Here is a 70,958-nt window from a genome sequence, read left to right as displayed (position 1 = left end):
CTGGCACTTGCCAACAACAGAGCTGTAGGCCTGAGACCACTTGCCCTTGTGGTAACTGGAGGAGGCAAGGCTGCTGAATCGGGAGATGGAGATCTGAGCAGCTGACCTGAAGGATGATGAGATGAGAAGCATCTAGCCAAGGTGCAAAGGGATCAGGATGCCCAACAGAGGGCCCATGCCCTTGCCCCAATGCGGTCGTTCCTCTCCCAGCCTGTCAGAGCTGCCTCTAGGGTCAAGGGCCTCATGGCGGGCCTCAAGACTTCCATCTGCCAGCTTCCTCTTTCCTCTCCAAATCTTCTCATAGCTCTTTATCTGACTTCTTGTGTTTCCTGCTCCCCAGTGGCCATGAGCTATGCTCTGTCCTAGAGGCCCTCAGCAGCCTGCCACCTGCATCCTCCTAGTCATCCACACTTCCCTTGGACACCCACTCCCAGAAAGTCTTTCTTGGCTGATATGTAAGAAAGACAATCAGGATCATAAAGCATTTTATTTCTATTTTAATTACTAAGTTATTTTTTTTCAGATCTTTATTCTGGTTCTTGCTTAATTACTGAATTGACAGTTTATTCTTTTCTATTTTTCCCCCAACAATTTGCATCTGGAGATTTCCGTGACTTTAACTCCAAGAAAATCCTCAAGGTTATAGCATTAGAGTCCTCAGTAGATCCTTGCTGAGTCACAGACATTGGGATTTTGAGCCTGGACCATGTTGGGGGAGTTACATAGCAGCATCCAGGGCGAGTGACACCACTTCCTGTCTTATATCCCTTATCATCAGAAGAGTCTTGCTCTGTCTAACTGAGATGTAGCATGTTGTTGTGTTGTCCATTCCAAGAGGAATCCAGACATTCATCATAGTTCATTTTGTCGAGTCTCTCACGGCTCTTTAACACTGCCTCCATTCCAATTTTCTCAGTGTAGTAAGGGGACCTAGGATGGGGAGTCAAGTTCATCTTTCCGGTAGATGAGGAAACTGACATCATGGGGGAGGAGGAGCTGTACTGGAATCACGAACTTGAGAGAAAGATCCAAGAATGGAACCCACATGCTCTGATCCCCCAAACCATTGTACCCCTTTCAGTTGTACATGGAGAAGTATCTCCCGTTCTGAGCCTCCATGATGGTCTCTTGACTGCTGCCAAGTATCACTCCCTTTCTCCATTTTACCCCCTCTGGTACCTCCATCAGTGAGGTTAGTACTAGGTAGGTGGTATAGCTCTCGTCTTTAATTCTAACTCCCTTTTATCAGCCCTGCCCTGGGCCCCTCTCTCAAGCAAGAGGCCTGCTTTCATTCAGCTTCTCATGCTGGCTGATTCCTAACAAGCAGGTAGGGGCTTATGTCTGATGCCATCTTACATCCTTATTTCCCATCAGGATAATCAAAATTGATTTCTATCAGGAAATGAAAAGTGATCTAGCCAGAGCTCCTCTGAGGTAGAAGACAGAACCCCTAGAGATCACCTCACTCTTTCTTAAATTGTTTGGACTCTGAAACAAGTGATTTGCTCAAACAGAGGCCCTTAGGCTATCAGGTGATGAGATGTATATTGTCTGATGTTCTTTGTTCCTTCTATGAACTCCTTTAGGAAAAGAGGGATATGCAGAAGCCATTATGACCCTTTGTTCCAGGAACCTAAAGAAGGGATGTCATCAGCCAGGTCCGCCTCTCATCTGGCTACCACACTAGGCTCCTTGGGACACTTCTAACCCAAAAGAAAGACCTAGAACAATGAATGTACATAATGGGTGCCTAGTAAATGTTTGTTGAATTAATGAAAATGGTGTTTTAGAATTCCACAATATTTCTGTGATCGTTAGAGAACTCTCACTAAAAAAAAGACAGGAAATTAAAATGAGTTTGGCACTGAGGCAGACTGAAGATGGTTCTAAACATGAGATAGAAATCATGTCCTCCCTTAGCATCTTAGATTCTCCATGTGCAATGACTTGAGAACTAATTTTGGCAGATTGATGAGCATGAAAATATATTTCCAAGACCCCAAACCATTGAAAGTGCTCCATTTCCATGTTTCAAGGATCACCTAGGTCTATTTCTTACCATAAGAAGAAAAATACAAATTCCTGCTCAGGAAACTCAAATTTTTGCAGAGCTGAAGAACTTGCTGTTTCACAGCTTTAGCTAAACAACTCTAGCTTGATTATCAAATATTAGAATTGGGAGAAACAAGCATTGATGCAAGTAAAAAAATATTCTGCTGCTGATTTAAAGACAAGTGAATCGCTAAATATTTTTATTAGCAGCAAATTTGCTGCTTGCTGGAACTAATTTCACGCCCTGTAGATATGGTGCTTAAGTTGGAAATGGCGTTAAATTGCTCTCTCCTTGAGGCGGGTAAGGTTTCCGATGGCAACAACCACTAGATGGCACAGATGAGGTAGCTCCTCTAACATAGGCAGCTTTGGAGCCAATGATAGGGAAGTCCAGAGGAAGTTCCGCCCTCCATTTTCCTTCTTCCTTCCAAGGAAATATCTGCATCCCAAATATCCAAATCTTTCTAAAAGGGAGTTGCCTAGAAAGGAACATTTCTCCCAAGGTTTTTGAATTTCTTCATTCAATCCTTTCTCTAAACTCAGAACACTTTTAGTTAGCACATCTGATATGCCAATCAATTATAACTTACATAATTCCTTGTTGTTAATATTTTCTCTTCAATGATATCATAGCTTCTAGAAAGGAGAGATTGCATTTTATTGACAGAATTGAAATCAAAAGTGATCAGACAGGTACAACGTACAAATCAGGAAGCTAGAATAAAAGAAGTAAGTCAAAGAAGGTAGCACAAGAATGAGACGAAGTTAGATCTAAAGCAGAACACAAAGTGTACAGGTAATTGAAATCAAATGGGAAATCCAAAGTGAAGGCAAATCCAGGACAGAGGTTCAGGAAATTTCTGTGGTTCATTATCAGGTTGGCAAGCCAGTCCGGAGGATATTAAATACTAAAGGTCAAAATAAGCTGTGGGTGAACATATAAACCAGGAGAATGCAGAATACAAATAGCCAATGCAGAATACAAATGGCCAAAGAGAAAAAAAGGCAAGAGGTCAAAAGGTCACAGTGATAGGAAATACCTAGACACTGAAGATGTAGGACAAAACACGCATAAAAGATTGAGGTACTCGTTAGATAGATATTTATTGGCCAGTTAATACTAGAAACAAAAAAGTTTCACAAAGATCATTTTGACAAATTCAATTTATTTCCTCATGCAGAGAGTTATGAAGTTCATGAATCTGATCATGTATCTGTTGCTTAAAGATTTCTGTTTTAGCTGAACTCTTCACCTGCAGGATAAAGCCCAAATTCCTTAACATGGCATTCAAGACCCTTTGCAAGCTGTTCTCTGATGCTCATTTCCCTGAGTCTGGCACTGCACCCACACTAGACTATGTGCCACTCCTGAACCTTTCCAAGGTGCAGTCATTTCTCCATCATTTGCCTATCCTTTTCCTTCATTCTAAAACTTCCTCCTATCTTCATTCTCCACTTATCACACAAAAAGCCTACGTCTCTGTCAAGACCCAGCTCAGAGGTCATTTCTTCTGTGAAGCCCTTCTTTCTCTTTTTTACTATGAAAAATTCAACTCCTTATTCTCCAGGTTCTTGACTACTTCAATACTCAAATGTGTCATATGATTTAATATATGATATGTTATATTTTGTATCTCTATATATCCCCCTAATACAAATCAGAGTAATGCATATTTTAAATATATGTATATATATTATTTTTGAAACCGGGGCTAATCTGTGTATATATATATATATATATATATATCCATCACCTCTGCTAGATGTGAGCTTTTTAAGACAAAACTAACCCCTTGATCATTTTTGTATCCTCACACCTAACAGAGCCCAGCAGGTAGGAGGTTGACAATACATACTTTTGATGCCAACGGGAGGAAATACCAAACACAATATATCTTTATTTAAACAGAATTATTTATTGAATCTTCCCTTTTATAAATAATCTTATAAAATGGGTCATTAGGCAAAACTGAAGCTCTCTGAACACATACCCAGACTGGAAGTAGGCCTCTAATGCTGCCAAGTTTTCTCCCAGCCAATACTTTTGTTAGTGACTTGGATAAGAACACTTACCAAATGTGAAAGGAGATCCACAAATATCATAGGAAAGAGAATCGAGACTTTAAAAATGAGTCTAATAGACTGGAATGCTAGACTCAAACTAACAAGATAAAATTTATATAAGTGCAAAGTTCTATGTTTAGAATTCAAAATAAATTTCACATCCCAAGTACAGTGGAGATTTGACTTGGCAGCAATGGATGTGTAGAAGGAGTAGAAACTTTATTAATCGAAAGCTTTGAAAGCAAAGAGTGAGAGGTGACCAGTATCAAACTAAGGACACTGAAATCACTGACAATCATAGTGTCCAGCTCAAAATCAGCAATAATAGCATCTCTGTATTCATGCCTTTCAGAGCTGATTTGAAGAATTATAAGCAATAATCTGGCACCCAAATCTAAAAGATGCACTAATAAAGCACAGTTCAGTTCATCCAGATACCTGTGACTGGAGTCGAGAAACAATGACATGCACAAAGAATGAGGGAGCTCTATGGAAATGTGGAAGCTTGGAAAACTGAAAACTGAGAGAAAGATTGACAGGTACCTTCATATATTTTTAAAATGTCCTTCTGTGTGTTTCTACAAATGGCAAAACTAGACACATGAGTAGGAATTGTGAGGAAGCAGATTTTGGTTCGATATAAGAAAGAACTTTCTAAGATTGATAGCCATCCAACAACAAAGCAGGCAGCTTTGGAGGAAATCGAGAGCCCCCCAACCCTGAATACATTTAAGCAGAGGCCAAATGAATTCACAAGATTTATGGAAGATTTTATCGTCGTAGTTTGTAAAACTTGTAAAATCTAATCTTTCAGTGGCTAGTCAGAATATTCAGGATAATGTCCCAATTCCTGGTTATGTCATGCAAGTCCTTTGTGATGATCTGGATTCCCAAGACCACTCTCTCTGGCTTTCAACCCCAGTACGCCCCATACCTCAGACATGCCCAAGTACTGGCCCAGCACCTACTCTGCCATATTCTCTCAGATCACCACACATGGGCCCCTCCTTGTGCCTGAAATCCTTTCCTCTTGCTCTCTGGGGCTAATCTGCAGTCTTCAATAAAGGGTAGTTTCCCTGCCCTCTCTAGTTTCCTCCTCTGCACAGTGAAAGCAGTCTAGATTTGCCTCTGAGGTAGACTTTGTCACCAGGTTGTTTTCCTTGTTTGTCTCATGCAGTAGAATGTGAACAACGTGGAGCAGGGACTGTATCTTATCTCCAAATCCCTATTTCTAGAACATTGCCATTAGGCAAACAGATGTAGATGCTCAGTTTGTGACATACATTGCATCAGGCCTTTAAAGTCAAAACACCGAGGGGTCAAAGGAATCTGGTGTTTACCAAGTGAGAAATGTCTCTAGTAACAGAGGGTTTGGGGAATCTTGACCCACTCAGGGAATGGCCATCTCTCTTACACATGTACAACTCAGATGATTTTATGGGCTGGGGATGTAGCTCAGTGGGTAGAATGCTTGCCTTGCAAGCACTAAGGCCCTGGGTTCAATCCCCAGCACCGCAAAAATAAATAAATAAGTAAAAAAATAAGAATGATTTTACGCTGTGATTCCCTTCCCTTTCTTCCTTCCTTTTGTTTTTTTCTTCTTTTTTTTCCATACTAGGAATCGAACTCAGGGGCACTGTACCACTGAGCTACACCCCCAACGCTTTTTTTTTTTTTTTTTTTTTTATTTTGAGACAGGGTCTCCCTAAGTTGCCCAGGCTGGCCTTGAAATTGTGATCCTCATGCCTCAGCCTCCTGAATAGCTGGGATCACAGGTGTGTACCACCATCCTTCAAGGGACTTAACTTCATTCTCTCCATTCCCCAAACCCCCTGCCTTGTCTCACTCCCCTCCTTTATTCTGTTTCCCCACTTAACATACTCACTGACTCCTTCTGTTTCAATTCAGGGACGTGCTGGTTAAACAATCAAAGAAGTGATTCCATTTATCATCATTTATTAATGAGATTGGCTTAAGTCACATCTACCACCTTTGAGACCTCTCAGTTTGTGTAGCAAACTCATGTGGTGATATTTTACATTGAGACTAGTTTGGCACAGTGCCCAAAGGTATGCAAAACAGGGTTTTGGAGCAGAAAGTCCCCAACATGTATTTATCAAGGTTTCTTCTCCTCCATATAGACAGTGGCTCTCCCCAATTAAATAAATAAAAGTAGGAAGTTGGTGAGACTTCAGTCACAACCTGGGCCATACCTAGGTACTCATGAGCTTCCAAGAATAATATCAGGAATTATATTACTGATCCTGATTAGGTCTTAGGTCTCCATCCAAAGTATCTGGCCTTTCTATCCCAGAACACAGCACCAATCCATGAAAAGTCTTTCCATTTGAGCAGCTGACAGCTCAAATAAGATTCCTCTCCATATTTTTAAATCCCTCTGTTCTAAGTGTGGCCATTTCCTTTCATTCAGAGCTTAAACTTCAGCCTGATCCTGTTCTGCAATGTCCTCGTGAAAGAGAAAGAGAGAGTGGTCTTGGGTGTGACCCGAGATGGACAGGAACTGCTTCTTCTCAGGTTCGTAAGGAAGTGTGGGGCTCGGCCCTGTCATGGGCTGTATCAATGCCCAAGACATCTGCTGATCCAGAAACCCTATGGTTCTTCTAATGCTCTCACACTCTCCCATAAAGTATTTTGAGTTTCCTTCTCCCCACCCACCAAATGTTCCTGTGTGGGCTCCAGCTGAGTTTGCCATATATATCCTCCTGGCAGCTGCCTGGTATTGTGTCTCTCTGGTTTCAGCCCTCTCTTCCTCTCCTTTGCAAAAGTTGAGGAAATCGGAACTCACACAATCCTCCTCTGGCCAGCCAGTTGATATCAGTTCCTCAGAAAGGATGCCTGGATTGCAAACCCAGAGGCTGGTGGTGACAGATTCTCTCTCTTGCTGTTTGATGGCTTTATATCCTCTTCCTATTCTACAGGAGAACAAAGGGACATTAAACCCCAGCTTATCCTCACTCTTGTCACTCTCTAGGAGAGGATTCCATTTTACAAATAACAAAGAAATCCCACCCACTCTGCAGATAAGAAGAAATGAGATGAGCCTTCTCATGCCACCTCCTGGGGACGAATCACCCAAAGCTGGTTAGTGCCTTGATATTATAGGAAGCAGTCCTTTCCCGTCAGGGACTCTTCTAAAGGCAACGTCCTTGGCATACTCATTCTGCATTTGGTTTCTAGGGAGTCGATCATGACACTTCCCTTCTCCAAACTCCTCCAACTTCCTGTCTCACTCACAAAGTGCCTCAAGCTCTCTTAGTGGCCTGCAAGACCCCCTCTGGGGACCCTTCCCCACCTTACCATTCTTAGACTATACCTGGCCCTCCTTTCATGCTTTCTTGGTCCTTAGCTCTTGGTGGGATAGCTCCTCTGCTCATTCATTTCCTTCAGGTCTCTGCTGGGATGCCACCTCACCAGAGAGGTCTTCCTTGATCACATTATATCAGATAGCACCCCCATCCTGCCTGCTCCTTCATCATTCTTTAACCCTGTGCCCCACTTTTTGTCTTCACCTCATGTAAAACTGGCAGTTATATTTTATATGTATTTGTTGATTACAGGGCTCCTCCCACTAGAATGCAAGTTCCATGAGAGCAGGGACTATTTTGTTTATTCTTCACCACACTGCTCATTTTCCAGAAGCGCGCAAGGCACACAGTAACATTATTTGTCAAATGAATGAATAGATAGGAAATGAATGGCCCTACTCTTAGGCATCCACACTAATGCACTTACTATTACTTTCCATGAGCAAGTAAATAGATAATGTCAAGCCAAGAAGTACAGCTAGCTCCCTGCCCTCCACAAATATGCTGTTCAGAAAACAGAAGGCTAAAACCTGAACCTAAGATTCCCAGAAAGCAACCACACCTCTCTATGTTAGAACTTTTCAATTGACTATGGATGCAATCAGAGTTCAACTTCCTCCCTAACCACCACCTTTTACTATTCTTTAACTTAAGAAATAGACCTTAGAGCTCCCTCCAGGTGTAAAAGGCCTTCTGGCTATCAAATAATCCAAATGAACACCATCGGGCCACTCAAACATTTAATTTGTTACTTCATAATGTTAAGGCAGATCAAGCTCTTCCTTATCTGAGTAAAACAATCCTTTCAAAGAATAGACAAAATATCTGTCACTCAGTTGTTGAGCCAACAGGTTGAATTTTCTCTGAAATCCGTTCTGATTTGTAAGAACTACCAAGTAAGTCCGAAATCAAAATGAGCATGTTATTTGTCTCCTCCATTTCTGAGTCTCACCAAAGAGAAATTCCTCCCCCTTCTCTAACACAGAAGGGGGCCAAGGCTTTTCACAAAACACAATACTACAATGATACTGAAGGAAGGGATCCAGGTTTGCTTTCCGTTCTATTGTCTTATTCTGTCAGCTCCCTCTTCTCCCCAAATCCAGGCTTAATAATTTACAGCAGAAAGACATTTAATAAATAAGTGGCAAGATTGGAGCTGTCAGCTCTGCACAATGGGATTGTTTGCACCTTCCTGCTTGGCATCAGCACCAACTCTCCCAGCTTGCTTCAGCTGAAACAATCCCATTTGCTATTTTCATAAAATTAGTTCCTCTGCAGTTTCTATTAATCAGAACATTCTTTGGAGAGAATTATACTGGGATTTTTATCATCATCTGAGTTCAACCATTCTGTGAATCTGATGAATTTTTAGCACCTCTGAGTGGCAGAGAGGAGAAAACTTGGGTGGACTGATGTGACTGGTCAAGGAGCGCTCCCCTGATGTCAGCTAAAGCCTTACAGTCCCCAGAATCTGAATCAATCTCCACTACCACCCATCTGAGCAGCTTTCTCCCCAAAACAATCTACTTTACATCTAATAATTCTTAGGGTCATGGACTCTTACAAATTTTATAAAAAGCTATGGATAGTCTCCCCAGAAAGCCCACATATACACATATACATTAAACATCACAATTTCAGCAGGTTCGTGTGTATGTTCCCCTCCTCATTTATGGCTTATCTAACAGACTGGAGTAAAAATGTGTGTGCTGTGATTTTCGAATCATTCTTACCTCCCTTAACTGTCTTAGGTTGGAAGAGAAACTCCTTTACCTCCAAATTCCTTTGTTGAAAGAGAGGAAAGAAAAAATTTTTAAAAAAGAGAAAGGATGTGAAAGTAAGTTTTTCATGATGACTGCCCTGGTTTAGATAAATGTCCCCTAAAGACACATGGATTGAAGGTTTCATCCCCAGCCCATGACCTGTTGGGAAGTGGTGCAACCTTTAGGAAGTTCATATCATTGAATCAAAAGGAAGGAAATTGGATCATTGAGGGTTTGCCCTCGAAGGGGGTATTGGTACCCAGTCCATTCCTCTTGGTTTCCCAGCTCCTGTGAGGTGAGCAGCTTTGCTTCAGTAGGCACTCTCCATCATGATGTGCTGTCTCAATGCAGGCCCAAAAGCCACAGGACCAACAAACTGTGGACTGAAATCTCTGAAACAATGAGTTAAAATAAACCTTTCTTCATTCTAAGTTGATTGTCTCAGGTGTCTTGATATAGCAATGGAGAGCTGACTAATACAAAAGGCAAACACTTTTTGAGAAGTGAGAAAAATAAAAAAATGACAACTCAAAATAGCTGAAATAAATCATGAATGTCCAAGTATCCCTTAATTAATATATGCTTCACTGTGTTAGTATGAATGAGACATGAGATCAAAATTAGGAAAGGTTTTGATGAATTCTTCTTGCCTCCAGATATATACAACACCTACCCTATTCTAAGTAAGGTAAACTCTGCATAAGAAAAGTCATGGTACAGATGAAAGAAACCTTGGACCAATGGAGACCAGCTTCTAGGACCAGCTTTGTTTACTGACTATATGATTTTAGGCAAGTAGTAACTTATCTCCATCAATGTGAGTTTTTTTAAATTAACACTATATTTTTTTTCTAAAGTCAATTTCAGTTCTAACAATTCATCAAAATTTAGGGGTACCAAAGATTGTAAGAATCAAAATTTTCTTAAAGTTCTCAGAAGTGAATATTTTAGGTAATGGATACTACAGTCTCTGTGGTAACTGCTCAACTCTGCTGTTGTACAGAAAGTAGACACAGACAAAACAAAAATAAATGACAATAGCTGTGTTACAATAAAACTTCACTATGGACACTGAAATTTGAATTCCATGCGATCTTCAAATGTCACAAAAGTGTTCTTCTTTTTGATTTTTTCCCAACTATTTAAAAATGTAAACAATTGTCCTTTGCTTGAAAATCATACTAAAACTAGATATCAGGCCAGATTAGGCCCACAAACCACAATTTGCTGAACCCTGGTCCATAATCTCAGGTGAATATTATGATCTGAAAAATCTTGGTGGTTATTCTGGGTGGCCTCAGAAAGTTAGTAACTTGGCTTCACATATGAACAATTGTGCTGGGCGGAAATTTCTGTTTATTCAGTTTCCCAGTTAGCAGAATGGAATGGTAGTAGTAGCTTTGGAGTCTCAGCTAATAAAAGTTACTTCATTTTTGCTACACTTTTAGACCTCCAAAATGCTGAAATAATCTTGCATGAGAAAATGTACAAAACATTCAGAACTCTCTAGCTGAAAAAGTTTTGATAACTAAAATGAGCAAGGAAACTTCACATCTTCTCTTGAAATTTACACATACTTCATAACACTAATGACTTCTTTTTGTTGTCCTACTGGCACTATCAGGCAGTGTAACAAATGATTTTATACAAGTGAGTAGAAGGAAATGAACATTGCTTTTTGTTGCTGCTCTATACAGAAGAGGAATGGTGTGAAGAGGTACAGTAAAACATGTGGCATACAGAAGACAATTTTTAAAGAGAGAAAGTTCGTATGATCAAGTAATCAATCTCCTCTAGACTGGGGCACACAACTTCAATTCAGAGATAGCAGAAGATGGTGACAGCACTTCTCTCAATTTCATATCATTGAATCAGAAAACAAATACCCATTCCCAGTTAAGAGACAAGATGGGGGAGAAGCTTGGGAGAAAAATTCCTTCTTTTGGGAGAAAAAAATTAGAAATGCTTTATCTATTTAGAATGATGTAAGAAGATGGGAATGCCTCCTCATTCACACCCATTCTTAACTTATAATTTAACCAAAACCATTTAATCATTAGAAATAGAAGGAAGTTGACATTCTCAATCTCAGACTTTTGACCACTTTCCCCCAAAACATTAAGGGCTCAGAACTGATTCTGACCAGTTCAGCTACACTTTATTTTCCACCATTTGCTTCCATGTTATTCTGCAAATATTCAATGCTCATTTGCTCATTCTTTTCTTAGCCTCCTTGTTCAAACTATTTCCTCTCCCTAGATTCCTTTCCATCTCTGTTCCATCTTTCCCATTCATAACCATATTCAAGGGCCCAGCTTTGTTCTTGCTCTACCATGAAGACACAACCACATTAACTCCAGTCAAAGCAAAATGTCCTTGGAATAATATAAAAACAAAAATACAGTAATACAAAACTACAAAATGTTCCGAAATATGAGGTATCCTTATCTTTTGGAACAATTAGCTATAAATTAGTTTTGACCCACTGTTATATCTTGCTTTAAAGTGCTTGCTAGTCGTTTCCCATGTTATCAACCCAACATTAGAAAACCACCCAAACCTCATTAAGAAAGGTATTGCATCATATCTTTTGAGTATACTCACAGTCTCTAAAGATGCATATATAGTTAACACTCAATTCCAATGAAATAAATTAATCAAAATAATGACTTTTTTAACCACAGAGCTCCTCACCGGGCCAAGAAAGGTTAAGATGTTAAACACTTAAGAAATCATTGGTTAGTTTATGACACTGCAAATGAAGCCTTGACAGAATTAACTTGATGTCGGCAATCAATGAAATTCAACAATTTTCCCCTTCATTCATAAATATGTTTCAGGAGTTGAATTCCCTAAATCGGAGATTCAGATTGAATAGTTTGATTCATGATGTTTCCATATCTTGTCTTAAGGACAAAGGTTCAAACACTGCAGCTCTTAAATTTGGTATTATTTGTTTTGATCGTTGTCTGTTTTCCCTTCCTGATTCCACAGTGGAGCACAGGCTTTGTCCTAATTCCTTTGGTTGGCCTGATTGATGGCTCTTTTTTCTGCTGGGCAATTCTGGCAATTCTGGTTAGTAGTTAGGTAGCAGCAGTCTGCTAACGGTGTGGACCAGCTCCAGTCTCAGCTGCCTGGAAGAGTGGCGGCACAGGATTTACTTGACTGACCCTACACCTCTTTCCCAGTCTGTTGACTTGGGTAGAATGATCCTTGCCTCCGTCTACTCGAAGGATACAGGAAGAATAACGCCAAATAAAATAAGGCGAGGTAAGGATAAATGAAACGCGACGTTATTACAAGTGGCGCTTTGGACTCAGTTCCCGCCAAGAGGACTGTTAGCGACTCTTCCTGACTAGGCCTAGAAGTTCCACTCAAAACCTGCGCCCCGCCAGAGTCAGTGGGTAGGGGACTGAGATGTGCATCAGACTGCGGGACATGCACTGGTGTCTACACAGGTCTCGGGACTTGGAGATGGGGGCTGCCTGTTGCCGCGGCTTCACCGCGGTGCTGCGCAGTCTCCATGGTGACCGCTAAGGAAACCTAGAGAAGCCGTTCTCCGGTCCAACCACCCGCCCTCAGGCACGGCAAACCAATGGTCCAGCGAGTTAAGGAGAGAATAATGTGATTGACAGTGGCGTGGGCGTGGGGAGGAGAATCTATCCAATCGAAATTGAGGCCAGGCCCAAGACGGACCAGCACCGACCAATGGGAGTGCGTAACTGGGACCGACGTGCCCACCCACCACACTTGGCGTTGCCTGGAGTCGAGGCAAAAGTAAGCTAATGAGGGGAAAGCTGGGCGTTGAAAGAGCAGCACTGATTAGTGAATCCGAGATCGCCTGAATGAAAGCCCACTTGTGATTCGTCCTAAGTAGATCAAAGCCCCGGCGGGCTGGAACTGGCCGGACTGTGAGGTCTGAGTCCGGGCCGGGGAAGTGGGGGAACCAGGGAGCCAGGTGAGGCCGGCGGCCGTGAGGAAAGCCTGACAATTGCGGAGTAGCGAGAAGGGCGGAGGCTCGGGCTGCGGAGTCTGGAAGACAGTGTGGGCAGGCGGTGTGCTGACTTCACAGACCACCCTTACCGCGGGTCTGGGCCCAGGGCCCGTCGGCTAATAAATTCTTAATTGGGTGTCGAGAAGGAAGGACTGTTTTATGTTTCATGCTCTTAAGAAAGTAAAATGTCAGTGCCTTCGTTTTCCCTTTGTCTGAAGCCTTAATCCCTCTCCAACTACTAGGAGGTACCCAGGTGAGCTTTCTGATGAGATGTGCGGGCACTTTTTTCCTCTTGCCAGTTTGAATCAGCAGCCAGGCTGGGAATAGTAGGGGAACTCCGCGCAGCCAGGTGTTCCCAGGCTGCAGTGCTGGAAGCTGCTGGGTGATGGAGCTAGCAGACTGAATCACTGTGCACCTTCAAATCGCATCTCTGACCGGGAAAGGGGTGCAAGCACGGGATCAGAATCCATGGAGCCCCCTTTTCTAACTGCGCGTTAAGTCTAACAGACGTCACATCCGTGGAATCTAGATAACTTGGCAATTGATTTTTCCCAGATGTGCATGGCACTTAATAAAGCTGGAGGCATTATGTTAGTATTTTAAAATTCGAATGATAAATATTTAAAGTAGAAATTTTAAAGTGTGAAAGTCCCCCGATTATTTTTAAAGGTTTAGGACAAGCTATGAAAAAATTGAGAAGGATTCCTTCAGAAGGGCCATTCACTCCTGTAATCCATTGTTTTCTTCTGTTGCTTTCAAGGGTTTGAGTCTACGTGAAAATCGGGAAATGGGAGAGGTATCGCCCACCAGCAGCAGCTATTAAGCCTTATTACCCTCCTCGGAGTCCATATTTGTCCTGGACAGTAAGTCATAATGACCATTGTTCTCACTCAAGATTCCCAGCCTAGTGCTGAGTGCTTTATTTTTAGTAAGCTACGGTCAGTCGTCTCACTGTGTGCCTATCAATTTTCTCTGAAAGATGGATTTAAGGGCATGTAGAACTAACCTTAGATAAATGAAGAATGCAAATACATCCAAAAGTGTTTGAAGAAACTTTTTAAGAAGAACTCGCAGCATGAACACAGAGGGAAAAAAATGATCCTACACTTGGTCTTATTGTCAGCTAATGAACAGTGTTCAAATTTAGACAGTGTTTTTACCTACTGTAGGCTACTTGCCACAGATATTGCTGGGCCTGATGGCGTACACCTGTAGTCCCAGCTACTCAGGAGGTTGAAGCAAGATCACAAGTTCAAGGCCACCTGGGCATCTCAAATTCAAGGCATCCTGTCTTAAAAAATAAAATAAAGTGGCCTGGGATGTAGCTCAATGGTAGAGTGCTTATCTAGCATGTGTGAGGACCTGGGTTCAACCCTCAGTACTGCAAAATAAATGAATACGTACATACATGCCACATTTACTAAGTAAATGGACTTATCTTTTTTTGGAAGGTACCAGGGATTGAACTCAAGGGCACTCAACCACTGAGCCACATACCCAGGCCTTTTATGTATTTTTTTTAGAGACAGGGTCTCACTGAGTTGCTTAGTGCTTTGCTTTTGCTGAACGATCCTCCTTCCTCAGCCTCCCAAGCCCAGGGGATTACAGCTGTGTGCCATGGAGCCCAGCTGGACTTACTCTTGAAATCAGGTTGGCTAAACCATCAATTCTCCAAGGTTTGAAGAAATCCTGAATATTCAATTTAAAACTTTACTTTTTATCATATCTGACTCAAAAATAATAATTTAGCTATTCCAATAGAGAAAATGAGCACAAGTATACTTATATTGAATTAACAAAATGAAATACCTAGATATTCACTCCTCTACATCTGCTTTCTTTAGTATACCCACCCCTTCCTTTCTACACTTAGTAAGATAATGTGTAGTTTGGTTATAAAGTCATGAACTTCATTCTTAGAACAGCTAATTCTAGTTACCTCATACTTTAAAGCTATGCCATATACAGAACCCAGTGTTTCCTGAGATTATAAGTTTCTGTGGGAGATTGGAGGGATAGGTTTCAAGTGGTTCAGTTTAACTCCCATTATCCTGTATTCTAGATGTTAGAGTTGATCCAGGTTTTATAGGTTATTGTGTAATATCATAAAGAGCACCAATTAATCTTAAGTAGTTATTTTCTTAGTGGTATCATCCCAGCAACCAAACTCAGAAACCTGAGTCATTTCTAAAACCTTCTCCTTGGATTTTCCATTTCCACAACCGAGGGAAGTTTATATCCTAATCAGCTCTCATCTGAAGCATTGCAATAGTCTAATTGGTCACCCATCTCTGATCTCTGATTCCAATTCATGTATATTCTGTTACCAGTTAACTTTTTAGAATTAAACTTGAGAATATTACATTGGGTAGTATATCAAATACCTGTGTTCCAGATTAATAAATATGCACTTTCTGAATTATCTACTTAAGCTTTTAATTTTAAAGAAAGAAAACCTTACAGATCTAGTTCAGATGCCTTCTCTTCCCTTTCCTCTCCTCTTTCCCTCCCTACCCTACAGAGGCAAATACTCCCCTGAAATTGTATCACTAAATGCTCTTATTTTTATACTTTTGTTATACATATATACATCATAATATGTATTATTTTGGTCTTATTTTAATTTTAATGTACAAATAGTATTGTAGGTTATATGCAATTTTTATCACTCAACATTGTTTTTTAGATATTTATATCAGTACATATAGATCAAGTTCATTCATTTGAAGTATGGGTTATGAATATATAGTATTGAATTCATTTTCTTATTGATGAACATTTTTTTCCTGTTATTTTGCTATTATGAATAAAGTTGCAGTGATGACCCAAGAGTTTTTCTCGAACACTGACTCTTCAAGGAGGTTGTACTGTCTCAGATTGGGGGTATTTTGGAATTCGTATAGACATATTTATTTATTGTCATTGGAAGGAACTATTGGAATTTACCCAGCAAGGCTGGGGATGCTAGATGTTCCATAATGCATGGGACAGTCCTTAGATGAAGAATTGTCCTGTGTGCTATACTACTTTCCCACAGGGTATTCATTTCTAATTATCTGGGCCCAGAACCTAACTCCACTTTTCGTATTAACATAATGTATTTTTTGGCACAGTTTAATATAGTAAAATTTCCAGGAATGAAACTCTAATGTAAATTAAGGGAAAATTATACTAATTTGTGGTTTGGAACTTTAACAAAAGTTGTTCCTCACTCTAGAAAAATCACATAACTGAAGGCAGCACAGCTCGTGGTATTTGAGTTGACAGCACAACACACCTGCATAGTCTGCATTTGTAGCTTTTGCGTTCATGGTGATTCTAAGTTTAGGTGCGAGCATCTGACTACTGTACTTCATTATGTATTCTAGTGTAGTCAGCCTGAACATTCATATTTTTAAACATATGCTATTTCATTATGAATTAGTTCCATTTAAAATTGGCTTCTGTATATATATATATATATAATGTAGAAGTCTAGTTTTATTATTTTCCGGTTGGATAATCATTTGTCTCACAACCAGCTATGAAATCCTTTACCCACTGAATCACAGAGCCAACTTCTTCCTGCATGAAGTTCTCACAAATGCATGGATCTGTTTCTGGGTCCTCAATTTCATGCCGCTGGTCCATGTGTCTTTGTGCCATTATCACACTGTTTTAATTACCTTGGTTTTATAATGTGTCTTGTGGCAGTTGGTAACAAGAAAGGCAAGTTGCCATCCTACTTCTCAAAATTGTTCTGGCTATTCCTGGGCTTTTTACTTTTTCATATGAATTCAGGATTCATTTTCAAGTTCTACAAAAATTATTTTTAGATTTTGGTTAGAATTGCATTGAACGTATAGGTTAAAGAAAATTGAGATCTTCAAATTGAAATATCTAGCAACATGGGTTATTTTTCTATTCAGGGCTGCTTTATTTCTCTGTCCAGGTACTTCTTAAAAACTACCTTTGAATAAGATTTTATAATTTTAGCTACAATAATCTTACAAATCTTTTGTTACATTTATTCATACATATATATACATACACATATCTTTTTATTATGAAGGTTTCTAATATATTCAAAAGTATAAAACTAGTAAAGCCAACGTTGACGCTCCCTTCGCTCAGTTCAACAACTAGCTCACGACCAGCCTTGTTTTGTGTAGCTCCTTCATTTCCCCTCCGCCAGATAACATGAAGTTCCTAGTCACATTTTCTATTCTTTAATGTGTTACATATGTATGTGTGTATATCATAAAGAGCCTTCAAAAGCTTTTTAAAAATTTTTTTTCACTTAAAAAAACATAATTCCCTAATATCATCAAATATTCCAGATACTGTGGAGATTTCTCTAGTCATCTTGTAAAAGGTTTCTGTTGTTCTTTTTTGTTTGTTTTTACAGTGGCTTTGTTTGAAGGAAGACCCAAACACAGTCCATATATCGCATTGGATTGATATGTCTCCTAAAAGTCTTTAAAATAAACCTTTTAGTGAAGTGTAACACACATACATCCTAAATGTGTATAACATCCTAAATGTATAGCTAGGTACAGTTTACCAAAATAAATGAATCCAGGTAACCAACACCCAGATTAAGAAGCCCAATTTTATCAGCACTCCAGAACCCCCTCCAACCCCCTCCAGTTACCACGTTCTACAAGGAAAACATTCTCTTGACTCCTAAAACCCCCAAAGTAGTTTGACCTTTTTTTGAACATTATATAAAAGGAATCAAACAGTATGAACTCTTGCCTCTGTCTTTTTACACTTAAAAATTTGTGAAATTCATTCACATTGTTGGGTATAATTAATTCTTATTGCTTTATCCTGTTGCATTGTATGAATGAATACATCAACCATATTGATTCACCGTCTTGGTGGACATGTTGGCTGTTTCCTTTTTCAGCTATTTCAGACAGGGCTGCAATGAACTTTTTGTATGTGGGTTTTGAACTTCTGTGTGCATTTCTGTTGGAAATACACCTCGGAATAGAAGAGCTGGATCTGGGGGACATGAATTTTCAGCTTTAATTGATATGGCCGAAAGCAGTTTTAACAATTTACACTCTTACCGGCAGCATATGAGGGTTCCAGTTAATCTATATCTTTGCTAACACTTTATTGTCTATCATTTTCATTGCAGCCCTTCTTGTGGGTTTGTAGAATCTGAATTTTGGCTTTCATTTGCAATTTCCTGGTGACTAATGAAGTTGAACTCCTTTTCATATATTGGTCATTCAGATATAAAGAGGTTTGTCAAGTGTTTGTTTTTATTTTTTATCTGCTTGATCTGTCAGATTCTAAAATAGTTACATTAAAATCTTCCACTAAATTTTTGACTTTTTATATTGTAGTGCTTATGTCACTTTTAAGGCTATGTTTTAGGTTCATATTTGTTTCAAGTTGTATCTTTTTGCTAAGTTATTCCTTTTGTGATTATTCTTATTAATGTTTTTCAAACTTACCATATTTTTCTTGATACTAACATTGCTTCACCAACTTACATTTTTTTCTTGTTTCACTTGTTTTTCCAAATTGTGATTAAAAGCACATAACATAAAATTTTACCATCTTAACCATTTTTAAGTGTACAGTTCAGTAGTGTTAAGTATATTTACATTATCATGCAACAGAACTCCAGAAATTTTTCATCTTGTAAAATGTCGAACTCTAGACCTATTAAATAGTTTCCCATTCCCACCTTCCCCTAGTATTTTTTTGTTAGTATTTCCTTGTATGTCTTTTCAGTCTCTTTATTTTCACTCTCTTTCATTATGCTTTTTGTGTTGCTTTTATTAAGAGCTGTTTTAATTTTTAATCTAGCATGAGAATCTTAATAGTCAAGTATAATCTGTTTGTATTTACTATGATTTTTGTTGTAATTGGGCTTATATTTGCAATTTTATTTTGTATTTTAAAATTTTCCTTCCTTTGTACCTTTTGTTTTCTTCCTTAATTTTTTTTTTCACTCGATACTTGTGTGGAAGTTCTTCATTCTCTTTCTGTTATTTGGTATGTATCTAAATGTCTTCAAACATCTATACTTAGCTTAATAAAACTTACTAATCACTAACTCCTCCTCCAGAGCAAGTAGTGTAAGTAGACTGCTTTTACTTTGAACTATTCTTTCTCACCTTCCATATAATTGTTGAGTAATATTTTAGTTCTTTCTTATTTTTAAGCCCTTGAAAATTAGTCATCATTATCATTGCAGGAATCTTTATAGCCAATTTTTGCCAATGTCTTTCTCACCATTCTTCCTTATATTTTTCTTGGTTCATTTTCCTTTCCGCTGGAGAACATTCCTGAGTACCTCTTTCAGTGAGGATCTGTGAGAGGTGAATTCCGTTTCAGCCTTTGCCTGAAAACATCTTTAATCCACCCTCAGAGGAGTCTTGCATGCCCATCTCTGGTGGCATCCGAATAAAGGTTTTGGTCCTGTCTCTACTGGGATCCTTTAGGTGCCTTACTTTTATTCTAGTTTTTGTTAATCTTTCTACTGAGATTCCCATACCACACTGGTATTGTGACTTGAGCCCTATATTTAAATGCAGGTTAGGATTCAGATTTCTCTTGGGAGAGTCTTTTTCACCTGTGACCTGAGTCACTTTTCTGGCTTTCTTTGAAATCGTAAGCAATTTTTCAGACCACATTTCAAAAACAGTTAAACCCTTTTGAGGGCCTAGCATAATGTATTGTTCTCAATCCTAGTTCTCTGCATCATGGGCCCGAGATCTTATCTGGCCAGGAGAGAACCACTGAAGGCCTACATCTGCTGCCAGCACCCCTGTAGACCTTTGTGCTCAGTCCCTGCTAACCACTCAGGTGCTGAGCTATGTTTTTGTTTAGAATACTGAAGAGTTTTCCTTTGTTGCTTTGTATACATATTAATTTCTTTTTATTCTGTTTTATTGAGCATTTCCACATGCTCACTATTGTTTGAGGCACTCCCTTTGTAGGGCTGTCCAGGGAATGGTTCAGAAGTTATCTGGTCATCCTTCTAAACCTCTATATGACCTTATTATTCCCTCACTTGATTTTCAGGTTTATTAGCACTGTTTCATTTGTTCTTCAAACAAATTTATTCAAACTGGGGATACCAGGTGAGAGAGAGATAAAGTTTCTGCCTTCATAAAATTACTATTCTAGTTGGGGAGACAGGAAATAAACTTGTAAGCAAATGAATACAAAATGTTATCTACAGGGCTGAGATGTACCTGCATCTGCCTCTCATTCGCAAAGATTTGGTTTGACCCCCCAGTTCCAAAAAAAAAAGGACCTACAAGGGTAGCCCAATGTAAGAATGCTGCCTAGCCTGCATGAGGCCCTGGGTTTGATCCCTAGCACTAAAAAAAAAAAAAAAAAAAGTTAACCGGGTACAGTGGCACATGCCTGTAATCCCAGTGACTCTGGAGGTTGAGACAGGTGGATTGTGAGTTCAAAGCCAGCCTCAGCAACTTAGTGAGGCCCAAGTAACTTAGTGACACCCTATCTCAAAATAAAAAGGGCCATAGATGTGGCTCAGTATGGGTTCAATCCCCAATACCTCCCGCCACACACGAAAACGTTAACTACAATTAAGTGCTCTGAAGGAAATAGAAAGATGGAAAATCACTGTTTGGGAGAGTTACTTTAGACAGGGTAGTCAGGGAAGACCTCTGAGAGGAAGTGGTATTTCTTTATCTGAGGAAGCCAAAATGGGAACCATGAGAAGAGTGCAACCTTACATATAATAGAGGGATTGGTAGGGATTGAGGGTTAATTGCAGGCAGTGGAAATAGCCAAGTACAAAGACCTAGAGATGGGGAAACATTGGCTTGCTGGAGTAATTGGGACAGCATTCATGAGGTGCTCGGAAGGGACATACTGCTCCCCAGTGAGGTTAGAGAGGCCTCTCCCCTTACTCCATCATCTTGCCTTGCTGATTCTTTCCAGAGAGTTCTTGTGCAAGGCCCCTCCCTTGTAACCCTTCTCACTATCCCAGTTCCTGCTGCACATTGCTACTTCCCAGAATGTAACATGGACAGTTGTTTATGTAATAGTATTCTCCAGTAGACCTAAAGCTTCTGCCAGGAGAGATTTCTCATTTACTTTTGTCATCCCAGCTTGTAGAACAGTGGTTTACATGGTAGGCACATCATGAATGATGGTTGAATTACCATGTTTTTAAGAGCAGTTCATGCTTGGAGCTTCTTTTCTAATAACTTTTTAACAAAACTTCTCATAGATAATTTTTTTGACATTTAAATATCAGATAAAGAAAACCAACAACCTAAGGAAGAATCTGTTGCTCAAGACTTTGTCTCTGATACTGGGAAAAAAATCAGGGCAAGTACTGAAGTATGGTATTACCTGTAGTGGGTTAATTGATAGCCTGCCCCTCAATTATATCCACAGCCTAACTCCTAGAATCTGTGAATGTGACCCTATTTGACTAAAGGTCTTTGTAGGTGTAATTAAGTTAAGGAGCTCATGATAGAATCATACTAGATTACTTGGGTGGACTTGAAGTTCAGTGAAGATGCCCTTGTCAGCCAGGAGAAGATAGAGACAGAGCAGGCCATGTGAAGACACAAGGGGACAGAGACTGAAGTTGTGTGTCACAAGCCAAGGAATACCTGGAGCCACCAGAAACTGGAAGAGGCCTGGAAGGTTCCTCCCCTGGATCCTCTAAGGGGAGTGTGGACTTATTGACACCTTTATTTTTTACTTCTCATCCCAAGAACAGTGAGAGAATGAATTTCTGTTGTAAGACATGAATTAGCAAGCCAACACCCCCTCCTTTATAGTTATACTGCACTCACTCCTTCTGTGACATGGACATATAATACCTTCTTCCAAAGCTTATTGCCATGATTAAATGAGACATGTTTGTAAAGTACTTAGCACACAGTAAATGTTCAAAAGTAGTGATGGTTGTTCTTCTTCTTTAAGGGTTGGAAGTTTTCTTCTTTTTGCAAATGAGCACTGAACAGTAGAGTGGAAATTCCTGTCTCATGATCAGCTGGTGAGTCAAAGTTGATTTAACCCAAGAGCTTCAACTTCTGCTTTGACCCTGGAGTTCCCAGGTCCTTGTGCCTTTAGCAGACCTTAGGATATTATAGCAAGGGAGAGTCTAGCGTTCTACTGTGGCTTGGGGAAAAAGTTAAACTAGAACTCAGAGACCCCAAATTTAAAATTACACACATGGAGCAGAAAGCAATCTCTGACATAAAAAAGGGCTTTGGGTTCTAAATTTCTAGTTCCCATTAAGAGACTCCGAGACTGGACATTTCTGAAAATTAAAGACCTGTAGTGAGTGATTCTACACACCAATCAACAAAAACTTCCCCATAATGAGGTCAGGCTTTCTGTGTTTGTCTGAATGCCAGGAGTGGGTGCAGGCAGGGGTCCTGGACAGCATGTGGGCTGATGGCACCTTCCTCCCCAGGATGGCTGGCACGGTGCTTGGAGTGGGTGCTGGCGTGTTCATCTTAGCCCTGCTCTGGGTATTGGTGCTGCTGCTGTGTGTGCTGTTATCCAGAGCCTCCGGGATAGCTAGGTAAGGCATTCTTTCCAGCTGGGAGTCCTAGGTAAAAGCAATTAGAGGCAAAATCGCTGACGCTCATTAAACATTTAGAATTCAGAAGATCATTTTTGTAATTACTGGCAGTTTGAATGAGTTGCATTTTAACCTCTTATCATAAGCACTAACTGTGTTATTTATGCTCTGAGGCAGAGGTGGGAGGAGAAGGGAAGTGTATTTTTCAGTTCTCACTGAGGAGGAGATCAGGGAAGACGAGATGACAAGAAAATCTGCTTTCACTGTCTATTGAACCTTTTGGGGTTGAACGTGGGAGTTTTTCTCAATTGTTCAGATTTATGGCTCATGCTTGGTCCAGTCCCTAAGGTTCTAGGCCTGGACCCAGGGAAACTTAAAACCCCTCAGTGGATTGAACTGGCCGTCTCCACCAGGCATTGACTTTGGAACAAAGTTAGGCTACTAACAGAATCTGAAAATAGAGTTGCACTCTGGAAGATAGTGTCAGTAGGAAGCAGAGAGTTACAGAATTTGCTAAAGTATCTGGTCTAAAAGCATCTTAAGTGGAAATGGGGAGGCTCTGCTTTGTTATGTTTTTTAATGACTTCGTGCAGAAGCACAAATGAAAACTATGAATTCCCACTGTTAGGAATTTGGAATTACCCAGAATAAAGAGGAATGCACTCAGCTGGTACCCTACTAGGAAGAAAGGAATGGAGGGTGGTTGTGGTCAGCAGGTCTCTGGATTCTGTTAAGGGACTGAAACAGAATATTGACTCCAGGGAAGGACCAATCTGGGCCTCATTAAAGAAAAAACCATAAACAGCGCTTTTAATACTTTGTCTCTTTGGTCTCAGGTTCTCTGTCATTTTTGTGTTCCTTGGTGCTCTGATCATCACGTCTGTTCTATTACTTTTTCCCCGAGCCAGTGAATTTCCAGCTCCAGAGATCGAAACGAAGGTAAAGCTATTGGTTTCATTTTGTCCTCTGGTCCAAACCTGCATCCTGCCCTGTGACCTGAGATGTGTTAGAACTGCAGTGTTCAAAAGCTCAGAGGGAATTTTGAGACCCCCCTACCACTTCACCCAGGAAAAGAATCTTCTGAATGCCACCTGCAACACCTCCAGGCAGAGGTTTGACTGAGCTGTTATCAAGTTGAACAACACTGCGGAAAGGATACCTCCTACTGTGGGGACAGAGAAAAGGAAACTGAGTTAGAAATGGGACTAGGCCTGCTCCTGAAGTGAGGGGTTCCCATTCCTGGTGGCCTTGGCTCATATCCTCAGATCTTGGGTTGAAACTGATGTAGTGCCATCAGGGTGCTGAGCAACATGAATTTCCATCTCCTTTTCCACTTGTGATGTGGAGAGAACATTTCCATAGAGAAGAGCAGTGAGGAAAGAGGAACATTCTTGTGTAAAATAGAAGTGGAAGATATAGGCAAATTCAACACTAACAACTCCTTTGGCCTACATATGCCACCTTCCACCCACCTCTGCAAATGGATTCTTATCACCTCTCTCACAGTTCTTTGCTGGATATCTCACCCATTCTAGTTCATTCCAGGAGGAATGGGACTCTGGCTTAACCATGCACAACGGGCCTCAAACCCATAGAATCTTGATAAGGTTATTGGCTTCATTTGTTCCATTGCTCCTTCTAATAACCTCTTTTTTCTCAACCTCCATTTTAATTTTTAAGCAGTAATGATGATAATAGCTAATATTTGTTAAAGGGTAACTATCCAGGTCCTGTGCTAACTTAGCATGTTTACACTATCTCATTTAAACCTCAGGCCAATCTAAGTAGTACAAAGTAGGTACTATTACTGTCCCCATTTTATAGGTAAGAGAACTGGGCTGTAGAGGTTAAGGTAACTTGCCCAAGTTCATACATATACAGTAAGAAGCAGAGCAAAGATTCAAGCCATGGTCTACCTGTAAAATTTTCATTTTGGGGGACTCAGTGGAATATCAGGGGCCAGCTTAGTGAACTCACAAGTTACCAATTTGGTACTGAACAACAGTACACAGAATTGTATAACTTTTGGACTACAGTGAACACATACTTCCAACCTTATATAGGACTAAACCTTGGCAAAAGGAAGGAAATTAATTCCAAAAACTCTGAGGGGAAAAATACCACACAAATTCAAGGAATTATTTTCATTAATGCCAGGTCTTTTGTTTACATTTGGAAAATACTCTGAAGGTAGAAGTACTGTGTGTGTGAGCCAGGGGTAAATACCCACTTCAGTGTCCTTATTAAGGGGAGGGTGATAGATTTCTGTGTCACTGCAGATGTGACTATTAAAAGAAGGCATCGTACAAACACTGTTGAAATCAGTCCCTCTCTTTTCTGTCATATGCGTTTCAGACTCAGGAGAGAATGGGATTTGAGCAAAATATGTTTGTCAGCATAGCCAGCAGAATGAAGTTCTCATTTTCAGGTCTTGAGAACTGGCCCCTGCAGCAGCCAGGCTCAATACTGTATCAATAATACATGGCCTGGGCCTTCTGCACCCAAGGCCTGCTAATTGGCTAATTAAAAAGTGAAACAGTCGAACGAGCAAACATGTAGCCCACAAGAGACTTGTTCAGTAACAGAGCCAAGGTCAAAGTTATGTTAAAGCTGTTTTATCAAACTGACCTTTGTTATAAGTTGACTGTTGGGGTAATCTCTGGAGCAGTTGGGGTGTCTTCTTCTTCTTGGTGTCTTTGGATCTCAGTAATCATATCAGAGCTTGGATTTGACAGGTGCTTTGTGTATCAGCACTGTATTAGTTTTCTATTGCTGCTGTAACAAATTACTGCAACTGTAGGGGCTCACAATATAAATTTGTTATCTTACAGTTCTGTAGGTTAGAAATTCAAAATCAGTCTCACTGGGCTAAATAAAGTCCAGGGTTCAGCAGGGCTGCATTTCTTTCTAGAGGTTTTAGGGCAGAATCTATTTCCTGTCCTTTCCAGCTCCTGGAGGCTTCCTCTGGCTTCCCTTGGCTCATGGTTACCTTCCTCAATTTCAAAGCCAACAATAAACAGCTCTCTGACTGCTTCTGTCCTCATACCTCTTTCCCTGACCCTCTTTCCTGCCTTCTCCTCCTACTTTCAAGGACCCTTGTAATGATGCTGTGCTCACCTGGATAATGCAGGTAACAGCACTGTTTTCAGGTTCATTTGGTTAGTAAACTTAATTCTCCTTTGTCATGTAATCTAACATATTCAAAACTCCTGGGGATTAGGATGTGGACATCTTCAGACCATTTTTCTGTGTCAGTTACCTCTTGGATATTTTGGGTTCTCTCCTAGATATGAATTTTCAAGGCTTCTTTGAAGTTAATCACTCACTCAGTTTGAGTTGCTGCTCCAAGTCTGTGCATTAAATTGCTTTTTCCTGCCCAAATTTAAGTACTGCCATTTGACTCTGGGGAAAGTGGGGCTCCAGCAGTGGACAGCACCAAATGAATAGAGCCAACATCAGTTATAACTTTTTTAGTTTTTTCAGTATGGGAGATTGAACCCAGGGCCTCTAGCACACTAGGCAAGCACTTTACCACTGAGCTACAGCCCCAGATGCCCCCACCCTTTTTAAAAATTTTGAGACAGGGTTTTGTCACACTCCTACTTGGAGTCCTCCTGAGTCAGTCTCCTGAGTAGCTGGGATTACAGGTGTGCAGCACCACACCCAGCAGTTATAGGTTTTTGTCAACAAAGACCAGGAACATTGGGGCCTTGGGCACTGGGGATGTAACTCACTGGTAGAATGCTTGCCTAGCATGGGTGAGGCCCTTGGTTAAGCCTGCAGTACTCCAAAATTAAAGAAAGGAAAAAGAAAGCAGAATAAGGAAGAATAACCTTCAGGTATGACAGGTTACCAAGCAGCCAACTGTATGATGGAGCAAGTTACTTTTCTTCTTACTGTTTTAGTATCTCAGGCAAATGACCACTTTCCCTCTCCCCTGAGAAGCTAAGTAATGAATATTAGGGTTCAGAACTCATCTGATAAAAATTTTGAAAAGTTACCTTTTCATCTAAAAATGAACCTTTTTTTTTTTTTTTTTTTTTTTTTTTTTTTTGGTGCCAGGGGCATTTGACTACTCAGCCACAGCCACAGCCCTATTTTTGTGTTTTATTTAGACACAGGGTCTCATTGAGTTGCTTAGCACCTCACTTTTTGCTGAAGCTGGCTTTGAACTTTGATCTTCCTGCCTCAGTCTCCTGAGCTGCTGGGATTACAGGCAGGTCCCACTGTGCCCGGCCTGAAAATGAACCCTTCTGAGAGCAGTAGGTTAATGGCTGGATCATATATACACCAAGTGTGTCATACCATTGTATTTTAATATATGTTCCAAATTCTCCATAATAAAATGTGTTTTAACAACAACAAAAGTTATTCTTTCTAGGACCAAGCAAACATCTCATTAACTCTTTGGGATAACTGGTTCCAAAGCATCTATTTACAGAGGGAACTCGGTTACAAATATGAATGAACAACTGCTGACAAATTTATCACATATATCAGATCAACACAGCCAGGATGCTGAAGAGTAATAATTACACTTTGGTGTTTTCTTTCTCCAGATTGTGGATGCCTTTTTCATTGGGCGCTATGTCCTGCTGGCTTTCCTCAGCGCTGTCTTCCTTGGAGGCCTCTTCTTGGTTCTAACTCATCATATCCTGGAACCAATCTATGCCAAACCATTGCGGTCCTACTGAGCATTGTTGGGGAAAATCAAGACCCCGTTCTCCTCTCCTCCATTTTTATGTTATTGATGAGCAACGAGGGACTTGAGAGCCTTGTTTTGACGGCCTTTCTGTCTTAAGGCAGAAGAATATCCATTCATCACTAAGACAAATCTCTTGCGTTCTGGCTCCCAGAAACAGGGTTGCAAAATTGCCCCCGTAGGCATCGATTGTCGCCATTTTAGGAGGGATGCTGCTGTCTTCTTAGTACCTGCACTTCGGGAATTTCATCTGTTTTGAAAGGGAAATAGTAATAATAATCTTCTTAGAGTAGATTTTCAAACATATCATTTAGAAGTGGATTTGGGGGGAAAAGATGAACCTAACCCTTTTTGATAATATGTGAAATTCTTAGTTATAAATTATAATCATAGCTGGGTGTGGTGGCACACACATTGTAATTCCAGCTCCTCAAGAGGCTGAAGGAGAGAGATTGCAAGTTTGAGGCCAACCTGGGCAACTTAGTGAGACCCTGTCTCAAAATTTTTCAAGAAAAAGCTGGGGGTGTAACTCGGTGATGGAGAGCCCCTGGGTCCAGTTCCCAGTACCAAAAAAAGAAAATAAAAAGTTGTAGTTCTTTGCAAAGGAAAAGCACCCAAACACAAAAGGTTACTTTAATGTGATAATTTGGAAGGCCAATTTAGGTGTTGTTTATTGACCACTGTATGCATAGAATTTCACAGAAGCCTATAAAAGCAATGGGTATTACTTTCCTTTGCTCTAATAAAGCAATAAACAATCACCAAGGGGCTGACTTTCACTTCAGACTCATGGTCATGCTATTCTGAAGGTAGTATTTTAGTATTTCAAGTTTGTTTAGAAATTAGAGGACAGGTAGGCAAATGTTTGTAGTCTGTCCTCCTGCCTTGTATCTCTAGGTTCTCTTCCAGCATATGGTCCCTCTGTGCTTTAACTTTACCCTAACAGTCCATTTTAGGTTGTGGTGCGCTCTCTTCATCTTTGTAGCTCTTTCTCCAACCCTAATCAGGAATGTATATTCTCAGCATTAGATTATAACTTTATACCTGTCTGATCTCCCTGACCATGTGAAATTTGTACCTAAATGGCGGGACTCTGGTCTGGTTCCAATTTAGGAAGTGTCATCCTGACACCTTAGACCTGTCTGGAAAAGGGTCTTCAGGTTAAAATGAAGAACCAAGAGAACAAGATGGAAAGATTGATTAGGTATGTGTTATATGTCCATTGTCTACTAATACTTTTGAAGTTTAAATTTTATAACAATCTATAATCATCACCCCCACTTTTTTTTTTTTTTTTTGGTACTGGGGATTGAACCCAGAGGTGTTCTAACACTGAGCTACATCTCCAATCTTTTTTTTTTAAATATAATCATACATTTACATAAGGTAATAGTTTTTTGTTCATTCTGTTATTTTTTTCCTCCCCCCACCCCTCCCACCCCTCTTTTCCCTCTGTACAGTCCCTCCTTCCTCCATTCTTGCCCCCCTCCCACCCCCTATTATTTGTCATCATCATCCGCTTATCAGCAAGATCATTCATCCAATCCTTTTTAAATTTTATTTTGAGACAGATTCTTATTAAATTGCTGATACTGGCCTTGAACTTGTGATCCTCCTCCCTCAGCTTCCAGAGTCACTGGAACTATATGCATGTACTACCATGTCCAGCCATCCCTATGTTAAAGTAGGAAAAAACCTGGAGCTTAATCTAAAGAGATTAACTGACTTGTTGGAGCTTCACATAATAGCCAGGGTGCGAACCCAGGTGTGGCAGACTACAGAGCCTGTCAGATTAGAAGAAAACCCACTAAGCTTGGTGGAAACTTGAGAGCTTGATGAAGGTTAGGGCTACATTCCTTTTTCTCTGGATCTTGTTGGCAGAATAGGAAAGTACCTTGTCCTGCAACTCCAGAGCAAGCTCAGCTCTAAATGACAAGAGGCAAAGACTGGCAACCATTGAGAGTCACAGGCTAGAAAGGACAAGGTGTAGTCCCTCTACTTGAACTGTCTCCCTTACCTTCTTCAGTTTGGGCAAGCTTTGAACTTCGATCCTCCTGCCTCAGTCTCCTGAGCTGCTGGGATTACAGGCTTTATTCAGAAAGCTTCAAAGGAAAGAGCTTCTTAATCTGACCTGGGCCCATAGGAAAAGAAGTAACATTCCTCCAAGCAGATTGAAGGAGAGAAAAAAACAGTGAAATGTTGAGAGAAGTAGGGCAGGTTGGGGTTCATACTGTTGTGCTCCCCTCTGGATATGGTCGCTGAAGCTTCCAGGTACCTGTGAGTGAGCTACAGGGAAGTCAGGCCCACACAAGGGGAACATTGGCTCCTAAAAAGCACAGGCTACCATTTGCTACCTTCTCCTGAGAGACTTGTTGAAAAGACTATTCTGGAAAAACTCACAGGTTCCTGACCATATATCCATTTTTTAATTCCAATAAGGTGTCCAACTCTCTGTTCAATAGATAATAGCTATAGCCAGGTGCAGTTATGCAGACTTGCAATACCAGTGACTCAAGAGGCTAAGGCAGGAGGATCTCAAGATCCAGACCAGTCTCAGAAATTTATCAAGAACTTCTCAAAAAAAGGGCTGTGGAAGTAGATTAGTGGTAAAATACCCCTGGGTTCATTTCATGGTGCCTCACCCCACCTTCCACCACAAAAGCTATGAGGTTTGGTGGACTATTTAGGTGGATAAAAATGTGTTAAGATCAGAAAAACTAAATTCCTTCCCAAACACCGCTGCTCTCTAGTGTGTGTGTGTGTGTGTGTGTGTGTGTTTTAACCTGATGTAAATGACAGACTTGTGTGTTAGGGGCTGGCTTTTGGGGAAAAAAAAATCGTGCAAAGTGTATTTCAGCTGGACCTGCCTTCTGTATTCTGTAATTGCCAGCTATGGTGAAATGAATGATACATTACTTTCTCCCTGCATACCCAAGGTACTCATGTCCAACCCTAAAAACAAAGCAAAACAAACAAAAAACCACCACAGGCTTGGTCCCAGAAGTGGACTTTAGCATGGGGTGTCCCTATCACAGTGTCTCCTATGGCACCCTTATGTGCATGGCCTTCCTGGAGGCAGGGCTCAGAGCTCATCCCGTAAATAGCAACCGAAATCACTTGTAGTGCTCATTAACCATTCTCTGATCAGTGGCCTTAAGGCAGGCTATGCTGTTCTTGTCTCTGTCCAGAGACTGCAGTGATCACCACTGTTTGGAAGGTCGGAAGGGAGAGAAAACAGGTTATTTCATAGCCTTCCAGAATTGTAGCCATCCTGACAAGTTAGATTAGCATGACACCACTGCACCCTTATAGTAGAGATGTTTGTCCATTCCATTAGGTGGCGCTGTGTGTTTTAGAAGTTTCTCAAGCCAGCAAAACACACAGTAATGTCTTAAGTTCCTTAAACTTACCACTTATAAAAAATGGAAGTAAAGCTAACACTCTTTTGATACAGGATATCATAGGTGTAAGGTAAGACTGCATCAGCAGTATGGTATTGCTGTTCGGGCACCAGGGAACTCAGCCATTCCTTCACACATAGGCACGTATCACCATCAGTCCACACTGATGCAATGCCTGGTGGGCATAAAGTGGTGGTCCTGGTGGAGTAAGTCAATGGAAGCACTGGCTCTGAGGTGTTTGGGCTGTTTTCCTAACTCCATCTCAGAATGAAGGTATTCCAGTTATTTTTAAATGCTTTAATCCTAACAAAGTAATTCTAACGAATGGATTATTTTGTTGGAATGAAAACATTTTTAAAAATTGGAATACCTTAAGGACATCAACTTTTCTATCAATTCTATGTCATTGCTGCTGTAGGGAAGCATTTTTATTTTATTTTCAATCTGTAAAGAACCTACTGCTATTACTTTACAGATGAGAAACAGGTGAAGAGAAGGGATTTTAAACGTTTCACAGCTAGTTAGTAGTGGCACTCAAACTTGACATACTAGCTCAACCTCCCACTGGGTTCCTAACAACTCGTTTCTCATTTAAAAATCATTTTTGGCTTTCAAACAACTCCTTATTTTTACACTAGTTAATATTATATTTTAGTTATTTGTACCCACCCTTTCCCTAACTCATATCCAAAAAGTTAAAAGTTCCATTAAAGAATGCTAATTAACATTGATAGTACAAATAACATGCATTTTATTTTAACTCCTTGGCTTAAGTCTTTAAGTATTTGGCTGTTGTTGCAAAGAAACATATTTCCAGATGTGAGAATCAGAACCATATGGAAACGAATCTGGAATAGTGTTGATTATCCTCATAGGAGCATAAACATGCAGGACTGGAAGGGATTTTATAGTTCATAGAGTTCAACCTTTAATCTCTAGATCCATCCAAAAACTTGGGAATAAGTACATTTGACATACTGAAATCACAAGTTTTATTAGATTTAGCAAATGTGCTAGGCATTTGTCTAAGTGCATTGTAAGTACTAACTTATGTCATCACGTATCAGCCCTGTGAGTAGGTCCTCTTAATACCCCCATTTCACAGGTGCGGAACAGGCACAGACTGGTGATGGAGTTGGCTCGAGATCACTCAGGGGTAAGCAGGAGTCAGGATTTGAAGTCCAGCAGTTTGTCTTAGTGTTTAAACTCTTAACTCCTTCCTATTATGCTATGTTGCTCCATAAGATGAGAACAGGAAAAGGAACTAAGGTCAGGCAATGCAAATCCACTTGTTAGAAACACCAAGAAAAAGCAGCTAAGTGTGGTGGAAAGTTTAGAATCTTAGGAATTGGGCAGCAGTTTGGGGCAAGCAGTTAAAAGACACATGGGACCTCAGAGGCAATTTCACTGGTCAACCTTGCATTTTGAGAAGGTCTCACTCTATTAGACTTAGGCTTCCTCCCTGCTTAGAAATATGAAACAACTGAGCAGCTAGTAGATGAAGTTTTCAAGATGATATAAAGGATGCTGTGCCTAAATGTTATAGCTATGCCCTCTGCTTGCTTTTAAGCTCTGTAGATTTCTTTTGTCTTCCTGTCTTTAAATTGATCATCTCCAACTTTATACTGAGAATCTGTATTAGTTTCCTACTTCAACTGTGACAGATTATCACAAATTCAGTGATTTAGAATAGTACAAATTTATTATCTTACAGTTCTGGAGGTCAGAAGTCGGAAATGGGTTTCATGGAGTTAAAGACAAGACTTTGGAGACTCTAGGGGAAAATAATTTGCTTGCCTTCTCCAGTTTCTGTAAGTTGTCCACATTCTCTGGCCCGTGGACCCTTCTCAGTCTTCAAAGCCAGTGGGGTAGCATCTTCCAACGGATACTCGTGCCTTTCTCTCTGATTTATTTACAGGGGGTGGCTACATGGGCCCACCTAGCAAGCCGGGGTAATCTCTCCAAGATCTTAATCACACCTGTCATGTAAAGTGACATGTTTACTGGTTCTGGGAATTAGGATACAGACATTTGGCTGGGGGGCACATTCTACCTGCTGCGGAATATACGGTCCCATCTTCCAGCTGTCAGGATTGCCTCCTTTCACTCTCCATCAACCCTCTCCTCATTCCCACAACTTCATGTGCAGGGTCTGTTGATTTATCCACTTCCCAGCAACTCTCTACACCCCAACCCCAGACGCCCGTGGCATGTTGAGTTTCTTCCTCCCAATATCAGTCTTTGTGGTAGCTTTATAATGCTAAGCTGTATTAAGTGCTTCTTTCCCTTTCTGTTGCTTCTTTCTCCTTCCCCAACACCCCTCCACCAACAGTAGTCCCACACACACTAGCCCAACCTCCCAATGGATCTCTAAAGGAGAAACGCAAAGAGTTATTGCTTTTTAATTACAAGTGCTATTGTAGCATCTACAAGGAAGAACATTTTAAGCTTAATTGAGACCAAATGTGAAGTTAAATTAAATGAATAACTAATTAACGTAATGCTCTTGCATTAGCCCCATGTGAGTGCAGAGGCCCAGAGAGAAGGCAGGTACTGGGCCTCTAGTGCACAGCCAGTGCCCAGAGCTGAGGGGGGGCGAGCAACCTGGCACTGGGAGGTGAGTGCCAAGGGGCAGATCTCAGGGCTGTGGATCCTCTGGCCTTTGGAAGTCTCCAGCTGCCCAGCCACAGCCTAAGCCCTCATTCCCAAGGCCATGCTCTGAGCCCCACAGTGCTTCTTGCATATCTCTAGTGCCAGACTTATCTGCTAGGAGGAGCTGATGTGTCTTGTTCATTTCCCAGACCCTAGTGCTGGGGCGTCAGGACACCAGAGGAGTTGTTGGCTAAACTGGCTGATTCAGCTGCTGCAAAAAGTGGGAGTTGGGCAAGAAAGAACAGGCTTAGAAGCGTGACAGGTGGACTGCCATTTTCTTTCTTCACTCCTTTGTCCTTTCGGAGTTTGGCCTTAGTAGTGCAGCATGGCATCCATTTATGACGGACACCAGTACGATGCAGCGGATTGGGGAAGAGGATGGATGAGAGCAGAGGTGATGAAGTGCTGCAAGCTGGGGGAGGCTTGTGTTATTTATAAACATTATCATATCCCCTATGTTATCCCTGATGAGACAAGTTCCTTGAGGGCACAAAGCGTTTAATACTCGTCTCTTTTCACACCACTCCTATGAGGTAGGGAATATTATTAGCATTTTCTAGATGAGGAAATAGGTGTACAGCTAGTAAATGGTAAAGCTAGGGGAGGGTAGACCTTCAAAAGAGCCATCTCCCCAGCCCTGACCATCATCCCCTGCAGAGAGGGCCAGGTAGGAAACCTCTGTGCTCTCTCCCTTCCAGGGAGCAGGGCAGCAACACCAGCCCATGCTGGGCTCTACCACAGGATTGTGTCACCATCTAGTGGCTTTTAGAAATAACACAGCTTTTTAAGCCTAGCCTTCCTAGGTGATGCAGTCAGAAAAATCCAGTCTTAGGAGAAGCAATCACAAATGCTGAGCATAAAGCCATGTATCATAGCTCCTGCTCCTGTGGGCTCTAAAGACTTAGAGATCTCTGACTGACTCTTCCTAGAGCCAAAGTGTAAATCAAGCACATGAGACTCCCCTACGCGTTACCACTGTGGCCCATACAACCGATTTTAACCTGTGTATCCAGGGTACGGTACTGCACCAGCCCACCCAGTATCCCAGTAAATACAATGGTTGTATCTTGTATGGGGCTCTAGGCTTCCAGCATGTTCCTTCCACAAGTCATCAATGTCATGAGCATGCCCTCCATGAATGCTGGTTGTCAATAGCCCAGCACACCAAACGTGTACTCCTGGGACACTGCTTCCTGCTGCTGGGTCAAGACCTATCAAGGGTAAGCACAGCATAGCCTGCAAAGGAAATCTGTCCTTGTGCTGATAGACAGCTACAGAGGTCAGACAGAAATGCCAGGAGTCTGGCATGTCACAGTCCAGGACCTGGTGTAGGAGCAGGCACTTTAGAACACTGGATAGAAGGAGGCTGTAGACAGCTCTGAGCAACAGCACATTAGCAGCTGCTCAGATGAACCAGGCAGCACCCTCATTTCTTGCTAGTGTTGTCATCCTGACACTTGTGCTAGAGTATAAATCCTATTCTTCTGTCCTTTGTCTACTTCATTACTATGATAGAGCTGGTGTGTAGTGGGTACTCAGTAAGTACTGGCATTTCATTCTCAAAGTGTGTAATACACATGCTGGGGTTCCCAGTCATGCCTCACCCCATCAGTCCCTGTAGCACTGACACTGATGTCATCATGTGCTGAGGCATCATCAAGAGCTGAGGATCAGGCAAGACGAGGAGGCACTCAGCAGCCAGGGTGGGCACACACACAAGCCCAAGTGTAAGTGCCCCCTTACTGAGGCAGCTCCCTTGCCCCACCGTAGTCTTGGCCCTGGAAGAACAGCCATAAGCTTTAATCAAAGTGGCCAAGGGAGTTATCAACAGAATCAAATGGGGGTGGAAGAAGAGGACCCAACTTGGAGAAATACAGAGAGAAGTCTGGTTCATGGACAAAGAGACAGGGGCTGGGCACCTTTGAGATGAGAGAGATGACCCCTACAGGAACTGGGTGATTACAGACATAAGAATTAAACACAGGAAAAAGACACCTTTTCCAGGCCTTGGCCCTAGAGTCTTTGCCTTCAGTCATGGAGTCTGAATAAGCAGTAGTCTGCACGTCCTTCCCTCCTGCTCCGATCCCATCCCTTCTGCTTGCAGCTCCCTGAGCTCAGTCCTGGGGCCTTCCGTGTCCTTGTGCTTGGCAGTCCCTTCCCATGGAGAAGTTTCTGTCCCCTTAGCAGCTTCATGGGTTGGGCTAGGCTGGGCAGAGCTGGCTGGCCGGTGTTGGATCCGGAGGCTTTACCTCACCTGTCAGTATAAGTTTCCATTGTCTTCCCATGAGGAGTGCTTTGGGGACCCAGCAGAGACCCTCCACACTTCTTTTTCAGTCGAGGCTTCATATTTCTTTATACCTGTATGAAGAAAAGTGAAGATGGAAGAGAAAGGGAGACACAACTTCATAAGCTCCTGCCTTTCATCTCTGTTCCCTATAATTAGGGCTCCCTTTTACCTCTAGGGTAGGGACAAGCAAGGCAGAATAATATGAGGGGGAAAAAAAACCTTACAATGTTTATGCCACATTTTACAGCTTTACAAAGCAACATCACAGATCCCATCTTGCCTCAACCTCAGATCAAACTGCCTGAATAAGCATCCCCATTTTTGGACAAGAATGCAGAAAATCTGGGGGAATGTCCACAGTCTTAGAGATCAGTAAACAGAGAATCCAGGACTGTCCAAGGATTCAACATTCCCAGCCTAGTGTTCTCTCCACTCCAGTAAGTTATTACATACCCACACATGCCTTCCATGGAGAAGAACCAGCTTGGAAAGGCAGCAGTGCACAAAACAGAAGCCCCCATAGATCTGGGTCCTTCTTAGTTTGTTCCAGAACTGGATCCTCATCCTAAAGGATACTACTGCTTCAACATGGCTGAGAGGTGAGCTACCATATCTAAGGCTCAACTCCATTTCAGGCACACAGAAATGCTCATGAAATATTCCTTCTTTTACCTTTCTGCTGCTTCCCCTCCTCAGACCTGGCCTAAGGAACACAGGTGGAAGGAGCTAAATCAAGCTATCCAATTCTCTGCTCCTCGTCCAGAGCAGGACAAACCCTGTGCATGCTTCCTCCTTACAGTTTGCTTCCTGGTCTGTTTTTCTCCTTGAGTGATGCCTGTCTACAGCAGAAGTATTTCCAGGATACTGTGTGGGTTATCATGACCCCAGGGGACTCTTTCCCATATCCACCCCAGGTCCAGTCTCCAACCACTTTTCAGGAGCAAGAGGCTTCTGCTCAGAAGGACAGCCAGAAAGGCTACAGGGAGAGTTGCCCAGCCACCAGCACCAGCAGAGTTTCAGCCTCTGGCTAGCCCCTGCCTTAGCCACTGACATATTCCTGCCGCCACCACTGGACACCAGGCAGACAGCACACCAGGTTACCAACGGATGATTGATTCACATTTTGTTTAGAGGCTCTGATTGGTAGTTGCTTTGTTTGCACACCCTAGGCAGAGGGACCAGATGACCTTTGTTTCTGAACTTCAGGAAGCACATATGGATATGCCTAAGTTCAGAGGGAAAATGGTTTCCCATCTCTGCCCCCTCTGTCCTAGAGGTATGTTCAAAGCCCTAATGCTGTCCCTTAGGGAAGAGGCTGCCATTCTCTGTGGCATCTCAGGCCCCTTGGGAAACATTTCTCAAGCACCATGCTCTGTCCAGGCTATCTCTGGACCCGGCTTCCAAGAAAAAAGAGTGGGGGGAAACGAATCACATTGGAAGGGGGAGGATTTGCATGCAGCCCATGTTCTAATGGCACATTAATCACAGACTTGAAGAAAATACTCACAAAAGTTGTGGGACTTGAGGAAAATATTATCGCGGGTGGGTTAGGGCCAGACTAGAGCTACAGAGACACATGGGGACAACAGAGGACAGGTTAGTGGGACTGGGGCAGGGTGGGGTCCATACAGCACTTCAAGGAGGAGCTGGCTCAGAGTTCTTGAGGTCTGAATTGGCCCAGCCTCCGAATGGGTGTAGAGTAACTGAGCACTACGTAGGTTCCCAAAAGAAGTGAGGTTGGAAGAAGGGGGGCTTCCACTGTTGGGAGGACTCACCCTCTGCCTTTGCTCAGGGATGCCTTCCAAGCTAGGATCTCTTTGTACACCAACCGGCAGAGCAGCTGTGGGGAGTCCAAGGCACAGAAGGAAGGGGGCACCGTGAGCATCAGCACATAGCTCCCAGGGTCAGTTAACCAGTAAACGGGCAGCAGAGAAAGGGGTCACCCCCATTTGCAAAATAGCTCTGAGCAAAGAGCTGCTGCTTTTGTTGCCTCCAGAAAACCCTCAATGCTTTGAACCTGCAGGGTTCCAACCTGGTGAGACAAAGAACCTTTTCGATACCCCTTGGTGTACCCCAATATCCCTTACCAAGCAGGCCAGGATGTCGGCAGAGATGAGCATGTAGAAGACATTGTTCCAGCCTGTGGGGGAAATGAGTCCGGCAAGCAGGGGCCCCAGAGCAGCACCTGTCAGAGCACAGCCTCATGAGAAGTAGGCCACACCTTCCCTGTCCACCTGAGGGCAGTCCACCAAGCGGTCTATCCAAGACAGGACTTGGTCCTGCTGCCAGGAGCCAAGTTAACATCACAGACCTATGGAGCCCGTGCCGTCAATGATGGCCGAGACAGTGGAGAGGGCCTTGGCATTGCCCTTCAGGCTCTTGTGAGTGCCCTGAGGAGAGAAGCAGAGCAGGAAGACTGAACCGAGGGGCAGCACCGAGCAGGACCAGGACTCGGGCAGGGAGTGTAGTGACTAAGGATTGGGTTGAGAGGAAAGAGATCTGTAATGGGTTCTCAAGGACTTTGAAGGTCTTGTCCCTACAGGACAGGAGATGAGAAAAGGGATATGAGAAAGTGGCCCTGGAGAGAGAAGCCCCGGCCAAGCTCCCAGAGTGGTGCTTGGTGTCCTGGGTTGGGGTAGCCTGCTTACCAGGTCAGCAGAGACCGCCGTGGTGATAAGGGCATAAGGGCCATTGACCAGCATCCCACAAATAATCAGCATCACTGGACGGCAGCAGAGATGGTGCAGTTAGAGATGAGTCCCAGTGCGGCTGACAGCTCCAGGCCTCAGGCCTCCCAGCTCTTACCGTTCATACCCCACACCAGCATCATGGGATTCCCAAAGCAGTGACTTTCCTATGGCCCACTCACCTATGGAGCTGACAATCCCATTCTGACCAATATAATTGTACAGGAACATCTGTGAGAGGAGGAGCGAGGCAGAGTCACCCAGCTTCCCTTGTGGGGCTGAAGCCCTGAGTCTGGAACCCCAGATGTCACCTTATTCCTCCTCCCTCTCACACCCAGACTTCTCAGGTCTTTAAGCAACCCAGGGACAGAAGATGTAAAACATGATGATCTATTTTTTCCCTTTTCCCTTCTCTCATACCTAACCTCAATCTCTTTCCCTTTTCTTGGCCAAGAAGTTTCGCAGTTGGTCTCCTTCTTCTCTACCAAGGTCAAATAATCACTAATCCCTTTCCAAAATTCCCAGTCCTGATCTCTTTCCCAGGGGCTTGATCCTCTGCTGACCCCATTTCTCCTCCCAGGTGTGCACAGACAAGAGACAGCTGTATGCCTAAATGCACACAGGTCAGAGGCCCGTGGCAACTACTTATAGGCACCTGGCCCTTGAGGTCATACTCACCATGGGGGCAGCCAAGATCAGCATGATGCAGCAAGTGGTGGCCCTGCCATTGGTGTAGTCAGAGATGAGCCCTGCCATGATGCCACCTGGAACACACACACACTCACACACTGCCCTCCAGACAGGACCATGCCATCCCCTTGCCTGCTGCCCAACTTCCCCGCATTGCTCTACTCAGCACTGGCCTGCACCTGGCATCTAGGACCAGCAGAGCTTCTCCCTCCACAGCCTTCCCTGGCATCCATCACCCATCACCAAACACACAGGCCATTTTTCTTAGGCCTATCCAGCCCTGCAGGAGCAGAGATAAGAATAGACCCAGGAGGCCTCCCTTCTCTAGAGCCACCAGCCCAGGCACAGCCCACTTAACCTATTCCTGCTTCCTTCATCCCTAAGGAGAATCAGGGAAGGTAGCCTACTGGTAGAGGAAGGCAGGGCCTCACCTATGATGCCACCAACATCAAAGAGTGTAGACAGGTCCCCAGCCTCCTTGGCACCAAAGTGAGCTTTAGAAAACACAAATACATGGTCAGATTCCCAGGGGTTTGTGGCAAGCATTGTAAGTGCCACAGCCAGAAGAATCCCTACAAGGCATTGATCCAGCCCATCTTTTCAGAGGAAGAAGCTGAGAGCTGATGGCATAGTGATTGGTCAGGCCACAGAGGGGGTTTGCAGCAGTTTGGGACATAGCCTTTCTGGTCCCCAGTCCTGTACTGCCCTCTTCTCCTGCAGGATGACCTTAACCTCTTAGAATAGTCCCTGTCTCACAAAGATGGGATCTGGGCCCTGAAAGCCCGACCCCAGGAGCCATCTTTCCCCTGGAGTGCAATCACTCCCACTGAGCCTCAGCCCAACCAGCCACTAGCCCTGATCCTCTCCTGACCGACCAGGAGGTCCCACCAGGTGCCCTTCCCAACCACCTTAGGTCTCTACTAATGCATAGAGCCAGGAGGAGACTTGTAGGGAAATGGGGAATTTGGGCCCAGGCCTTGGTTCTAGGTTTAGAAAAAGTTATGTCCAGAAGCTTGACTGGTAGCCCTTCCCCCAAGGTTGACTTATACTCTAAAGTCAGAGCCAAGGCCACAAAACAAAGAGTCACAGTGTCCACAAAACTGCTCCGGAACTCTACCACTATTCCTGAGGGAGGGCCCTAATGTAGAGCTGAGGGGCAAGATGCAGTTTTGAGATCCAGCCTTGACTAATCCACAAGGACTCCTATTCAGAGCAAGCACGCATGTGGCAGGGCAACATTTCCCTCCAGGGCGGAGGGAGTAGAGCAGCCCTGAGTGAGGGGTGGAGCTTTGAGGCTCCCAGGGGCCGAGAAGGTGAAGCATGCTAGATGGAGACCTCCTCCTCAAGGAAAATCAGAGACCCAGGCCAGGTGGACATTAAGCCCCCTTTTTCAATAACAAAAGTGATCTCTTGGGCTGGGGATATAGCTCCGTTGGTAGAGTGCTTGCCTTGCAAGCACAGGCCCTGGGTTCAAATCCCCAGCACCGCAAAAAAAAAAAAAAAAAAAAAAAAAAAAATTAAAAAAGTGATCTCTTCATCTGTACATCCTTAAGCAGGGGCAGGGAGAATAGCCTATGAAGTGGGGCAGCTTCCCCAGTGCTGCCCAACAGAATCCAATACAAAGTCAGCAATCCCATAAGACCCCATAGGAGAAGGGCACTGTGGTTACTGCCAGGCTCCATGTAGTAGGTGGCTCAGCAGGCCTCTTCCTTGGGCTGGGGAGGAGCTCATGGCAGACCTTTCCACCACCTGTAAGCCAAGCAGCCTGGAGCAGGGAAGCGGGGGTGGGGGGGGGGGAGTGGGGGGCTCCCTCTTACTCTCAGGCTGGAGAAGACAAAGGAGGACCGTGGGACAGAGCTTTGCAATCCTAAAACCCATCTCAGCTGGAGTCAGGGTCTAGGGGTAATGTACAGAGCTTCCCACTTAAACAATTAAATAAATCTCCTCATGACCTAGTCGAAACTCAGCAGAAATCCTGCCTGTGTACTGGAGTCACACACAGTGCCAAAGGGCTTCCTCCCCCACCAGCAGTGGCCTTGCCTTTCTCAGAGATCTCTTGCTCTCAGCTCTTCTTCCCCTTGGACTTACCCACATTGAAGATGTAGAGGGGCAGCCAGTAGAGGAAGGTGTAACTGACCAGCTTGGCAAAGAGCAGACAGAAAGAGAACTCGATCACACCCTAAGGAGTGTAATGGAGGTCACAATGGAATAGGGTCCAAGAGATCCTCCAGCTGGTGGGGGCTCAGACTATCCCCGGGATTGTCCATCACCCCCGACAAAGCAAATTCACACCCACACCTAATCCCATTGGAAGCAACACGCCTGCTGCTCCAGCTGTGTCAAGTCTCCCATACTGCCCTCCCCAAGCAGGCTGCTTCCCTTCCACCTCTCCTGTAAAGAAATTCTGGAAATCACTGGTCACCCCCATCATCCCATCTCCCGATGTTCTGTGGAGAAATCTAGAAAGCCTCTCTTTCCCTCCATTCTACAAACTTCTCACCGGGATCTTGAGTGCCCCCAGGAAGCTGATGGCCACAGGTTCAGCACATGGCTCCTTGGAGCAGCTGGCCATGGTCTCCTGGCTGCCCTCCCTATTAGAGTAGGGACTGTTCTCAGGGTCCTCAGGGTTGTCCTGGTCCTTGTCTGACCCATCCTGAGCAGAAGAGAGGAGGCCTCACTGCAAGCTGGTCCATGTACCCCCTCACCCAGCTGGAGGATGGCCCTGGTGAGCAGGAGGAGGTGAACATCTCTTTCTTGGACAGGACTGACCTTCTGCCAGGCCCTTTGGGTTTTTAGGTAGTCAGTTCAATGGCCTGATATTGGGTCTGTGAAGTCAATGCGGGGACCACAACTCCCTCCTCCAACTCCCAGCCCTTCCTCGGCCCAGCCCCTGTGATGGGGAAGGAGGGAAGGGAGAGAGCTGGGAGGGGTCACACTCACGTGGTGCTGCGGAGGGTCACAGTCCACATCTTCTGGGTCTGAAAAACATATTCTTCTAAGAAGCGTCCCACAGGCCAGCCTTCACTTTACAGCTGGTACAGGAAGTTGGCCATACCATCTTCTGTGTGGTCTCCCTAGCACAAGGGAGTGGGCAGTGGGGTGCAGGAGGCCAGGTTTCTAGGCCTGGCTCTCATATTTACTATATCATTACTGCCCTTTGGACTACAAAGTGGCTACAAACCCGGCTTTGCCAACTCACAAGGTTTCACAAGATGTCAGAAAATGGGGAAGACCACAACTAAATGCACCAAATGAAAGAGATTAAGTACTGTGAGCATGGCCCTTCCATTCCACCTGCCCCTTCCCACACCCTCAGATCCAACCAGTGTTGGCTGAACTGCTACAGACCAAAATTTTTTGTGTGTAAAGTAGTGGGGATCAAACCCAGGGGTGCTTTACCACCAAGCTACATCATCAACCTTTTTTTTTTTTTTTTTTTTTTGAGACAGGGTCTTGCTAAATTGCTGAGGATTTTAGTAAGTTGCTGAGACTGGCCTTGAACTTGTGATCCTCCTATCTCAGCTTTCTATGTCGCTGGGATTACAGATGTGAGCCGCTGTACTCAGCAGAAGCAAACATTTTAACTACATTGTCTCACTTAAACCTTCAGACATTCCAGGGAGTGGATATTATTATTATTTTGCAAATGAGAAAACTGAGACTCAGCTGATCTTCCAAACCCATGATCAGCAATCTTTCCATTGTGTCGACTACTTTCTCCCAGAAACGGAGAACTGGGAGGCTCACTAATGGAGTCTGTGGGGAGAGAGGGGTCCACTCACATTCAATGAGGAAGAGGAAGGTGATAATGCCCATGACAGCTGTGATGACACCAGGCACAATAAATGACAGGCCCCAATCTTGGTTCACCCAGATGCCGGCAATCAGGGAGCCCAGGATGTTGCCCACAGATGTATGGGAATTCCAGATGCCCATGATGAAGCCCCGCCTGCCGGGGACGGAGGGAAAGGGGAGAAGTGTAGACAGCATAAGTCTGGCCGCCCGCCTCTCGGGGGTACCCAAGCCTGAGACTTGCGAAACCCCAGAGAGAGACAGTGAGGATGCAGCTGGTCTGGGGTCCCTCCCACTTTGCCGGCAAGCACAGGCGAGAGCTCTCACCACACAGAGGGTGTGGAGCCCCCACTCTTTCTTCCCTTATGCTGCCCCACGATCTCACTCTAATGCAGTGGTTCTCAACTGGGGCGGGGGGTTGGAATTATGCTCCCCCAAGAACATCTGGTAAGATCTAGAAATTTGGGGTTGTCATAACTCAGGGTTTGCTCCTGGCATCTAGTGGGGAGATGCCAAGCATGCACTAAGCACCCTCTAATGAGTACCCTACAACCAAGAATTGAACAGCTTAAAGGTCAATAGCTCTGAGAGTGAGAAATCTTGCTCAGAGGTAACTTTTTTTTTCTTTCTTTTTTCAAGAAAGCAAAACCAGTTTTATAGTCCTCTTTTTTTGTCTTCTTTCAAAATGGAAATTCATCCTTTTTTAAGAAAAAGTATAACTAAGGTTGCCTTGACTATGGGTTAAATCCTCATGGATGACAAAAACAGTACTACGCTTTAGCCACGGAAATGTTTACATCTCAGCATATGGAAATCAACAAGAGGAGGCACTCTGACCCTTTCCCCTGAGTTCACACCACAGAGCCATGAGTGATCATCTCCACAGTCCCAGTCCTCCTGGGTCCTTCCCACCCTCCTCCTTGTCATACTCACTTCCCCTTCCCAAACCAGTTGCCGACACAGGCTACCACTGAGGGCCAGCCTGTGGTTTGGACGAGTCCATTGCAGATCTGCAGGGAGAGAGGATGGAGGATGAGAACAAACCTGGGCTGTGCTTCACAGCCCTGGGTGGAGGAAGTTTGGTGTCACAGTGGAGGGGCCCTCCACACCCCATGCTATAAATCTTGCCCTTCCCTCACATGCATGTCCACCCACACCCCAATGTCACAGGCTGGTTTCTCCTCTAGCCCAAGATAGTTGAGCAGAGATCAAGCCTCTCGTGCATCTGAAGTGATCTCAGTGCGGTGCTCAGGGCAGATTTACTGAGCCAATAATTCAAGGCTGTTGGGTGTGCAATGTGAGAGGGAGCTGAACTGGGAGCAGGGAGTCTGGGTCCCTGTCTGTTGTGAACTGGGGACAGGAAGGATTAGTTGCCTCCAGGGTCCTTTCTGTGATGGGAACAAAGACCCAAGGACAAGACGGAGATTCGTACCTGGATGAGCACAAAGTACCAGAGTACGTGGATGTTCCAGAAATATCCCAGGCCAAAGAGGGAGGTGAAAAGGCCACTGAGCAGCATTCCAGCTGAAAGGTAATAACGGAGGGGGAGCCGCTCCCCAAAAATCCCACTAGAGAAGAAGGAGTTGGGTTTATGGTCAATATCTTTTATGTCCACTGCCACTTCATTTCTACCCCAACCCCATGCCACTGAAACTACTCTGGCCAAGGTTACACAAATGACCTCTGTGCTATCACATGTCAAGGTTGACCTCCAGCCCCCACTTCCTGGACTCCTCTGCCTTTTTTTTTGTAATACTAGGGATTGAACCCAGTGTGTTCCACCACTGAGTTACATTCCCCAGTCCTATTTTATTTTATTTTTTAAATTTAACTTAATTTTATTTTATTTTGACATAGGGTCTCGCCAAGTTGTCAGGGCTAGCCTCGAACTTACAAGCCTCCTGCCTCAACCTCTCAAGTAGCTGGAATTACAGGCATATGCCATATACCCAGCCAACTCCTTCTGTTTTATTTGACACTGCTGACGGTACAATGAAGGCACTGTTGCCCATCTCCCTCTCTGGTGGCTGGTCACTCCTTGTCACTGATTTTCTTGTGGGAACAGTCTCTTGCATCACTTTTATAGTTTTAACTCCCATCAGTTTGCTTAATAGTCCCAGCTATATATCTTCAGTCCTGTTCTCTTTCCCAGAGCCAGATGCCTTCTGGATGGCTTTACTTGGATGTCCCCAAAGCATTTGAAATTCAACACTTGAACTGAATTCCTCTTCCTCCTACCACTCAGCTCCCTGGCCTGCACCTTTGATCTGAGAGAGGTGCACCACCATCCACCTGGCTGCTCAAATCAGACTGGGGAGCCACCAGAGCTCTGCCTCTCCTTCTCACCTCCCACCCCACATTCAGTCTCTGAGGCCCACCATTCTACCTTTTGGACTTTTGCAGTGCTGTGGATTGAATCCAGGTCCTTGCACATGCTAACACATGCTCTGTCACTGAGCTACAGTGCAGCCCGCATTCTGCTTCTTAAATGGTTCTGCAGTGTGCTGACTCTCTTCCACCTTCATTACCAGAGTAGGAACTCACATTCAGCAACTTGGGCTGTCAAAACTTTTTCTTGGTTGGGCCCTGTAATCCCAGTGGCTCGGGAGGCTGAGCCAGGAGGATCATGAGTTCAAATCAGCCTCAGCAACCCTAAGTGAGGTCCTAAGCGACCTAGCAAGACCCTGTCTCAACATAAAAAATAAAAATGGACCTGGGTTCAATCCCTGGTACCAAAAAATAAATAAATAAATAAAACAGCTTGCCCTTCGTATGACCTGTCACATCTCCCTCAGGGTGGTCTGTCTGAAACAAACCTGGGGTAAAAATCCCTCAATGGCTTTCCTTCCCCTCAGCCTGACACACAGGCCTTCTGCACATGACTTCATCCTTCAGTTCCATTTTCTGTTACTTCCGTGGAATCTCCTCTCTGGAAAACCTGTTTCCTCACTTGCCTTGTTTTGCTCATGCTATATGCCTTCTGCCTGGATCCCCTTCTCTAGTACCAGGCCCACCATTGTTTTTCCAGGTCAAGGTTCATGTCCTCCAAGAAGCATTCCATTGAACTCTGTGACTATTCTGAACTCCCAGAGCACCCGATGGCTCTCTCTGTCCTAGAGCCACCCTGCCATTTTGTAATTAGCCAATGATGCCTGGGACATCACACTAGGCTGTGAGCTCTCTGAAGGCAGAACCCTGCCTTATTCATCTGTGATTCTTAGCAATGAGCTCCAAGCTGGCTATGTCAGACTCATGCTTGCTGTCCTAACTTCAGACACGGTACAGGATGGGAGCTTCCTGGGCATCTCCACATCTAGGGCCATCCTTAGAGGGACCCCATTTCACACCCACCAATGCTGCTGAGTGAGTCAACTCAAAAGGGACATCTTGGAAACCTTCCAGGAAAAAGGGCTGCTAAGAGTGGGAGTCCATCAGTGAAGGAGCAGTCTCAGTGGCCATGGTGAGGAAAGGAGGCTGGAGGTGGGCTGATGGTTTATGCAGAAGTCTTGGCCTCACTTCCACCCTGGGAGCAACCAGATTTCTACCTTCAGCTTTCTACCCCCAGGTCAGACAAGGAGAGGCAGCCGCTCTGGACATCCCACTTTGGAGAGCACAGGCTCTGTCTCTCTTTACCTGATAAACATGCCAATGGCATAGGCCACAAGGAAGGCGTTGTCCACAGCCCCCAGTAACTCCTTGTAGTCATCTTTATCTGAAAGCAGACAGAAGAGACAGAAAGTTGACTGCTTAGCTTCCCCTGCCACTTGGAAGCCCTTTTTGGCTCTGGGTAGCCAGCCCCTTCTTGAGGAAGAGGGAACGGGAGAGGAGAAGAGTGACATGCCCTCTTTTTACCAAATGGACTCCAGTTGCACCACGAGGTATCATTTACACTGTGGCTGTCATTGATGGGTTTGATCAGCTCTGAGCAGTTCTGGTGTAGACGGCTCTGGGGAGGAAATGGCCTGCATAGGTCAGGGGTCATCTCATCATCCCAGACCCCACTCAGCCCAGAGAGGATCAGGACCTCCTACCCCAACCACACCAGCACCACTGCCTCCCAACCAGATTCCTTGCTCCCTTCTGCCAGCACCTTCTCTAGCAGGGACTGAATACAGGGAAAAGTGGCTGTATCAGACTCATGAGCAGGACTCATAGAGCCCAGGGACCCTGCCTTCTCATCCCATCCATACCCACCACACTGAATAAACTCAAAAGAAGCACCTTGGGAAACATTCCTGGGAAAAAGAGCTATTAACTTTGGATATCTGCCAGGGAGAAGCAGTGGTCTCTGTGACCAGGGAAAGGGAAAGAGGCAGGTAATGGCCTGAGGCCAAGACCACTCCAATAAAATGCACATCTGCTGGCCCCAGCATGTCCACATTCTCCATTACTACCCAGCCTCACCTTGACAATGCTGATGGGCTTCCTGGACATGTGATAACAGGTATACACGAGGAAGGTGAGTAGCAGGGTGAAGCCACGGAACCTGCAGAAGAAGCCAGGTATCTGGGTCAGTAGGAAGCCCAACCCCAGCTGGAAGCCACCTCCAGCCTGTGCCCACTCCGGCAGCCCCATGGCCTCAGCCTCACCTACTTTTTATCTTTAGGCTCCCTTTCAGACACAAGTTCTCAGGAGCAGAGGCCAGAGGGAGGCTCAGAACAGAAGCTCAGAAAAGAGGCAGACTGTGGGGGCACAAACTCCCTGGTCCTGACTCCTGAGGTTTCTAATAGCACTGGTCAATCACCCACACCCCATAGGGAAGCCCCACCCCTTCTCCTGTTGCCTTGCAGCCCTGTTTCTCTGTGGCCTCACCAAGGCAAGGGCTTCTGGGTGTTTGTGTGGGCCACAGGGGTGGTAGCAAAGAGTTGGGTTGGTTTGTTTTTAATTTTTTGGTACTAGAAATTAAACCCAGGGCCTCTTAACCACTAAGCTACATCTCTAGACCTTTTTTGTATTTTATTCAGAGACAGGCTCTCAGTTGCTTAGGGTCTTGCTAATTTGTCGAAGCTGGTTTTGAAGTTCCTCCTCTCTCGGCTTCCTGAGCCACTGGAATGACAGGCATGTGCCATTGCATCCGGCTTGGATGGTTTTTAAATGTCAGATACGATTGGAGTGGAGCGGGAGGGAGGGAACTACAGGGGAAGGAGGCTCTGTCTTCAAAGTGAGGGCAATAGTTGCCTTGAGCTTAGGACATAGCAGACAGTACAGGCCTCAGTTGGAGATGAGTCAGCTGGGGCAGCTGGTGACAAAACCCAAGTCTTCTCCTTCATAGTCCCAGGCTGATCCATTGCACTGGACAGAAAGATCATTCTTTCCCTCTGTGGCACACACATCCCATGTGCCCTCTCCCACCCCCTGCTTTGCATCTCATGCACTGGCCTTGGATGGAAAAAACAGTCCAGTCAGACACCAATCAAAATTTCCACTGCAGCCTAGTCCCTTTTCCTCTCCCAAGGGTCTGGGGAAGGAAGGGCCTGCAGTGCCTGCCTGAGTCACTGTCTGCTTTGACAGCAAGCCATCAGCTGAGCCAAGTCAGCAGCTGCTGAGAAGAAAGTAGAAAATAGACCTCAGAATGGGGGTTGGAATGCAGCTCAGTGGCACTGTGGATGCTTTCAATGCACCTCAAAAAAAAAAAAAAAAGATCCCCCCCATATCCAGGCATTGGGAAGACCAGTTCTCTCTTGTTCTTTTCTTTTTCTTTCTTTCTTTTTTTTGTAATGGGTAATGAACTCAGGGGCACTCAACCACTGAGTCACTTCCCCAGCCCTATTTTGTATTTTTTATTTAGAGACAGGGTCTCATGGAGTTGCCTAGTACCTCACTTTTGCTGGGGCTGGCTTTGAACTTTTTTTTTTTTTTTTTTTTTTGCAGTACTGGGGATCGAACTCAGGGCCTTGCACTTGCGAGGCAAGCACTCTACCAGCTGAGCTATCTCCCCAGCCCACTGGCTTTGAACTTTTGATCCTCCTGCCTCAGCCTCCCAAGCTGCTTCGATTACAGGCATGCATCACTATGCTGGGCTAAGACCCATTTCTTTGGCTCATGAATTCATGAGAAGTGTGTAGGAAGGCTCTGGAAACCTTTCTATCCCTCGGCTCCATGAATCCAAGAGTAGATACTAGATGCTCACTCTGTCCTCTCTGGGAATCTACCTCCAAACCCCAAACTCACTTCCCGTAAACATGTCATGAAGCAATGCAGGTTATCACTTATGAAACAGAGTATTTCAGCAAAGCCTGAGTTTGGGTTGGGTTATCAGGTCCCTTCTCACTTCACCCTTGGATTTGAGCTTCTTAAAAGCATCTCTGTCTCCATTCTCTCCTTTTCAAGTTTTTCTTCTTAAGAGAATAAAGTCACACAAGGCCTTCTCCATTACTTTGCATAAAATTTTTCAGTGTCTTTTCATTCCATCAAAAATGCAATTCCAACTATGTAGTCTGGGTTCCACTACCCAATGGCACCTGGATGGATCACAGGGGTCTTCTAGGGGCTTGAGTTCTAACCCAAGTGCCTGTCCTAGTGACTGACATTAACAGTTTAGTGGCAGAAAAACTTTCTGGGTTCCACAGTTGCCATTTAGCATACGACCCCTAGTTCAGGGATTTCCAGAATCTGAGGTCAATTTCTGAGAGAATTTGGAGAGGGTGTCCAGCTGACCTGTTCTTCTACAAAGAACAGTAGGTGCAAAGAAACTGCAGCTCTCTAGAGAACACCAATACTGCCCTGCCTGGTAGCTGCCTCATCCAGGGAAAAGGTGGAAAGAGAGAGACATCTGTCACTCATTTACTGGGTAAACATTTTCTGCCTCTGCTTTACTCCTCAGTTGCACAGGAATGCATCAACCCCATCCATCTCACAAGACAAGTGAACACAGTATCCTCTTATACTCATCTCTGGGTCTCCAACCGTATCACCTTTATGTCCCCCAGGATTAACTGGGCCTACCTTGCCCGACCACATGGGTCAGGGCCCTTGCCAGGATGTGTAGCCACTGATGATAGTGACAGATCAGATCCTTTCTGGGTGTGAAAGACCTCCAGGACCCTGAGGCCCCACTGGGGCCCCTTAGAAGCCAGGCATTGGAGCCTTTGACAGTTGTGGAGCCTGATGTTGCCCAGGAAGTCAGGATACACGTCAGCAGGCACACAGAGCCCTCTCAGAAATAAAGAGGGCCCAGAGGGATAGCCTGGCTGCTGGCAACCCTTCCATTCCCACCCCGCTCCCCAATACCATACTGCTTCACCCCCCACCAGGAGCTGCCCACCAACGAGGGCCTCAGCCCCGCTTCGCTGCTTTCTCCTGGATGTGGTCCCAGGCATGCTTCCTCATCTGCTTTATGCCCTTTCCTCCGGAGTCCTTGTCCTTTCCAACTCTAGGTAGGATAGCTGTGCCAGAGGACAGACATACTCATGCCCATTTCTAATATCCTGATTCTCTTGGCAGAAACGAGACTGCTTTTCTGCCTACCCATGTGCCTGCCATGTCCCAGGCATCAGCCTAGGGATCTGGCAATAGCAGGAGGAAGCATAAGCGGGATCTCTGCCCTGCTGGAACTTGCATTAAGTGAGGGATCGACAAAAATCAGTGTGACTGTGCTATAAAAAAGAGAAGCCCTACCTGACACAGGAGCACAGAGGAGGGACACCAGGCCCAGCAGAATGGGAGCAGTGTCAGAAAGAGATTCCGGAGGTGAAGCTTCAGTTTTGTCTTCAAAAACAATCAGGAGAAGGCCAAGTCAATCAGGGATGGGCAGAAAGATATGCCAGGGAGAGGAAGCAGCTTGTGCAAAGGCACAGAGGCGTGAAATAACACTACCTGTTTAGGGAACTTTGCATGGCTCCGGTTATCTGTAAGGTGGGACTGAGCCAAGTACAGAAGAAGACTGAGCCAAGTACAGAAGGACCAGGCAGGGCCTTGGGTGCCAAGCAGTGGATTTTGGGCTATCTCTTGAGGATGGGAATCCACTGGAGGCGCACCTAGGTCAGGGTGCTCTGGACATGAGCCAGGCGAAGTCCTGGGAAGACCCAGGCTTCTACCTTGTTGATTTTGGGGAGAAGCCCCAGCCAGTCTTCCTCACTGCAGGGCAGAGACTGCTGTGCTTTTTCCATCTAGCAGCTACCCCAGGGCACGCAGCAGCATCTTGGGTCACCCTAAGTGTGTATTTCAAGGAGTAGATGTCTATAAGAGAGAAGAGCAAGGACTTAGAAATCAGGGGCAAAAGCTGGATTCATTTCTTAAACCTTTTCACTCCTCTGAAAGGCAGTTTATCACCTTTCTCATAGAGCTACCGACAGGTTAGGATTACTGACAGGTTTTATCACATTCCTAACATCCAGTAGGCATTTAAACATAGAAGCTAGTATTGCTACAGACTTGCAGACGAGGAAGGAGAGCCGGAGGGACAGAGACAGCCCTTGCTGCTCTGTCACATGGGCCAACACTGGTACCAAACTCTTCCAGACTATGGGAGTTTCAGAACCTGGATTCCAGGCCCCTTCCTTCCTACCTCCCCGGGATGCATACCTGAGTCCCCAAGAACACAAAGTTCTGAAGCCAGTAGTGCCTTCCCCTTGCCTGAGGTGGGTGGAGTGCCTGTGGAGAGCCTGCAATTGTATAAAAAAGTGACTCTGACTGAGGCCCTCCCACTGAACCTCAGGGGCAGACAGGAGGATCAGCAGGGCCCACACTGGCATGCTAACCTGTGATTTTCCATAGGCCCCTGACGGGGCCTTTCCGACCTAGGCCCAAATTCCAATAGAAAACCTAATCCTTGAAGTAAGCAGGAGAGTCATGATTCCTGGATCCAGGGGTCCTTAGCTGTGCTGTGTGATGCTAGGCTTGGCACTGGATTCCTCTGGGACTTCCAGCCTGGACTGCAGATGGATGGAAGGGTTGAGCTCAGTGTCACACCACTGGCTGGGCACAGCGCACTGGAGGCCAGTCCTCCTCCTAGCCTGGTGCTCTTTCCATGCAAACTTGTCAGGGTGTTCTGAGAAAAGGCTTGGGTACCATCATTCAAAGGGGCCTGAGGACATAGGTCAGGTTAAGGGCTGGGTTAAACTGAGTCACGCTTGTGCACTCACACTCATTTGCAGGCCAGAGAGCTGACGCCCTCCTTCTGTAGGTGGAACCTGGGAGGTTTCACTTCTCTTCACAAAACCCTTCCCTTAAGAAACAAGGGGCCCTAGAAGGGGAGCAGGGTACCAAATATTCACAACTGTGAGGGGAGGGATGGCAGTCCCAGTACAGGGCCAGCGGGTCAAGGACCAAGGGTGGGGAGGGCAAGGCCCACAGGCTGTTCCAGGTGGGGCTCGCTGTTCCAGGTGGGGTTCGCTGCCCCATGACTCTCTAAATCTGTTAGTAAGAGGTGGCACTTCTTAGAGTCCCACCTCCCCCAACCAGATACTGGTTACTGAATAACCAAGTCAGATAGAGAGGGGGACTAGCTATCTCGTAACTGTTAGCTGACAATCCAACTTATTCTTTCAAAGGAGCATGATAATTGCTTTATCGACCCTATTAAGACTTTGCACTAAGAATGCTTCTGGAATAGGAACTGGGAACAGAGCGTGCCACAGTAGCAAGAGATAAAAAACAAACTGACCCTGCAAAGGACCTATCCTCACTATCACTAGAACAAATACACAAATAAATAACCAGTAAGAACAAGTACAGCAGAGGGTCTGGTCTTTAGAGAGGGTAGAAACAGCCCCTCCCCGATCACCACCCGGTCATCCCCATCCTCTGCATCTACCTTTCTTGCTTTGCAACTACTTTGCTGACAGCCTTGTCCACCAGCAAAGCCAATGGGGACTACTACTCCCTTAGTGACTGACCCTCGCACCCTCTGCCTCAACCAGGAGCTGTTGGATGATACCTGGGACTGCCCAAGACGCCACACAACAGGGTGCACTGGCTGTAGCTGCAGGTGACTGTGGAACTTGCCCTGAGGAAATGGAACTTGGTGACCTTTTTGGGGTGTGCCTATTCTGGGGTCAGCAGACCTGAAAAGGATAGAGGCTGGGTACTGTAGGAACCAAGCCAGGGTCATTGGTAACAGTGCCACCACCCCTGCACCCTTACCAAGCCCTCCGGACATTAGGAGATATCCTGGTGGGGAAAGGCCTGCTGGGAACAGATAGCACAGGGTCAGAGTCCAGAACCAGAACTTCGGCATACACCATGGGTCAGGGGCATGCCAGGTCTGGGAGGGCCTCTGTCAGCCAGGATATAAAGCTCTCTTGGGGCAGGGAAATCCTATGCTTCTTGTCTCCTTTTCTATAGGTGAGACTTGGGCACCTACTCAGATAGATGGAGTTGGCCAAGGGCTTGGCCTCAAGATCCTTTCCAAAGAAGAAGCAGAACCCAAAACTTTCTAGAAGTAATTAGTGGCTAAGATGAACATCTTTTTCAGGAAAGAGGAAAAAGATTGTTTGTTTTGAGAAGAAGGCTGAGTAGGGGAACCCTGTGTGCTCAGACAGAATGAAAAGGCATGGCTTTAAGCTCTATCATGATGTTTCACTTTGACGATCCGGGTAGCTGTGCAAGAATCCAAGTTCGTGAGGCTTGGACAGGGTGGCTAGCGCGTGTAAGTTCCATTTTCTTCAGAAGAAAGGCTTGTGAACAGCACAGATGGGAGTGTGGCGATGAGCGCAGAGCTGTGGTCCTTCCCAGGGAGGTAAGATGGGCCTTCCCTGCCAGGTCTGCTGGAGGCCTCACACTCACACACACTCCTGAGCATGAAGGACCCAGGGGACAAGGCATGATCATACCAGAGACTAAAAGGAGAGCAGTAACACCACCCACCCCACAGTCCTCATGCACACGCCACCTTCACAACAAACAGACAAGGGGATCCTGGACTTCAGGGGCTCAAACCCTGGTGTCTGACCTCTATTTTGTTGCTTCTCTGGGACCAACCAGCATTCACTTCAGCTGATTTATTTCAACTGGAGAAATAAGGCCTTGGCCAAGCATGTAGACTGTTCCAAACCCCTTGCTGCCTTCTAGATCAATCTCTGAGGCCTGAGTCAGACAGCTCCACCCAAGCCAGTGGGGTGCACACCAGTTTGCCTTGTAAGGAGGGAAAGAGGAAACAACAGGGTAGAAGAGGAAATGCAGCGAGCAGCTGCGAACCAGACTGCAATCACAAGCAGTTGGGGGAAGGGAATGCAGGGTCACGTGCTCAGTGGGGGAGGGGTGTGGTGGATAATGGATAGAGTCTCCGGGATCCTTCTCACAGCAGCCTCTGATCATCATAGCCCGCCTTAAGCAGCTCTTTCTGCTGCCCTTACCAGGCACCTCTATGCAGGAATTAGGAAAGTAAGTCAAGCAAAAGCTACATGGGCAGCATCCAGGACCATGATCCAGGGCCATGGCAAAATAGGGAAAAGGACATCAGACTTAGGCCAAAAGAGGCTGAGTCTTCATATCTGGTTCTGCCACTTACTGTGACCTTGAGCAACTTGTTTAACCTCTCTACTTCTAAGTTTGATCTTCTTTTGAATAAGAGAATCAACTCCTGCACAAAATTGTCATAAGGATCAAATGAAGTATAATGGATGTGAAAATATCTGGCACACATAGTATTTCTTCTAGGTGTGTATTCCAACATTTTTCTCCTGTAGCAAACTCCACAGAGCAGAACCATTTATCTGAGCTGCAGCCACCAGTTTGGACTTGGCCTTGTCTGGCCCCCATGGGAAGATGAGGGTGTGGGGAAATAGACAATATGGGAGTTTACAGCTCCTGCTCCTCTAGCCTGTCCAATCTGCTCCCCCTCCACACCCATTCCTGCTCATCCAGCTCCTATGTCAACTTAGTCCCTCCTCCCACCAGCTTCACATCCAGAGTTCCCCCTCACAGATCCCAAGAAACAGGCCCAGCCCCGTAAGCAACAGCCACTGTCATCTCTCTGAAAAGATGCCCATGTTGCCAGCTTCCCCCATGCATGCCTATGCAGATGCTGGCACAGAAGAAAGGGAACCAGTCAGTCCCAGGACTAGAGAACCTTCAGGCATTCGGTAGCTCAGAAACACCATGACAGAAGGTCTGACAGGAGGAGGAGGAGCAGTAACATCTGCCAGGCAGAAGCTCCTCACAGTCTAGGACGGGGCTCAGATGGAGCTGCCTCTGAATACCAGATGCCACCTGCTTCCAGCCTCACCTCCAGGGGCTGCTTCCTGGGCACACTGTGCCCCTGCTGACTGGAGCCATTTGTTACCCATCCCTAAGCAAAGACTTCCAGATCCATCAAGTCAAAGGTGACCTTCTCCCCTCACCCTTTCATCACAGAAATTTTCTAGCACCCAACAAATATTAAGTAGGCTAGGCACTGTGCTAAGTGTTTAAAATAGTTTTTTATTTAATTTCACCCAATCTTGTGATTTAGGTACATCGTTATTTCCCTTTCATAGTTAAGGAAATGAAGCCTTTGAGAGATTGGATTTGTCTAAGGCCAAATGGCCATGTTATCTTTTCCCTACCCCACACTAGGGGGACAGTGGGAAGACCATAGGTTTTGGAGTCAGACTAATCCAGATCCAAACTTCAATTCAGTCATTTACCAGCTTCTCTGTGTCTCATTTTACCCATGTGTTCATGGGAAAACTAATATCTTGAAGTTCCAAAAAGATTTTAAATTAATAATGCCTGGCACAAATTAGTAGGAAAAGTGAATAGAATCACTGATAATTAATGATTACTCAGTGCTTAATATGAGCCTGGCACCAATCTAAGTACGTGTAGTATTTAAACCTCACAACAATTTTAGGAAGTATACTAAATATACTATATTCCCATTTTATAGATGAAGAGTCCAAGGCCCAGGCCCAATGCACCCTTTAGCTTCTTACACTCTTTTCTTCACCTGTTTCAACATTCTCTTGGAGACATGTGAAAGCAGTAAGTCCGACAGAGTTCATTTCTTGTTTTCATTTTTTAATTGCTGCATTAGAAGTATACATAATAGTGGAATTTGTTGTTACGGAGTTTGTTTCTAACTTTATTTCAGACCGTAAGTCCTATTTGCCTCCATTCCTGCCTCTATTTTGTTTAACACAGGAAAGATAAATGGGATTAACATCTAGCCATAATAATAGTATCTGTGAAAATGAAGAGCCGCCACTTGTATCATGTTTCCTGTATGCCAGACAAATCACACCTACAATCTCTGACACCTGTGTGTCAGACACGCTCAAAGAGGCAGTTTTCTTCAAAATCAACTCAAGTGACCTCTAAAAGATATGGTACACACAAAACATTACATTTTGATATTCAATATACAAAGCAGTGCCTTCCAAAATTGCCGATTGTATGTATACAACCTGCTCCAGCTTTACCCTTAGTTTAGAGAAGGTAGGACTGCGCCTTAATTGCCTCTGCAGGCCTCGGAGTTCAGTGCAGTAATGCACCTGCAGCAGAACTACATCTCGTCTACTTACAGGTGCTCAAATGGTGCCATCAGAATCCTGATGCTTGATAGGAATCCAAACCCATCCTCATAAGGAAGCAAGAACAACCATCAATCACCCTTCACCAGCCAACAGAGGTCAAACATGTTCACAGAACTATTATATTTATCCTCAAAACCACCTGACTTCTCCTGATGAAGGAATCTGAGGCTCCTCAGAGTTAAGTACTCGGGGCACACGGTGGTGAATTAGCCTTATTATGTTTTTTGATACTGTCTGGCTAGATTTTTGCTGTTGTTATTTGCATTTCTTTTGTTTTGAATACTACAAAAGCAAACAAATTTCCTTGTCAGTTGCATTATTTTTGTCATAATTCTCATGAGATTGTTCATACTTGAAAAATATCAGTAATAAGTTAACCACTAGCTTTTAAAGGTCATCTACAGATAGTTTTTGTTTTGCTCTGATGCTTCCTAAAGGCTTTGTCATCAACTAGGCCACATTTTTTTTTTATCATTAGCAACCATCTCAGACAAGCACTTGCTCTTGGTACCGGATTCTGATGGCACTACTTGAGCACCTTTAAGTACACACTAATGAATTGAGTTAGTGGACTAACTGGACTCTTTAATCAAGAAATGGACGTTTTTGTGTTTGCTTTTGTGGTACTGGGGATTAGCTCAGGGGTTCTATGACTCAGCCCCAGGCGTTTTCAATTTTATTTTGGTTCCAGGGCTTGTACCCAGGGGTGCTTGACCACTGAGCTACATCTCCAGCTCTTTTATTTATTTTTTTATTTGATACAGGGTCTCTCTAAGTTTCTTAGGGCTTCACTAAGTTGCTATGACTGTCTTGAATTTAGATCCTCTTGCCTCAGCCTCTCCAGCCACTGGGATTACAGGTATGCACCACTGTGACCAGCTGCCTCTTACTTTTTGAGACAGGGTCTTGCTAAGGTGCCCAGACTAGCATTGAACTTGTGATGCTATTGACTTAGTCTAAACGGATGAGTATGAGATTGCTAACCCACAATTGGGTGGAACAGAATTAATCACATGGAACTAAAAGGACTGATGAGGGATGACTGTATTACGTTTGAGTATTGAGTATTTTCGTCATGTTCCATTTCCAGGATATAAATGTAAGGAAGACCTTTGTCTTTCTTCTTAGGTGATTTGCAACCCATAACAATTGAGTAGCCTGAACTTTTGTAAATTTAAATGAAACATTAACACATATCTTATCCTTTCTAATTCTTAAGAATTCAGAAACTCTTAATGGGTCTTCTTGTTTTTCATGGTAATATGACTATTTGCAAAGGTTTAATAAGAATCTGTTCCCTGTGCCTCCTTGACTTTTTTTAAACCAATGCATGGTTAGAAAAATTGGTTATGTAACTAAGGCTTTGGCTGGAGTGTTGTATTTGACAAAGATGTCCTCTTAATCAGATATAACCTGCCCCTTTTAAGAACTAAGTTCTCTTCTATGGAGCCAATACTAATAAAACACTTCCAAGAAAAGTAGCTTGCTGAGTTCCCACCTTTATAGGCAAAAAGAAATGTCACTCATTTGTAGCTGGCCCAGGAGGCTTAAGAGATTTTGGGAACCATTAAAACTGAAGCTTTTGCCAAAAGTTATAGGAACAGCATGTAAAACCTAGTGGAAACAGTTTCTTGGTATGGCTTACTAACTTCAAGAAAATAAATAATAAAAGACTTTAAAAGTCCAATCCAAGATTCCTTATGAAAACTTCTGGAAAAGCAAATTTAACAAGCTCTATCTGTTAATTAATAGTCTTGCTGTACCTCAGTAAGTAATGAGACCAAATCTAATGGGACCATCTTTATTTTGTGATCAAGAATAATCTTTCTTGGAGACTGTAATAATAATAATTATTATTTTTATCATCATCATCAAAACGGGGGATTCTGTGGAAGAAAACAAAACTATGTATTGTTTAGAGGATATACCTTCAATTTATCTGAATCCAGCTTTCACTTATCTGATTCTAGCTTTTCATTGACTTTGAGCTATTTTATAATTCTTTGAAGTGGTAGCAAAGCAGTAAGTCATGTAAAATATGTCTATGAACAATAATTTCAATAGTCTTCCACCCCAACCTGTGGAAAAAACAGTGTGGTTTTAACATTCCCAAATTGTAAATGGATATGTTCTTTGAATACCAGTTTTTTAAATTTTGGTAAAATATTCATAACATAAAATTTGCCATTTTAACCATTTTATTTTATTTATTTTTTAAATTTTTTTTTAGCTGTCAATGGATCTTTATTTTGCTTTTTATTTATATGTGGTGCTGAGAATCAAACCCAATGCCTCACATGTTAGGCAAGTGCTCTGCCACTGAGCCACAACCCCAGCCCATTTTAACCATTTAAAATGGCATTAAGTACATTCACATTTTTGTACATCCTTAACCCCCATAACTCCCATCTATTTCCAGAACTTTTTTCATCTTTGCAAACTGAAACTCCATATGCATTAAACACTAGATCTCCATTTTCCCTTCCTGGATTGCCTTTTGAGTCAATTATAACATCTTCTGGCTCCTGCATTATAAATAAAAGAACATCTTTAACAAGTTTGTTTTATATTCTTACGAAAGTCATGATTTTATCTTTCTGAAAAAATATAATTTAATAGTCTCAAACTCAAAAAGGACTAAGTAAGTAATCTAAATGAGTGAAGAAGGTCGGATGTGAAAAGTACTATCAACCAATTCAAAGTACCTAGATGACCAAGTGTCCTCATCTGCCCAGGCCTGAGAAGGTTGAGAACTAAAGACTGTTTTAAAACCGGGACAAATTGTTGCCTTGAAAGTACCTGTCCTATCTGAAGCAGCCTCTAATTCCTATTAATTTCATTTGGGAATTAAGGCCTGGCATTACTATATCATGTGTTTTTCAAAAAAAGTCAGGAATCTGGCTATTTTTGTTAAATTTTATAAATTGTAAATGATGGCAACTACCAAAATGTTAAAGAAAAAAAAAAAAAAATACTACTGTGCAGATCAAGCAAAATGCTCCCAATTGATCTGATGAAACCTGTGGTCAGGAGGACATGCAATCTGGGAGCTGGCTCACCTGTTTTGGGGCGACCACCCAGCTGCGGAGTTGCTACAGCTCTACTCCCACGTCTCTCAGGGCCTGGAACTCCTCCAGGTAAGCTACCAGGATCACTGAGTTCTGGCTTGTGTTACCCTATGGCTAAAACAAACTGAAAGGGACATACAAAAACTCCAATATATAGCCACCTTTTGGGGCCACCCGGGGCCTAGGTTCCCCAGTCAGAATGTTCAGCTACCCCAGGTGCTCAGGGGTACGAAAGTGAGGTGGTCTGAGTGTGTGTGCTCGTGTGTTTGGAAACGAGGATGGCAAAGGGGAAAACGTGGGGACTCTCCCAGGCAGCCTGATCTTCACTAGTGTCACTGAGAAGCCGGAGAACGCAGTCTAGGCAGGGTCTGTGTGTTATCAACCTTCTAGTTTGGCTCAGCCGAAAAAGCCCGGGGCCAGATCCTGCCAGAGCCGCTCCTCCCCACCCACCCCCGCTCCGTGGTGCGGGGCCACCTTGGACCTGGTCTGGCCTGCGAAGGCTACCCGGTGGTCCCTGCCCGCCCCTAGCCAAGAGCGGGGGCAGCGCGCCTCCCTCCCCCTGCTCACCAGCTGTCCCTGGAGAAGGAGCGGAGGAACCAGACACCCGGAGCCAGGGAAGACCGCATCTTGCCCGGCTGAGTCGACGCAGGAGGGTGCGGAGCCTGCGCGTGTCCCGGGCCGGCGGTCAGCGGGGTTTAAATGCCCCGCCGGCTGGCCCGCCCCGGCCACACTGCCCAAGCAACCGAGCCTCCGCCCCTCTGCACCTCACCGCCCTCGGTGTCGGGCTGAGCACGATCAGATGGGCCATTTCTCAGCCATGCTCACTGGGACTTGTTTTTTCCTATTTTGCCTCCCGGTCAGGGACTGATAGCTCTTGGTTTCCGTGCTCCTCTTTCTGCTCTGCCTGCACTTTGCGCCTCACTACCCTCCGGGGAAGCGAAAACAGCAATCCCAGACGTGATCAGCTCTACGTGACGATCCCGCCAGCCCGCAGCTGTCCCCGCAGCGCTTTCTGGCCTGAGAAGCAGTGGGTTCTAACAGAGACCGGAAAACTGGGGCAAGCTGGGGGGCATCAGCTAACACCCCGTGTCCCCCACATCTTGCTAATCTGAGTGCGAGCGACCCCTTGGGAACCAGGAGGTTTTTTAGGGAGGGACAATATTGGGCCCCTAACCAAATATTTTAGACTTCAGCTTCCTGTCCTCTTTCAGATTTCAGACTAATTATTGAGCCAGTTAGGTGCCTTTTCCCTACCCTCGACCCCCTATTCCCTGCAGTGACAGCGCTGTGGTCACCCCTGCTCTCCTTCTGGAGGCAAGCAGCCAGGCGGCAGTGAAGAGCTACCAGGCAGAAATTTCTGTGCACATAAAAACGAATGCCTCTAGCACGAAGATTTCAGGGTATATTTCCACCTATAAAAAGAAGATATTGAGATCCTTGTATAGGAGCCCAAGGGCAAACTTAGGAAGGGTGGAAAGGGAAGTATTCGCCTGAAAAATAAACTTGTTAATAAAACATAAAATAGGAATGTGTGCAAATGGGTTTCAGCCCTGACCCCACCCTGCCCCTAACTCCTAGGAGTGCCCAGGTCTGACAGCAAGGTGGGGGAAGTGAAGCAACAACCTCATCACACAGGTGAGGACCCAGAATAATGGGCTTGGCTGGTACCAGCCCTGGGATCAAGCAAAAAGAGGGTAAGCAAAGTTGTAAAACCCTTGGTTAATGCCAGCAGTCAGGGGCCTGGGTCTGGTGCCAGAAATGAAGAGGGCAATAAGCCAAGGACAGGAATAAAGGAACAGAAGAAAGAGGAAAGAGATAGAAGGGAGGTGCAATACCAGGTCACACAGTGCACAGGGAGCTGAAACCAAAGGTAGACTATGGCTAACAGTGACTCCTTAATCAAATCTTTCACTATACCATGCACTGTGCCTACATGTACATTTATTTAATTCTTACAAGTCAGATGGATATTATCCAAATGGGAAGGGTGACTTTATGTCCCGGTGTGCCTAGGGTAATTGCAGGAGACATCAGGTGTCCCAGAATGTATGAGTGACCCCAGGTAAAGGCACCCCTCCTTAAAGAATTCATGCCTAGAGGAGTAAGCTGACTTTTCCAAGAAGGCAGCTACTTATTTCTAAGGGACCTATAGAATCAGCCTGGAATGCAAATGAGCCAAGGAAAGTGCTGAAGCTAACTGATGCCACTAGGAGGAGTAGGGAACATCACCAGAAGAATGGAAGAGACCACCTCCAGTCTCAGTGTGGAACACTCCAGTAGTGTGGAACATTCGTCTTTCCATTTCAGATAGAAGAGCCAAGGATGAGAAAGGCTCACTTCTGTTCATTTTTCATGCCTGTCTGGAGAAGCTGTGTTTGTCTCTAAAAGGACCATGCTTGCCTCGTGCTGGATCTTTGAGAGATATTAAGAATATGCCCCCATGGTAGTATGGCTGTTATTCACAGTGTGCCAACAAGTAACTGGGAGCAGAGCCAGTCCCAAAACAGTCTTTGCCTTGTCCCAGTTACTTCCTATGGATTCCAGCCATGTATCCCTGTTCAGGGGCCAGGATGGTAGCAGGAATTTGCCAACTGATATTGGAATCCTTTCTCACTTGCTCCTGCAGGTGAGCAGGATGATCTCTTTGCTTCCTGGTGCTTTGGGGAGTGACAAAGAGGGATATTATGGCTCAGGTACTCCTTTCACTCATTGATATCACCTCTCTCTCTTTTGTGGAGCTAGAGATCAAACCCAAGACTCTGCACATGCTAGGCAAGTGTTCCACTACTGACACTGAGCTATGTCCCCAGCCCACCTCTCCACTTTTGGCTCACCTTTCCACATTACCTGTCCACATTTCCTTCTCAGAGCCTGCAGGATGTATCTGAAGCAAATGAGGAGGGAGGGAAAGAGCTACTCAATCAGACACTAAAGAAAAAGATCCTCAGTTTTTAAATGGATAGCCCTATGATTTGTCAAAAATGCTTACTATAGTTTGTTTAGTATCAGTTACTTGTGAGAAAGACAGTCACTGGCCTTTTTACCCATCAAATACCAGTTCCTACTGCTAGCAAGTTTCACTGACCACCCACAAGACTTTTTGGGTAGCCAGTTAAATTAGTTGTTTAGATTCTTTTGTATATTGAAAAAAAAATCATTCTTGTTTTTTCAGATGGACAAAAGGACCTGATTGCTTGAGAAAATTTATGAGAACAAATGTCAGGAGAATAAGCTACCAGAGAACCCTAAACTTTTAGCCCACCCTACACCATTATTTGAACACATTTACCTCCTCCCCCACTCATCTTACAAAAAAGAGAATATTATATTTTTTGTGATAGAATAAAAATCCAGCATCTTGATTGATGGGGCAGGAGTTGGGATATTAGGGGAAATTGGATCAAACTTTTCCTTCCAACCCCCAGTTCTTTTTTGAGATGAGGCTGTCCTGGAACTTCCAATCTTCCTGCTTCTTCTCCCACGTAGCTGGCATTACAGCCATAAGCCATAGCACCTGACATATTCCATCTTTTGAAGATTCAATTTCTTATTACATCTTTTCATTGAGGCAAAGTGGTAGACTGAGAAGAACATGCACTTGGAATCAGAACCAATTCTGGCTCAGATACTTACAACTTCTCTGAACCGCAGTTCCTATGTCTATAAAATGCAGATAATAACATGTACCTTGCAAGGTGGCTGTTAAGAATGAAAAATTATGCATATAAAAGTGTTAATCATGTCAGCTATATTAAGTAGGTTTGGTAAGTGAAGAAATTATTACATGTGTGTGAGCTTATATACAGCATTAGGATCAGATAGTGACTACAACTGGGAAAAATCAATGACCACAATAAGTGAGAACAAAATAGAAGGGTCAAAGGATTGGAGTCTTTAAAAAGATTCAGTGGTATAACAGAACAGGTTTGACCTGCAAAATACTTTATATCATGTGTTTATGTGTTAAGTTGTACAACTTCACTTGCTAATTACTGTAAACATTGTAGTATCACATGTTGAATCATTTGGTATCTACAAGGATATATGTATGAATTGGATAAAATATCAGAAAAACAAAAAAATGTATTATTGTCTTAAATGTCAGTTGCCAAGATCTAATAAGAGTTACTGTTAAATTCTTCCCAGCCAATACAATTAAAATCCAAAAAGATTTTGTTTCTTAATAAAAGCTGGTTTTAGAATGCTTGGCAAAGAAAATCCTAGGCATCATATAACTAGTTAAAAATAAGGGTTTTAGTATACTGAAGACTAGATCATAACTAATGATGACCTGGAGATTTGGCTTTGGAGAACTTATTAGCCAGTGAACAGGCCAGCCTTGCTTTCAAGGGGTTGGCTCCTCAGGATACCACCGGAAGCAGCAGGTTTATGAAAGTAGGGAGCCCTTAAGGAAGGGAAGAAGAGGATGGGGAAATGATTACATTAGTACATTTCCCAAAGTCACTTTGTTTAGAGGAAAAATAACAAAAATGAGGTAGTCTCAGATAGCCTAGTCACAAAAGCTGGGGACAATATTTGATTGCTTTAGTAACTAAGAGTAATAATTCATTCATTTACTCAATTTAATAAACATTTGTTGAGTGTCAACCATGTATCAGAGTGTTATGTGCTAAGGATCCATTGGTGAATAAGACAGGCACAGTCCCTAACCTCAAAGAATTTATAGTTGAGATGGACGAGGTGGCTCTCACCTATAATTCCAGTGACTCGGAAGACTGAGGCAGAAGGATCCTAAGTTTGAGGCCAGCTTGGGTAATTTAGTGAGACCATAGGCAACTTAGGGAGACCCTGTTTCAAAATAAAAATAAATACATCAAAAGGGTTAGAGATGTTACTCAGTGGTGAAGTGCCCCTGGGATCTATCCTGGTACCAAAAAAAAAAAAAAAAAGAAAGGATTTATAGTTGATAGTTGTTGTATGAAAAAGAAATGTACAGTGACAATCCTACCTCACAGAGCAGGGCAGATGAGATCAACACAGACTTATGGAGGTGTGTTCATATTGCTATGGTAGCACCCAGAAGGGATCGAACAGCTCTGGGAGAGTCTCAGACAGCTTCCCTGTTACATGAGGACTAGGTCTGAGAACGGTGAGGTGCCTGCGGAATGGAGAAGAGAAAGGTGGGACCAACAGTGCGTAATCATGTGTACAAAAACAACAGACCATGGGAAAGCTTGGTGTTGAAGAAATGTTGCATGGGAAATTCTGTATGGCCAGTTAACTACACGGTGGAGAGCTACTGAAAAATATGGCTGTTATTTGTGGAAAGTGAAGGGTCCTAATGAAGCCAGAATTGGGGACAGGCAGTTAGTGTAGAAAAAGGGAATCAGGTCAAATCGAGGAAATGAAGCCATGAGGTCATCTGCCTCTGGAAGTTGGAGACTGCCCCTGGGAGAATGGAATGTCAAGGGTCTCAGGAGCCCATTGATCACCAAATTTACCTGCCTTTATCAAGGACTGCAAGCAAGGAGCTGCTAAGTAATGCCCCCTGAGCCTTTGCCTGGCTGAATCACTTTGGCCCTCCCCCTGCCCTCACCTGCAAAACCAGGCCTAGTCACGTAGGCAGGAAGGAGAGATAAGGGGGAGAGAACTGGAGAACAAAAGAGACCTTAACCTATAAAAGATGTAGGGTGTGCTCACTTCTGGGGACTTTAGAACATCAGCCATGGCCCCCTTCTCCCTGCTGGGAGAAGTCTGTATTATTACTATTTAAAAAACCTGCTTAATATGCTTGCCTTGGCATGCTTCTCTAGTGTTCAAACTTCGACATTAGAGGGAGCAGAACTCGTCACCGGTAAACGGCGGTATCAGATTTGAGATGTACACCGAGGTAAGTAAGCTTCTCTCTCCACGCACCCCACATCTGTTTAAGATGCATCTTTCTGTCTCTTTATTTTTGGAGGGTCAAATGGGCACCCGTCGGCTACTTAAATGCAGTTAGTGCAGCTGCTGTCCTTCAAGACTTGGGTGAGAGGTTTCCTGGCCCAGGCAAGTTCCAATCACCTGCTCTTTGCAGACCAGACATGTTGGACTCTGCCAAAGCCGTTTCCTACTTTTCTGTCCAGGCCCGAAGCGCAATTGCTGTCAGTACACAGTGTCCCTTGTCCTGATCTACCCAGGATGCGTGGAGGCAGAGGAAAGGTTGGAACAACTGCGGGGTTCTCTGGCCCAGGCTACTCTCAGGCGGATCCCAAATGTTCCTTCTCCGGACTCCTCCTCCCGACCGGCCTAAGGGGTATCCAGGGTGGTCGGTAGATGAATGGCACTGAGGGAAAGCGCCAATTACCTTTGTCTCCGTATGGGCCGCACAACACTCCCCACATCCACTCCCTCCTGGATGCTCCCCTTCTCTTGCCGGTCAGACATCAGGAATTCAGACTGTAGGATTAAGACCTGGGATGAAAATGCCCAAGTTCCCTTTGTTCACATAGTTAGCCTTCACTAGTCTATCTAGAGTCTCCCCATTACTGTTCCTCTGCTTAAATGTGCTCTCTGTGTTCTCTTTAAGCTGCAAGAGGGAGGCATTTAAAATCAACCCCTCCCGTGAGACCCTCCAAGAAAAGGGCGTTATATGCCTAACAACCAGTAGATGTCCCCTCATCCTCTGGAGATTCCTTTAGTCTACAGGGCAAAAAGATAGGCAAAAATGCACACTTTTTACTTTTGTCATCTTTTTTTCATAATTAGGAGTTTATGGTCGCAGGGAGGAAAGCAGTAATGCCCTTAAGTCTGACTCCTCCCAGGGTCTCTAGCACAGGGCAAACTAGGACTTTGCTGAAGAAGGCCAGAAATAACTTTGGCAAAGCCAGGTAGTAAGAGACGGGTTTTTCTGGACCATAAGAAAGCTCAAAGTTAGGAAGATGTCCCTAATACTTCTAACGCAGGAGGGAGCTTCTCTCTCAACGGTATTGCCAGGTTCACCACTAGCCTGCATACTGCTAAATTGCAAATGATCAAGAAAAGTGCCTTTCATATGTTACCAGGCTTGATATCAATAATCTCTACCATGAGAGGAAGAAAACCTTGAGGAATCGCCCACTAAGGGAGGAAGAACAAGGGGACCCCCCAACTTAAGACAGATAAAAATAAACTTAGGAAGTTTTTTGGAGGATCCTAATAAATATTAAGATGTTTCAAAACGTATGCCTGGTATTTGACTTCACCTGGAAAATTATGCTATTAACTATCTAGAGCAAAGGCAGTTCCCAGAAACCATCCTAACTGGGATTCAAATAATGAGTAGGATACCTAGAAAACTATTATGAGGCCTTCAGGAAAGTCCTGCTATTTTCATGGAGAGACTCAGAAAGGCAATAAGAAAACACACCACCCTGAATCCATAGAGGGCCACCTACTTTTAAAGTACAAATTTATTATTCAGTCAGCCCCAAGCATTTAGAGGAAATTACAAAAATTGGCATGTGGCCCTGATCAATCCTTAGATGATCTTCTCCAGCTTGCATCTTCCATTTTTTAATAGAGATCAAAAAGAAAGAAAAGGGAGCATAAAAGATAAGAAAAAGGGCTTATTAAAGATCATTCAAATTGATAGAAACTTAATGCCTTGCAATAGCCCATGTAATTCACCCATTTTAGGAGTTAAAAAGCAAACTGCCTAGTCCAGAACCTTAGAATAATGAAGCAGTAATTTCCCCCCACCCTGTAGTTCTTACTGTTATCTGAAATTCCAGCTGCTGATTGGTTTACTAAGTTAGACTTACAAGACGGCTTTTCCTGTATATGCTAGACTCTGAATAGCAATTTCTGCTTGCCTTTGAGGAACCAGATAATGTATCTCAACTAACCTGGACAGTGTTGCCTCAGGATTTAGATGGCCCTCACCTGTTCAAACAAACCTTAGCCAAGGACTTAACAAAATTCAGAGATTAAAACATCTGTGATTGTTCTCCAGTAAGTAAATGACATCCTTTATATGCCTCCACCCAGAGGAATATCAAAAGGCCATTACAGAGCTCCTAAACTTCTTAGCTGATAGGAATTATAAGATCTCAAAAATAAAGCTTAATTATGCCATCAACAGGTTCAATACTACTGGAAAATAGCCACCATAGGACAATATTCTGCCCCAGGAATATCAAAAAGAGGCCTTACTTTAAGCTCCTGTCCTCAGCTTACCTATGGAGCAAGATTTAACCTGTTTGTCACTGAGGGGAAAATAAATCCTGGATAGGCAGCCATAGGCAGCTCAGTAACCAATGGCATAGTGAGGAGCTCAGCATAGTAGCTTCTTTCTCAAAAGTGATGGAAAATAAGGTCTTATAATTTTCTTTGACATCCAAGCCTGTCCTGATAGAAATGGCTAAAATGCCCTAGGCATAAAGTTTCTGCTGAAACCTGTTATCTCAGCTCTTTTCAGATCTCAGTCAAGGTTTACAATGAAATGTAAACAGAGGAAGCCTGAAGTCTCAGTGGGAGACCAGTCTCAAACCCAAGAAAAAAAAGTAAAGAGTCTTACCTGAACTCCAGCAAAAGTAAATTTTATGGTGCTGTACTAAAGTAATTAACGGCCATATCATTTTTCCAGGACTCTTGTTTTTTTTTCTTTTTTAACTCTATATTTTTTGAGCTTATGACTTTTTTTGATCAGTTCTAATTTTTTATTCAACTAGAGTTTTTGAACATCTGTTACATTGAAATGGAGATTCACCTATAAAGTTACAAGGCCTTCATTTTGTGTTATTTGTATGTTGTGCTGTTTGACATCATGTTTTGTCTGTATCAAAATTGAGCGCTCCTAAAATTAAAATTAAAAATGGATCCAGATACTTTTAATTCACGTGATTTAAAAAGGTTCAATTTAAATTGGGTAAACTAATAAAAGTAAAATGTCTTTGAAAATAACTCACAAGTCTCTAGGTGGTCAAACTAATAAAATGTGATGTTTATAAAATTTCTAATATCAATTGTTTCTAGGACTCTTCTTCAACAGGAAAGAGATGGCAAATACTGTTCAGGACACTTGTCTGATATCTTGGTTTTTACAAAAATAAGTGAATTAGAGTTAACATGTATGGGATTACTCAAATGTGTTTGTAGAGACATCTGATTAATACACAAAGTTAAAATGCTAATTGTTAAATAACATCAAGTACTCTTAACTCCTTAAATTCCATGGGGTAACATACTTGAACATTATTGGTGTTTTCATAGATTGGTAAATAAAAAGGGTTTAAAATTGCTTTGTGTCATTACCAAAAACAAGGTTACTAAGAGTTATGTCCTAAAAGGTACAATTCTATATACAAAGGTTTCCAAGTTTCAACTGTTTCAATTAGAGTACTATAAATAATGAAATATTTAATTTTATTAAAATAGAGTATTTTATCTAAATTCAGAAATTTCGTAAGAGTTGTTTCAAAAAGTGAACAAAAAGGGGTCAATAGATAGGAAAGAGAAAATAAAAGGTTCTATATGAAAATATATTTAGTGAAGAACAAAATGTTTCTGGGTAAGAAAGTGCTTATGTGATGAAATACATGAGGGTCTATGTAAGTGCTAAGAAAGTCTGTGTAAGTAAAGGGCAAATTTCAACAAGTTTGCATGTTGTAATGTATAAAGCTGTTCTCCTGCCCATCAGGTGCAGCCATTTTCCCCGCCTCCCAACCACTTGTCAATCTGTGAACATCCTAGCTCGCTATTGGTTCATCAGTCAGCTTGCAAGTATCCTTCTCCGATATTGGTCCCCTGTTAGCCCGGTGGAATTCAACTGTTTACTATAGCTTCCCCGCCATCTTTTCCTTTCCTTCTGTCTGTCCTCCTCACTTTTCTCTATTCTCCTTGCTTTCCACTTTCTCTAGCACATGCCCTTTCTTTTCTTTTCTATTTTCCTCCCATTTTCTCTCTTACCCTGCAGGGAGACACTCTGTTTGCTTAATAAATTCCCTTTTGTGATTTCCTGTGTCTGGCGTGGTTTTGTGGGATTTCCTTACACACATAACTAAGTTGGTTATATGTATGTGAGACAATCAGTTAAAGCTATTTCAGGTTTTTCCTAACGTGAAATACTAATGTTCCGATATAAGCCAAAGTTTAATCTATATGGTAAAATGACAAGAATTTCTTAGAAACACTAATTTACTCTTAACATTATGTCTGTTAAGTTTTATTCTTTAGAGCAATTAATCTTAAAAATTGGGGTTTATACAATTATGGTTAAATAACAACTGTGAGAGGATTGTACTACGTTACAGAGTCTAAATTTTTCTTTAAAAACTAAATTTGGAATGGTCATTCTTTGTATATTAAATGTGTTCATATTTTCCAGGTATACAAGCCTTTAAAGCAGAAAATTTAACAAGCTGCTATTCTCCAAATTAAACTTGTCTGTAATGGTAATTTTAAACTTATAAGAAGAGTAAATGTTATTGGGGATTTATTTCTATCATTTAATGTTCTATTATAGGACCTGTCATCAATAGGGCATATGTAAAATTTGTTACTTTTTACACTGAGATAAAAAAAATTTAAATGTAAATGTATTTCTAAAAGTTAGTGAGAGCCTGATTTGTTTAAAGGTTAATATTGTGAAACATGAAAGCATTTTGCTACACAAAAGGAAAGTTAAAAGCTCTCTCAGTCTTTCTTTAATTCATGTTTTAGATATAACAAATTGTGTTAATTAATGTTCATATAGACTCAGGAATCAATATATGTAAACTTCTTAAAATGACATTTAAGAAAGAAGCAAAGATCAACATCAGAATTAAAACACTTCACTTAAGATTTGTAAAGAGCCACGCCTTACCTGAGATAAGGCTCTGCCTCCCATCTTCCTGCATGTTGAGTGGCTCCAAAATAAGTCAGACTTCAGCTTATTTAAAGTTATAGTCAGAAGATTGGTTCTTGTTGTAAAAGTACTGTGATCTCAAACAGGGGATATAATGTAGCATTCAGCCAAAATTCAAAATAGCTATTATACAAGCTGAATATATTTTTACCCTTGCTAATTTCATTTTTGTAAAACTGTTACCTGTTTTGCAGAGAGGTACTGCTTCAAGAACACAGAACCTAGGTAACCTGTGACCTGTTCCTGTCTTGTTAGAGGTAACTTCAGAACAGATCGTGGTAACTTCCAGTACTAATACAGACTCCAGTTAGCTAAAAGGGTAAATAACTGTAAAGTTATAGACATTGTAGTTAAAGCCCAGTACTCTTACTTTATAACTGGTGAGACTGGCTTGCTGGATGGTTAAGATCAAACTTAGAGATTGAAGTTAAATACAGAGGCCAAGAAAAACCAGTATCTTGCCCTCAAAGTCAACCTGAACCCAGGGAACAAGAGGACTTTTCTAAGGAGCTTTACAACTCTGGGTCACATGACTTCCTGATCAGGGTGATTGATGAGGCCACCAGAGGATGAAAAGCCTATTGGTGTACCTGCTGCAGAGGAGGGTCACTGGAAAAGGGAGACATCCCTGGTGCTTCCAAGGGAAGCTGTCTCATAGAGGAGACCCTGCCT

General features: G+C 43.6%; 2 protein-coding genes across 16 annotated transcripts; one reads left to right on the top strand and one right to left on the bottom strand.

Moving 5' to 3' along the window:
- Positions 1–13,070: 13,070 nt before the first annotated feature.
- Positions 13,071–28,479, top strand: TMEM218 (transmembrane protein 218). 10 transcript variants are annotated; one of them, XM_079105446.1, is made up of 8 exons: positions 13,071–13,163; positions 13,960–14,062; positions 21,439–21,516; positions 21,723–21,779; positions 22,119–22,191; positions 22,615–22,725; positions 23,562–23,664; positions 27,285–28,479. In XM_079105446.1, the coding sequence occupies exons 5-8, from the start codon at positions 22,181–22,183 to the stop codon at positions 27,417–27,419; spliced, it is 360 nt and encodes a 119-aa protein (XP_078961572.1). In that variant the 5' UTR covers positions 13,071–13,163; positions 13,960–14,062; positions 21,439–21,516; positions 21,723–21,779; positions 22,119–22,180; the 3' UTR covers positions 27,420–28,479. The 10 variants fall into 10 exon arrangements, with proteins under 10 accessions (XP_078961572.1, XP_078961564.1, XP_078961571.1 ...); XM_079105439.1 differs by having other exon boundaries at positions 13,081–13,452; XM_079105440.1 differs by having other exon boundaries at positions 13,081–13,452; positions 21,723–21,861; positions 22,121–22,191.
- Positions 28,480–35,265: 6,786 nt separating this feature from the next.
- Positions 35,266–60,950, bottom strand: SLC37A2 (solute carrier family 37 member 2). Of its 6 annotated transcripts, none has more exons than XM_079102826.1 (19): positions 60,026–60,950; positions 47,341–47,422; positions 46,789–46,882; positions 46,570–46,648; positions 44,369–44,504; positions 43,870–43,946; positions 42,927–43,093; positions 42,085–42,122; positions 41,645–41,797; positions 41,233–41,323; positions 39,576–39,638; positions 39,133–39,218; positions 38,637–38,685; positions 38,416–38,489; positions 38,079–38,157; positions 37,855–37,952; positions 37,543–37,607; positions 37,275–37,331; positions 35,266–35,838 (listed from the first exon to the last, which is right to left on the bottom strand). In XM_079102826.1, exons 1-18 carry the CDS (start codon positions 60,082–60,084, stop codon positions 37,301–37,303), a joined length of 1,521 nt encoding a protein of 506 aa, XP_078958952.1. In that variant the 5' UTR covers positions 60,085–60,950; the 3' UTR covers positions 35,266–35,838; positions 37,275–37,300. The 6 variants fall into 6 exon arrangements, with proteins under 6 accessions (XP_078958952.1, XP_078958955.1, XP_078958954.1 ...); XM_079102829.1 differs by lacking the exon at positions 60,026–60,950 and adding an exon at positions 54,386–59,950; XM_079102828.1 differs by lacking the exon at positions 60,026–60,950 and adding an exon at positions 50,554–54,349.
- Positions 60,951–70,958: the final 10,008 nt, after the last annotated feature.

This window comes from Sciurus vulgaris, assembly GCF_902686455.1.
Source record: "Sciurus vulgaris genome assembly, chromosome: 11".
Taxonomy (NCBI): Eukaryota; Metazoa; Chordata; class Mammalia; order Rodentia; family Sciuridae; genus Sciurus; species Sciurus vulgaris.
Note: the sequence above shows the minus strand (reverse complement) of the source record. Positions and strands in the feature narration are given on the sequence as shown.

Excerpts from the sequence above, each read along its gene's own strand:
- TMEM218 (XM_079105445.1), top strand. Across the intron at positions 22,726-23,561 it reads AGAGCCTCCGGGATAGCTAG|GTTCTCTGTCATTTTTGTGT; the intron begins GTAAGGCATTCT and ends CTTTGGTCTCAG. Across the intron at positions 23,665-27,284 it reads CTCCAGAGATCGAAACGAAG|ATTGTGGATGCCTTTTTCAT; the intron begins GTAAAGCTATTG and ends TTCTTTCTCCAG.
- SLC37A2 (XM_079102826.1), bottom strand. The coding sequence starts at position 60,084 with ATGCGGTCTTCCCTGGCTCCGGGTGTCTGGTTCCTCCGCTCCTTCTCC. Across the intron at positions 43,947-44,368 it reads GGTACTTTGTGCTCATCCAG|ATCTGCAATGGACTCGTCCA; the intron begins GTACGAATCTCC and ends CTCTCCCTGCAG. Across the intron at positions 37,332-37,542 it reads TCCCTGAGCAAAGGCAGAGG|CTCTAGTCTGGCCCTAACCC; the intron begins GTGAGTCCTCCC and ends GTGTCTCTGTAG.